Source organism: Amblyomma mixtum, chromosome 10 (genome assembly GCF_055824585.1).
Source record: "Amblyomma mixtum isolate Tamu chromosome 10, ASM5582458v1, whole genome shotgun sequence".
Lineage (NCBI taxonomy): Eukaryota > Metazoa > Arthropoda > Arachnida > Ixodida > Ixodidae > Amblyomma > Amblyomma mixtum.
The window spans coordinates 101,373,023-101,445,111 of record NC_143021.1 but is presented as its reverse complement, the minus strand read 5'-3'; the positions used below and the strand labels follow the sequence as shown (position 1 = coordinate 101,445,111).

At 47.8% G+C, this 72,089-nt stretch overlaps 1 protein-coding gene across 1 annotated transcript; it reads left to right on the top strand.

Annotated features, from left to right (window-relative positions):
• Positions 1–31,572: 31,572 nt before the first annotated feature.
• LOC149326551 (uncharacterized) lies at positions 31,573–39,742 on the top strand. The gene is made up of 2 exons (XM_089563818.1): positions 31,573–33,573; positions 39,616–39,742. The coding sequence occupies exon 1, from the start codon at positions 31,971–31,973 to the stop codon at positions 33,528–33,530; it is 1,560 nt and encodes a 519-aa protein (XP_089419944.1). The 5' UTR covers positions 31,573–31,970; the 3' UTR covers positions 33,531–33,573; positions 39,616–39,742.
• Positions 39,743–72,089: the final 32,347 nt, after the last annotated feature.

Here is a 72,089-nt window from a genome sequence, read left to right as displayed (position 1 = left end):
CCCGCAGTGTTTGCGAGATATGGTTTATTCTTGAAACAGCCAGTGGCATGAATCACAGTGCATACAAATTAAACGAGACATGCAGTGGATGTACACCAACACACAATCACTCAAGTGTTCCAAAATTGAACAAAAAAATGTGGAGCCATCGAACAACACTATCCGATAAAACGGAAGCCTGACCAATGTACTAACAAAGACATTGCTCGAAACAAATTCACATTCAACTGAGCAAGACCAAGCTTGAAATCATTCACACCTCCGGAAAATTAAGGACAAAATATACAGTACTGGCTACCTCAACACTGGCATGCATAACTTGTCAAAATGACCAGAGATTGACAGTAATGCAAGACAACACCAAACCAGGAATCCGTTTTCAGGAAATGAAGATCAGACACCCATACATACCATTCCCAACCCTCACACACAACATGAGGACAATGCCTAGGGGTTTGTGAATGTCCCAACTTTTTGGACAGCGTAATTGAATAAATTTCTGTTCAGTTAGTCGAACGAATCAAACGGTATATGTTCAAAATTTTTTTAAATGAATTCAATTTGCTCTCAAATTTTCAGATACTTTTCGAATCATTGACACAACGCTTGATTAAACTCCACTGTATTATTCTGCAATTAATCTTACAAACACTGCACACATTGACGACGTGTACCAGTAGAAGTATACTAATTGCAAAAAGTACTATTTGCACTCCCTTACAAATTCTACTTCTATACAGACACTATCAACACTACCACCTCACCACCTACACTATAAGTTACTGCCCGATACAATTTGATGCAATGAATTGCATTGATGCAATGATTTGATGGAAATGTTACACTTTCCTCGGTAGACTGATCAACACACACACACCTACATGCACACATATTTCACATTTCCGCCCACACACGCACAAAGGTATCATAGCAAGCTGATGAGTCCTCTCTTTTTCCTCGGTAGCATGTGTATTACACATCAAAATAAATAAATAATTTAAAAAATCCCCTCTGCCCCTTATTTTATGTGGCTGTTGGCTTCTTTGATATTTATAACGAGCCTCTCAATCCCCTTCCCTTGTTTGCTTAGTTGCTTAGCGAGGGCCTCGGTTCTGGCAGGCTTGACGCCATAGGAACCATAAGAGGGTTCTCACGCAGCTTCCACCCTCTCCGTTCGATGGCGTTCTACGTCACACCTGCGGTAACTCAGGACGTTCTACGTCCGCCGCTTATGAACGTGGGTGGCGCTGATGAACCTTCTCAAAGTTAGGCTACTTGTAAACAAATACCCCCGAAAGCAGAAGATTTGACAACCGTCGCCGTAGCTCAGAGGTAGAGCACCGGACGCGTAATGCGGAGGTCGTGGGTTCGGATCACACCGGCGGCAGTGGTTGTTTTTTCTTCTGCTTTTCTAATCAATTAGCTTTAAGCGATACCATATTTAGTAATATTCTAAATTGATCAACACCACAAAATAAATAAAGAATTTAAAAAATCCCCTGTGCCCCTTGGTTTCTGTGGCTGTTGGCTTCTTTCATATTGCCACATTCGATGGCACTCTCGTGGCGCCGTCTCCAGGCCGAACTGCCTTCCCCGCTATTCTGGCTAGCCTTAGCCATGGTGGCGGGCAGTGTTTTCTTCTTCGTCGTCTCTTCTGTGTGGTCCCCTCGGGAGTCCGCTGCTGCCTGACGCTGCACAGTAAAACGTGTCCTGGCCGTCCCGACTGTCCAGCCGCGACATATTTGGTGGAGCCGGCTGGGTAACGTCCCATGTACACTGACTCCGAAGACGCCTTTGAAGCCAGTTCGCAGGGCGTAGACACAACCCCCGTGCACAAATCGAGCCGCCGCCTGCTAAGCCTACAGCCAGAGTTTAGCGGCCTGACAAAACCGTCACGGAAGATGACAACAACCACTGATAGCCAGACCACTCAACGTCTTGGAGCTGACGCTCCGTTCGTGCTCCACGCGCCCCGGTCACCGCCGACGTTCCACGGAGACAGGTTTGAAGACGTTAAAATTGGCTGGCCAGTTTCGACCGTGTGGCAGCCTTCAACCAGTGGGACGGTGAGCGCTAGTTGAGGAATGTCTACTTCGCGCTAGAAGACTGGGCAAAGATCTGGTTCGAGAACCACGAGACCTCTTTTGCCACCTGGGAGGTTTTTCGGCGTGAGTTACTGGCGACATTCGGCAACAGTGAAAGAAAAGAGAAGGCGGAAGTCGCTCTGCACTCCAGGTCGCAGCAGCCAAATGAGAGCGTCACCATGTTCGTTGAGGACATGATGCGTCTCTTCAATCGAGCCGACCCTGCTATGCCCGAGGCCAAGAAAGTGCGCCACCTAATGCGCGGCGTAAAGGAGCAGCTCTTTGCCGGACTCGTCCGTGACCCGCCAAGAACCGTGGCCGACTTCACAAGGGAGGCAACAGGTATCGAGCGCTCTCTGCAGGAACGAGGCGCGCACTACGGACGTCAGGCTACCGTAGCAGCCGCTTCCCAGTACACGCCTACGTCGCTGCCCGCCGAGGAGCTTCGGGAGCTTGTAAGAAGCCTCGTTCGCGAGGAACTGGCGAAACTTCGTCTTGAAGTTCCACAGGCCAGTGTCGCTGCCGTAACGGACGTGGTCCGTGACGAAATCCGACGAGCTGTGCAGCCGCAACCCGCTCCACACCCGGCGCCCTCCGTTATGACGTACAGCGAAGCACTACGAAGTCCTAGGTCAGCGATGCAAGCCTTTTCCCCCGTCGTTCCCGTGCAAGTACCATCACTGCCAGTACCTGCCATGCCAGTACCACCCGTGCCGCAGCAGTTCAGGCCCCCCATGCGCAAAGCGCACGTGTGGCGTACGCCAAACAATCGGCCGCTCTGTTACCACTGCGGGGAGCCCGGCCACATCCTCCGTCACTGCCGCTACCGCAGAATGGGTTTAAGGGGGTTTTCACCTGACGCACCCCGACCACGCTACGGTGAAAGACCACGGGATATCGAGCTGCACCTGGCTGATAACGTGCAGTCCTCGACCCCGCAGCGACGCCAGTCCCGATCGCCATCCCCAAGGCGGTTCTCCTCGCCCGGCCGCCCGTCGTCCTCTGGCCAGTTCAGAGGCGCGTCCCCACATCGGGAAAACTGAAGACGGTGTCCTCCGGGGGTAGGGCCGCCGCTACTGGAACGTGTCAAGAGCCTCCACCCGAAGATTCGCCGCGACGCTCCGATCAACGACGACGTGACCCGACGACATCAACGACGCGCTGCGACCGACTGGTTTCCGCCGAAATTCCGGTATCCGCCGACAACCATGACGTTAGCGCACTTGTGGATACCGGCGCCGACTTTTCTGTAATGAGCAGTCGGTTAGCCACAGCACTGAGGAAGGTTCTAACTCCTTGGTCTGGGCCGCTGATCCGGACAGCTGGTGGCCATGTCGTAACTCCGATTGGTGTCTGCAGTTCGCGAATCCAGATCCGTGGTGTTACTTTCCCTGGTTGCTTTGCTGTGTTACCCGAGTGCTCCAAGGACCTCATACTCGGTTTGGATTTCCTTCAGGAGTACGGTGCCGTCATCAATCTTCAGGAGCTAATCGTGTCGTTTTCCACCCAAGGCCCTGTCGACGACGATACCGTGCCACGGAGGGCTATGTTGTGCGTCTGTGATGACCAGGTGTTGATCCCGTCAAGAGCCAGCATGTTTGTTACTGTAGAGTGCGATAACAGCTCCAGCACTCGTGGCATCGCTGAAAGCAACATCTCGCTGCTCCTGGGTCGGCAAGTGTGTGTAGCTCGCGGAATTATTGAACAGTGGGCGAACCGAACTTTTGGTGACCAATTTTGGTTCTGAACCTCAGTGTTTGCCTGGAAAAACGGCTATTGCGTTTTTCGAAGAACTTTGTGAATTCGCGGACAGCACGCGTTCTCCGAAATCCCGGCATTAGTGGAGGCGCCGACCACTCCCATAAAGACCGACGTGAACCCGAACCTCCCGTCTCATCAGAAACGCTGCCTGGAGGGCATTATCGAATCTTTCCGCGACTGTTTTGCCTCGACCTCCAAGGTCAGGCAGACTCCGATCACAAAGCACCGCATTATTGTTGACGCAAACCAGCGACCGTTATGCCAGCCGCCTTATCGGGTCTCTTCGAAGGAACGTGACGCCATTCGCCGGCAAGTTCAAGAAATGCTCTAGGACGACGTGATACAGCCGTCGACGAGCCCGTGGGCATCGCCTGTTGTTCTTGTGGCGAAGAAGGATGGGACCCTACGGTTCTGTGTTGATAACAGGCGTCTAAACAAAGTCACCAAAAAGGACGTTTATCCTCTGCCACGTATTGATGACTCCCTGGATTGGCTACGCCACGCCACGTACTTCTCGTCGCTAGATTTACGTAGTGGCTATTGGCAAATCGAGGTGGACGAGCGCGACCGGGAAAAGACCGCCTTTATTACACCGGGTGGTCTGTACGAATTCCGGGTGCTCCCTTTCGGACTGTGCTCGGCTCCTGCCACCTTCCAGCGGATGATGGACACCGTGCTTGCCGACCTAAAATGGCAGTCGTGCCTCGTGTACCTGGATGACGTTGTCATCTTCTCCGCCACGTACGAAGAGCACTTGAGGCGCTTGCGTGCCGTGTTCGCCGCAATTCGTTCGGCTGGTCTTTCCCTCAAGCCCGAAAAGTGTCACTTCGCTTTCCAGGAGCTGAAGCTTCTGGGCCACATCGTGAGCGCTAAGGGAGTTAGCCCTGACCCCGATAAGACGGCCGCTGTCGCTGCTTTTCCCGTGCCAACCGATAAGCGAAGTGTGCGCCGCTTTCTGGGTCTCTGCGCCTATTATCGGCGTTTTGTGCGCAACTTCTCCCAGATCGCTGAGCCCCTCATCCGCCTCACGAAAGATGCCGAACCATTCTCCTGGGGCCAGGAGCAACAACAGGCCTTCGAAAACCTCCGCACTCGTCTGCAAAGTACGCCCATCCTTGGCCACTTCGACAAGTCAGCCGACACTGAACTGCACACAGACGCCAGCACCATCGGCCTCGGTGCGGTCCTTGTGCAGTGGCAGGATGGTCTCGAACGCGTAATCGCATATTCAAGCCGCACTTTGTCACGCTCGGAGGCCAACTATTCCACCACTGAAAAAGAATGCCTGGCAATTGTGTGGGCAGTGACCAAATTTCGCCCGTACTTATACGGCAGCCCTTTTAGAGTCGTCAGTGATCACCATTCGCTGTGCTGGCTAGCGAACCTCAAAGATCCCTCGGGGCGGCTTGCACGCTGGAGCCTTCGCCTGCAAGAGTTCGACGTCACCATCGTTTATAAGTCCGGCAGGAAGCACAGTGATGCCGACTGTCTGTCTCGTGCTCCTGTTGAGGACAACCGAGCTGATCCCGACACCGATTTTGTTTTTCTCGGCGCCGTCTCCACGTCCGTCGTCACTCAACACCAAGGAGCCGACAGTGAACTACGGCCTCTCATTGAGTATCTTGAAGGAAGCGCTGAGTCTCCACCGCGAATCTTCTCTCGTGGACTGTCGTCGTTCTGTTTGCGCGATGGCGTCCTGTATAAGAAAAACTACCACCCGACGCAAGCTGTCTATCTGCTCGTCGTACCTGCGGCCTTGCGCGACGAAGTCCTGCAGGCGTGCCATGATGACCCATCTTCTGGTCACCTGGGTTTTTTCCGCATTTTGGCGCGGATACGCCAAAAGTACTACTGGCCCAGGGTTGCTGCAGTTGTACAGAGTTACGTCAGAACTTGCCGCGAGTGCCAACGTCGCAAGACACCACCGACTAAGCCAGCCGGACTACTGCAGCCTATTGATCCACCACACGTTCCTTTCTACCAAGTCGGCAAGGATTTACTCGGCCCCTTTCCGCAGTCTTCGATGGGTAACCGGTGCATTGTGGTCGCCACCGACTACCTCAGTCGATACTGCGAGACGAAAGCTCTTCCCCGTGGAACAGCTGCGGAAATTGCCGCCTTCTTCATGCACAACATCGTGCTTCGTCATGGCGCACCCACGGTCGTTATAACTGACAGAGGGACGGCCTTTACCTCGGCGCTGACAGAGGAAGTTATGCGACTCAGCGGCACCAGCCACCGACGAACAACGGCTTATCACCCGCAAACTAATGGACTCACTTAGCGCCGAAATAAGACGATCGCCGACATGATTTCCATGTATGTCGACGACGACCACCGCAACTGGGATGCAGTGCTCCCTTACGTTACTTTCGCATATAACACCCTCGCTGCAAGAGGCGACTCACTTCACACCATTTCGCTTAGTCCATGGTCGCGAAGCCACAACTATGCTCGAAGCCATGCTTCTTCCTGGTAGTGTAAACTCCGCTGTGGTGGGGGCCGACCGCTTTGTTCACGAAGCTGAGGCCGCCCGCCAGCTTGCTCGGCAACATATCCGGCATCAACAAGCAAGAGACGCTCACCGTTACAACCATCGCCACAGGGATGTCACTTACCAGCCCGGAGAAAACGTTTGGGTGTAGAGCCCAATCCGCCAACGAGGGCGCTCTGAAAAGCTGCTTCGGCGGTACTTTGGCCCCTATAAAGTAATACGCCAACTCGGCGAGGTAAACTATGAAGTTCTCCCTCAAGGAACTGTTCGTTCCTCTCGACGACCAACGTCCGAAGTTGTGCATGTCGCACGAATGAAGCCGTACCACGCCCGATAGCAGCTCACTCGTCTCTACCTGCGGGCGCCGAAGACTAAGGTGTTCAGCGTGGGCGCCCGTCGAGATGGTGGTCGGCCAGAACCGCCTTATGGAATCCCACACTCGCCCTGCTGTCCAACCACAACACGCTGCCGCTTGAATACTCCGTCGGACAGAGTACCCACGCCTCGGTTTCGGGAACGCTCAACGACCCCGTGCTGCTGCACTGGAAGTAGCAAATGTCCAGACTACTGAGAGCTGTCTCTCCCTCCTCGCACAAGAGATCAAGACGGCCGAGACAGTGGATTCCGCGCCCGTCGACGATAACTGCTCCATGCACGAGGACTACTGCCCCTCTGCACGGGCACCCCATGAACAGCAAGTGTTCGTGTGCCAAAATCCCGTGCCCGGGGGAGCCGCCATCGGCCCACACGACCTTCCGCGCCGAGGGCGGCGCTTTCCAGAGAAGGGAGCAATGCCACATTCGTGGGCACTCTCGTGGCGCCGTCTCCCGGCCGAACTGCCTTCCCCGCTATTCTGGCTAGCCATGGTGGTTAGCCATGGTGGCGGGCAGTGTTTTCTTCTTCGTCGTCTCTTATGTGTGGTCCCCTCGGCACTCCGCTGCTGCCTGACGCTGCACAGTAAAACGTGTCCTGGCCGTCCCGACTGTCTAGCCGTGACAATATTTATAACGAGCCTCTCATTCCCCTTCCCTTGTTTGCTTAGTTGCTTAGCGAGGGCCTCGGTTCTGGCAGCCTTGACGCCATAGGAAGCATAAAAGGGTTCTCACGCAGCTTCCACCCTCTCCGTTCGATGACGTTCTACGTCACACCTGCGGTAACTCAGGACGTTCTACGTCCGGCGCTTGTGAACGTGAGTGGCGCTGATGAACCATCTCAAAGTTAGGCTACTTGTAAACAAATACCCCCGAAAGCAGAAGATTTGACAGCCGTCGCCGTAGCTCAGAGGTAGAGCACCGGACGCGTAATTCAGAGATCGTGGGTTCGGATCCCACCGGCGGCAGTGGTTGTTTTTATGCGAAGCATACTACTTTAGCTACCACTTCAGCCCTTCACCGTTGTTATGCGCCTCCAAATCACGTGATACATGACGTCACACCACGTTACACGATGACGTCACGACAGTGGAGAAATGGGGGCCCACCTCGCGCCATCGCTGTGGTTGTGCGCCTCCAAATCACGTGACAGGATGATGCCACACCACGTGACACGCTGACGTCACAGCAGTGGAGAAACGGGGGCACACTTCGCGCCGTCGCTGTGGTTGTGCGCCTCCAAATCACGTGATACATGGCGTCACACCACGTGACACGGTGACGTCACGACAGTGGAGAAACGGGGGCCCACCTCGCGCCGTCGCTGTGGTTGTGCGCCTCCAAATTACGCGACACGATGATGCTTCGCATTCTCCAGGCTTAACCAAGTTAAGCCTCAGCCATTTTTTATTCTGCTTTTCTAATCAATTAGCTTTAAGCGATAACATATTGAGTAATATTCTAAATTGATCAACACCACAAAATAAATAAATTATTTTAAAAATCCCCTGTGCCCCTTGGTTTCTGTGGCTGTTGGCTTCTTTCACATCAATTCGAAGTTAGACAAGTTCTTCGATGCCACTCAAATCTTCATCACTGCAATCAGTGCTCGACTCATCAGAGGAGGATTTGCAGGAGTCAGAAATGCTGAAGACAACCGGTTCAATTTCAGCGTCAACAATCATATCGCGTTGCCATGCTTCAGCCTCAACTTGCTCCACATGAACACAAGAGTTTTGCCAGTTTTCCTGGCTTACAGACGCCAGTGCTTCCGGCAGGAGCTTTTCCACTTCAGCCAAAGTGAAACATTTATTTCGACTATGAATATTGCATAAGAATGCAATCTGCCAAGTGACACAAATTCTACCGTTTAAAAACCCATTAAAATGCATGCATGAAATAGCTCGAAAAATCCATGCACTTAATACATGAGCAAACATGAGGGAAAACAAAAAATTATCTAGACTATGTGTAAAGCTGCTGAGTTACTGATAAACGGAAGCGGTTTTTGAGGTTTAATGCCCCAAAGTAACTCAAGCGATGAGGCACGCGAAGGTGAAGGGCTGCCAGTAACTTCGACCATATGGAGTTCTTTAACATCCACTGACACTGCACCGTGCAGGGACCACTATCACTAATAAATGGAAGAACATTCCATTAACCATGACATGCATGAAAGCAAAAACAGAGCATTCTTATAACCATTGTGTTCAATGCATAATGTGCCTTCCTCGTGAAATAGTTGGCCTTCACCATCTCAGGGCCTGACTTCGAAAGGGCCTTTACGCCAATGTAGGTCCCGTCGACGCATCCCACGACGTCTGTGATGCCGCCGCGCAGAAGGAAACGCTTCTTACCATACGCACGCTCGGCCACAGTCGTGGGGAAAGCGAGCCACATCTTCTGCACAGCCGCGTCGATAAGCGCGTCGGAGACGTCCCTCACACAGCGGCTCACAGTGCTTTGGTGGCGTCCAATAAAGCGGTCTGCGCCGACGCTCCCCAGGAAGCTCCCGGTCGCGAAGAACCGGAGGGCGCAGAGGACTTGCTCTTCGACCGAAAGCGAATGAGGCCCGGTACGCACTCTCCGCAGGCGTGGGTCGTCGCATAACTCTGTACACAACCATCGCACCAATGTTTTGGAGAGGCGAAAATGTCGCTGGAATTCGTCGTCGGCCATGGCAGTAAACGGGTCCAGCCGGCCGTACTGACATTTGCCGTCAGAAGAAGCGATGACCCAGGCTGCTCCTGCTGCCGCCATGACAGTCCCAGGATGAATTCGGGGCACTTCGCCGTTCACGAGTTTAGCTCCGAGTTCACCTGTCAATCAAAACCATTGGTCACTTCCCCGGCGTGCCGTACATAAATTATAGGCGTACGCGCTATGGGTGGGCCACTCCCAACATCCCTGCCGGCTACAGGTATGCTGCGCAGCTGTGCTGATTGCTCACGGACATCGACGATGTTGACCATCGAAATATAACAGGCAAAATGGACGTCATCGCTGATTAATCTAAGCACCTCTTCGAAGGACACGCAACGTGGCGACAGCCACCGATTTCTTCGTTCGCATACCAAGATTGCCCCACACTATAGCGTGTTGCAACCACCTAAGACACAGCACAACGCCGACTGCGCATCACACCTGCTTCCAAGGCTTCAAACACGGAGCACGACGACGAAGCGGTGTTTGAAGCACGCCCTACAGCAACATCGCATCACAGGTGTTTGGCTTGGCCGTCCTTTTATCGGTGATAAAGCTCAGTATCAATGTGTCAAACACATCCGGGATCGACAAACGGTCGCTTCTCCAGACCCAGTGCGATAAAGAGTTTGTAATTTCCAGCACGCAAGCACTGCGTACTTCACAACCGTAACACCTTTCTCTGTTATAAGTCCGATTCCATTATTACAAAAAGAATCCCTCATCTGCCCGAACGATATTATTGCGATGTCGCTGCGGTATACAACGGCGATTGACGTTAGTGACAAAACCAGTCCGCAAAACGTTGAAGTGCGCGACGTAAACAAATACTACGCAGATACGCGCGCCACCACCTTCACAGCTTTTAGTCAGCGTCTGATGACATAGGATGAGTTGTGTCGCTGGGTAGCACGCTCTTCGCATCCGCAGTGCACTAAAGAGGCGTCACACACAACAGGCATACGAAATGAATAATTGAATACAGCCAAACAGCATTTTTTTTTCACACCGCATCACAGACGCTCGCACGGCCAATTTCTACCGCTGAGATTCGCCAAGAGCGTACTAAAAGCAATGATTGTCCATAGCGGGGTGCGGCAGCGGTCATAGCAGCGGAGAACTCCACCTGAGGTCACTGCAGAGAGCAGCAGTGACGCGAGGGTGCAGTGCCGTTCAGTTTTTTCCTTTTGTGTATTATGCAAGCCAGAAGATGCATGACTGTTATATTTTGATATACGACACAATAAAATATATTATCGCAATGGCCGAAAAATAAGACATTCAGCGTGTAGTAGTTGCCCAGTGTTTCCAGTCGAAGGCAGCGCTACCGGCGGCGTGTCAGTGCAGGAGCTCTCTCGTTTTCGGCACGGTGGGCTGCCGCTCTAGTTCGTCTGCAAGCCACGCTGCAAGCAATGGCCGCACTATCACCACTAGCGGCAGAAAGTGTCAAATCTCTGTTAATTTCTATGCTGAAAAAATTGCGCAGAAAAAACGAGGACGAAGCGTTCGTCCTTGTCGTGTCTTTGCTTCGTCCTCGTTTTTTCTGCGCAATTTTTTCAGTATGCATATCAACCAACTTGCCCAACTTTCTGCTCTCCTCTGTTAATTTGCTAAAGCTATGCTTTTCAACAACGCTTCATAGGATTCAGATTTTAAAATACATTTGTAAATGAACAAAATGTTCATAATATTAGCTGTTGCCTTTTAACGTATTCGAGAGAAGAGAAAGGGTTGATACAAGAGTTCCCCTAGTGCGCACTGTTCGCCTTCGGAAATGGAGAGAGGGATAGAGCCCGAAATAGAAGACACGCCTTTGACGCGCCCGAGAAGGCATGTCAAACAGCTAGCGGCGGGTGTGCAGATAGATAGCAGAGAAGTCACGATTTCGCGATTGCTGATATGGCGCTGGTAACTTTAGGTGGCGCTGCAGCCTGGTATTGCGCAGTGTATTGTGTTTGAAGTGTGAAACAGGCGCGCAGGGTGCGCTTGTATCGCCTTTACGTGGCTTGATCTCTACATTTTATTGTCCGCTGCCAGCGCACGTTCCGCGCTATCATCGTTCACTGACTGCCGTCATTGCAAACTCGGATGAAACTCGGGCGAGCGCCAAACGGATAGCGCCCCAGCATTGCAGTTTGAACGTGCCGCCTTGTACATGTGCTTTGTCTTGAGCGTCTAAAATTTTATATTTATTTTATTTTTTCCTGGACACTGCACGAGGCCTATGATGTAGAAATAACACCGACCCAATTCGATAATTAACGCTTTGTTCAAAATTCAAAATTTTAACCAGCGCTGCGACAAGGAACAAGAACAGAACAGAAGAAGAACAAGAAGAAGTTCTTGTTCCTAGTCGCAGCGCTGGTGAAGTTTTGAAGATGTACCAACTAGCTCAAACCACGATTTTGCTCTAGTTAACGCTTTGTTCTTTCATTCTTGTTTTTCCTATATTTTGTATTGGGTATGAAGTGAATCCTTGTGCAATTTTGTTATCTGCTCTCCTCCCTATGTAATGCCTACTCTGGCCCTCAGGGTACAGAAGTGAATAAATAAACAAATGAAATAATAAACAAATTTGTGCCATTTTTGCACTAGTGAGAGATGTGAGCGCGGATATCTCTGTCCTTGTTAGTTCGGCTCAATCTTTCTAGCTACACCTTATGCAATGCTTCCGCCAATTCACTCCAATTATTATGCACCCCCATTTCGAGGATGCGGTCCGTTGAGGTCGAAATGGGAAGCCCCAGCGCCCTCTTTACGCATTGCTTATAAGTGCGTCTATCCTGTGTTTTCATTTGTCCTAATATTCAGATATGGAGTGGCATAGCATATGCGGCGGATAATGTATGCCTGCATCAGTTTCAGGAGGCTACGCTCTTTTAGGCCCCGACCCTTGAGCGCTACTCTTTTGAATATTCCAGTCACCTGTGCAGCGTAATTTTCTAGCTTCCTAACTGTTGTATCATTATATCCGTCGGCTTGTAGGAAAAGCCCTGGGATTCTAATCTGTTCGACCCTTGGCACTGTTTCTGTCTACTCTGATGCTGATATTTATTTTGCGCTTGAACCTCAGCGCTTTTGGATTGTATATAAGTAGTTCCGATTTCTGCGAAGAGCATGAGAGACCCCTCTCGGCCGCATAGGAGACGACAATATCCGCTGCTGCCTGAAGGCGTTCCTCTATGCTCGCGTCGCTGCCTTGGTTGATCCAGAGATTGCCGTAGTGGAGGGCTCAGGAATAATTTCGACCACGTCGACATATTTAGCGTGCACTCACATCGCTCATCACACGGGCGCTATTCCGTTTCACCTCCATAAACGCTGCTGCCGGGGCCGGATTCGAAACCTGCCACTCCGGCTCAGTAGCCGAGCATCCTAGCCACTGAGCCACCGCGGCGGGTATTTTCTGTCACGCATGCTGGCTGTTCCAGGTCTAAGATTAGGATACAAGAGGAGTAATTGGTTCAATACCTTCCCAACTCAAGCATGCCCCACGTTTCCCTCCCTTTTGTATTCTTGGCATATTCTTCTAGCCTTTAATTCACCCAATGTCGAAGGTGTGTTATCAGTGGTTTGGTTTATCAAGTTTAACGTCCCAAAGCGACTTAGGCTATGAGAGACGCCGTAGTGAAGGGCTCCGGAAATTTCGACCACCTGGGGTTCTTTAACGTGCACTGACATCGCACAGTACATGGGCCTCTAGAATTTCGCCTCCATCGAAATTCGAGCGCCGCGGCCGGGATGGAACCCGCGTCTCTCGGATGGGCAGCCGAGCACCATAATCAATTAGGCATCAATGTTGCGAGCACTCTAACGGGAGCACGCTGCCTTCGCCGACTTGACCGTGTTTAGTGACACTTCCTCTTATATGTTGTTATTTAATTCGCTTTATTGTAAATGCTAGGTAATTATTATTATTTTTTTTATTATTTATAAATACTGCTGTCTCTGAGGAGAGACATAGCAGGAGTGGGTGAATACATGAGTAAAAACAAATAACATGGGTAGCATAGAAATAGATAACACAGAAATATTAAAAACAGATCAACGGGTCAAATTGTCAGGCAACTGAACAACAAACTCTTCAATTGGCAATGAACGAAGTGAGCCATCCAATCCATTCCAAATTTCAACGGTTAGAGGGAAAAAAGAAAATTTAAAACAATCTATATGTGGTTTGAAGGGAACAATGTTTAATGGGTGGTTCCGTCGGGTTGCACGTGCGCTTGATGACACAAATGTGAAGGGTGCCTGAATGCCAGATGATGTGTGAACGATCTTGTGCAGCATAATGATGCGTTCACGTGTGCGCCTATGTTCTAATGTTTGTAAAGATAAACTGTGCATATGGGAAGAAGGTGAAAACTTGCGATCATACCGGCTGAAGATGAATCTTATTGCTTTTTTTTTTTTAACTGATTCTAAACGGTCAATGCCGCGGGCGTAATGAGGGGACCAGACAATTGAGGCTTACGCCAGGATGGGTCGAACTAGTGATTTGTAAGCAGTTAATTTACATTCCTTCGTGGCATTTTTTAAGGTTCGTTTGAGATAACCAAGTTTGCGAAGTGCTTTCCCAGATATGTTATTTATGTGAGCATTCCATTTTAAGTTATGCGAAAATATAATGCCCAGGTATCTGAACTCGCTGACGTGGGTCAAGCAGTTACCGTTGTTACTGTAAGAGAAATGCAGCGGATTCTTTTTGTTACCAAAGGTCATTGCAACTGTTTTAGTGAAATTAATTTTCATTTGCCATGCATTACTCCATTCACAGAACAATGAAAACACTTTGTTTAGTTCCTGTTGATCATCGGCGTTAGCAACGTTGCGGTAAAGCACACAGTCATCGGCATATAGGCGTAACTTCACTGCGGTGTCGTTAGTAACATTAGCTACATCATTAATAAAAATTATAAAGAGTAGAGGCCCAAGCACCGACCCTTGGGGCACACCTGAAGTTACAGTGACTGACGATGACTGTGCATGGTTAAAAGTGACGAACTGGGATCTTAAGTGTAAGTAGTCGGTTATCCAGTCCAGTAACTTATTGCCGTTAAACATGGTGCGTAGTTTACGAAGAAGCTTATTATGGCAGACCATGTCAAATGCTTTGGAGTAATCTATAAATATTGCATCGATTTGATCACGGTTATTTAAAGCGGAAGCGATGTCGTGAGTAAATTCAATGAGCTGAGTGACAGTGGAAAAACCAGATCGAAAACTGTGCTGACAGTGTGACAGTAGATTATGACAAGTTAAGAACTGAACAAGGTGCTTGTGAATAATGTGCTCAAGAAGCTTGCAGCAAGTGGAAATTAGGGAGATCGGCCGGTAATTACTAATTCGTTGTTTATCGCCAGATTTAAACACCGGGATGACATTGGCAATTTTCCAACTCCGGGGAACGGAGGATGTGTCCAGTGACTTGTTGAAAATCACTATAAGGTAACGGGCACTCCATTCCGAGTACCTCTTTAAAAACATGTTAGGTATGGCGTCTGGTCCCCCACTTTTAGTTGTGTCAATTTTTACTAACAGATTGTGAACCCCAGGGTAACTTACTTCGAGGTTGGGTAACTGGTGTTCCGAGCTATGAATGAAGGGAGGATTGGTACCATCATCAAGATGAAAGACAGAGTGAAAGTAGCTATTGAAGGCTTCAGAAATGGTTACGGGATCAGTGCAAGGCTGCTCGTTGATAATGAAAGATACAGAGTCATGGGAAGAGGGTAATATTGTTTTCCAAAATTTCGATGGGTTCTCTTTCATGGATGTTGACAGTGTTGTGTTGAAGTAAAAGTGTTTAGCTTGTGTCATTTTTGTCTTTAGCTCCGACTTGAGTGAAAGTAGTAGTGAATCGCGGCTTTCGTTTCCTGGCCGGCTGTGCTTGCGCAAGCGCTTGATGCGTCTTATGAGATGAATTATGTCTCTTGTGTACCACGGATGCTTTGGGTTATGTTTCACACATTTTGTGGGGACGAAATGAAGCACACAGCTATGTACTAAATTATAAAACTGCTCTAATAAAGCATCAACACCACACTAAATAAAGCTATAATGAAGCCACTAAATACTTGGTGTTCACAAGACTCTAAATAAATTCCCTCAACGAATGACGCAGACTGGAGAAATTGACAATACGTGTCTTTCAGGAACTGTAAACGTCAATATTCTCTTTCTTTATCACCAAAGCTAAATTGAGAAATATATTTTATCGTTTCTAATTTTTCGATTTCAATTTTAATTTCAGATGGATGTTTTTATGCACTACCCCGGTACCGGTAAATGCGTGGTCCTCGACGACATAGGCGAAGACGGTGACGACAGATTGACTTATCCATACTCGTACTTGAGAGCAGTATCGGAATTTATGACAGGAAGATTTGGTGGCAAAGCATTCATAGAGGATAAGTACTACCAATAATGAGCTTTTTATCCTAGTTTCAGTGATGCAAACAAAATAAATTGTACAATTCTTCACATCTCACCTGTTTTGACTCTTATTTAGTGACCGGTACCACATACAGCGAAAACTGCGCCTATGGCGTTGAGGTAGAACATCCGCCTCGCGTGCACGAGGACCGGGGTTTGAATCCTGGTGCAGCTTAGTTCTGAAGAGGGTTTTCAAAAAAGAACCAAAAAACCTCGCGTTTTGTCGGAATTCAATCACTAGGCCTGGGGTGTAGCCTGATCTCGGTGACCAGAACCTACAGCGCACTCCATCACCAGAACAGGATTTGGCCACCCTGGCGTAGTATTTGGCCACAGCTTACTATGAACAAACCAATTAACATACGATCCTCAGTCCACGGCGGCTGCGCATGCAGCCACTGAAAACGGCAGCGCTCACAGGGGTGACGAAGCGGAGGGTGCTAAGAATCTCTGGCTCCGGTCAGCTGGCCATTCGAAGTTCGCCCAGGCAACGTTTAACGCTGGAACTTTTTCCAGTTGGGCTAGACTAACAGTGCTGTTCAAGGAACTAGCGGGTATTAAATGGGATGTCATAGGGCTCAGTGAGGATATAAGGGCATATGCGGCATGTACAGTTCTGAAGGGTGGGCATGTACTGTGCTATCGTGGATTAGCGGAGGTACGAGAACTAGGTGTGGGATTCCTGATCAGTCAGGATATTGTTGGCAACATAGAGGAGTTCTGTAGTATTAACGAGGGGGTGGCGGCTCTCGCAATTAGGCTTAATAATAGCCACAAGCTGATGGTGGTGCAGTCCTACGCGCCTTCATCCAGCCGTGATGACCAGATAGCTGAATGCGTCTTTGAATGCGAGGAATCGGCAATGAACGAAGTAAGATCACAGTGCAGTACACTAACAGGCGATTCCCGTGCGTAGCTATGCAAGAAGAAGGCCGGAGACCAGACGCTAAGCGACTATGGCTTATGTTCCAGGAATAGCAGGAGGGGGTTATCAGTAGAGCTCGTAGAAAGAAGTAGTTTATGGATCGTGAATATGTTCTTCCGAAAACGACAGAACAGGAAGCGAATGTGGAAGCGCCCAAATGGTGAGGCTAAAAATGAAATAGCCTGCATGCTATACACTCACCGTAATATTGTTCTGGATGTGGAGGCACTATTAAAGGTTCGTTATAGCGACCGCAGACTGGTAAGGTCTCGAAAAACCTAGATCTCAAGAGAGAACGGAAGCAATAAGTGAAGCGGAAGCTCATTAATTAGTTAGCGGTAAGAGGGAAAATTTAGAAATTCAGAATATTGCTGCAGAACAGATATTCGGCTCTAACTGTGGGCGACGGTTTTAATATTCAAACAATAAACTATAATCTCACAGCTATCATTACAGACTGCGCAGTAGAATGATTTGAGTTGGAACCGCCAAAGCATGAAAGTTTCTAACGTTGCGAAAAGAACAAAACTGGCAGAGTTACCAAATTTAATAATAAGCGCGAGGTAGCGGACATAAGGAAGCTTAATATCTAAAAAATATAGCATGCTCTAAAGAATGTAGGTAGGCTAAAAGCAGTGAAGTGGAAACTAAACATAAGTAAAAACCGGATGTATGCGCTAACAGACAAGAGAGCAATGTCATTAGCAATATTTATTTATTTAGAGAATACTGCAGGCCCTGTGAAGAGCCCTGGTAGGAGGGGCACAATAAGCACAAAACAAAAAGTAGAAGGCAAGTCATAAAACAAAAACAATACAATGAACGGCCTGTTCCAAGACATCAATGCCAACTATTCATGATGGTGGTAGCTGATTCCACTCGGTTATGGTGAGGGGAAAAAAAGAAAGTTTTGAATATGTTAGTACTTTTTTCAGTGTGCCTGTTTCTTGTTGACCTGGGCGTTATCAATTGGAGATACAAATCGGGAGCCATTGAGAGTTAGTTATTTTGAAAGAGAAAGAGAAATCTTAACCTCAGTACTCTACGCTGAGCTTCAAGTGACTATATTATGTTGAAGCAACAGAGCAGATGGTGAATCAGCGCTGCGATATTTACGAAATATACACCAAACAGCTTTACGCTTTATTCTTTCAAGGGCATTAATATTAGTATTTGTGTCAGCATCCCAAACAGTGCATGCATACTCAAGTTTTCGTCTGATCATGGTGTAATATGCCAATTGCTTAAAGGTGCAGTGAAGAGGAATCTGAACCCGTCGTTTTGCCGCGGGAACTCAATCTACACGTTCCGAGCATTCTTAGAAACTTCGATTTATTGCCCTGTGTGGCCGATTTCCCTAATTAAATCGAATTAATGTCCGGCTCCCACCTTTTCTTTTTAATTCTCCCCGTACGGTGGGTGGAGTCTACCAACGGGTGGAGTGCCTTTCACCCAGTCCCATGGCGGCTGGCCGCTCTGCCATCGGCGGAGTAATACGTAGTAATCCGTTGAAGCAAATAGTCCTGGCTTATATTTATTTCTGCGTGCTTAATTTGCGCCTATATTATCCGCGAATTAAACTATTTATTCACTGAAACCTAAAAAAGAAAATAAAGCGAAATCGCAGCCTCTACGGAGCTGGCTGAAAGGCACTCCACGCGTTGGTCGACTCCGCCCACCGTACGGTGAGAATTCAAAAAATAAAGGCGGGAGCCGGACGTTAATTCGATTTAATTAGAGAAATCGGCCACACAGGGCAATAAGTCAAAGTTTCTAGGAATGCTGGGAACGTGTAGATTGAGTTCCCACGGCAAAAAGACGAGTTCAGATTCCTCTTCAGTGCACCTTTAACGTTAGGGGGACCATGTTTTAACTTGTGCCTAAGAAAAGAGAGATTGCGAAGCGAAGAAGAGCATACCGTTTCAATATGTTTATTCGAACTAAGATTATTCGTTAGTGTTACTCCTAGGTACCTGTAATCTTTGAGTTCTGAAAGGTGCCGGGTGGGAAGATTATATGGAAAGGAATGACAGTTTCTTTTTTTAGTGACCCGCGTAAATACTGTCTTGTCATCGTTTAGTTTAGTTCCCCATTTAATGCACCATTAACTAACATTATGTATGTTATAAATAACTAAAATCAGGTCGGTCGCCTTGAATTTTAACTTCATTAAACAAAACAAAATCGTCGGCAAACAATGTCGGCAAAATGGATACAATAGTTAAAAGTGCCGAAGAGTTCTACCGCAATCTATACAGTAGCCAATGTAATCAGAATATTAATGAGAGGCCGCAGCTCACAACAATAGGACATACCTCTAGTAACCAAAGAAGTAAGCAAAGCCTTAGGAGCAATGCAAAGGGGGAAAGCAGCTAGTGAGAATCAGGCAACAAGAGATCTCTTGAAGGACGGAGGTGATATTGTGCTAGATAAACTAGTCACCCTATATACACAGTGCCTTATGTCCTCGACCGTACCAGAAGCTTGAAAGTGACCTAACATTGTATTCATTCAAACTAAAGAATAGGTCAAAAAATTGAAGAATAACAGACTGATCAGATTACAGCCTGGTCCCTGAAAGGAAGTATTCAGGTAATCGCAAATACAATCGGGACAACCTTGGGCTTCAATCAAACACTGCATTATGTAGGTTATAACCTAACATTATGTAGGTTATAAATAACTAAAATCAGCTCGGTCGCCTTGAATATTAACTTCATTAAACAAAACACAATCGTCGGCAAACAATGTCGGCAAAATGGATACAATATTTAAAAGTGCCGAAGAGTTCTACCGCAATCTATACAGTAGCCAATGTAATCAGAATATGAATGAGAGGCAGCAGCTCACAACAATAGGACATACCTCTAGTAACCAAAGAAGTAAGCAAAGCCTTAGGAGCAATGCAAAGGGGGAAAGCAGCTGGTGAGAATCAGGCAACAAGAGATCTCTTGAAGGACGGAGGTGATATTGTGCTAGATAAACTAGCCACCCTATATACACAGTGCCTTATGGCCTCGAGCGTACCAGAAGCTTGAAAGTGACCTAGCATTGTCTTCATTCAAACTAAAGAATAGGTCAAAAAATTGAAGAATAACAGACTGATCAGATTACAGCCCGGTCCCTGAAAGGAAGTAATCAGGTAATCGCAAATACAATCGGGACAACCTTGGGCTTCAATCAAACAAAGGATCAGGAAGGCTTTCATTAAAGATACTCAAGAATAGACCACATTTACAATATCAAATATGTGATAGGCGGCGACTGCCACGGCCCCTCTCCTCAGACAGTGAGCATTAGGGTCGGGGGGCAGCATATCTTCTGCTACGGCCTGGCACATTCGCACGGGCTGCAGGGAGTCCCCGAGAGTGACGCTGTTTCCATCCACCCACTTCAGGACTTCGGGTCGAGAGAAGGCACTCCAGACGGCTACAGGGCTAATGCATGCGCTCACTTTGCACGCGCACGCACGCACGCACGCACGCACGCGCACGCACGCACGCACGCACGCACGCACGCACGCACGCACGCACACACACACACACACACACACACACACACGCGCGCGCGCGCGCACACACACATTCATATTCATAGAAACCCCTGGCTGACGGTGTCCAAGCGACGAGCGACTGCCAGACGCCGTTTGCTAGAAAAGCCTCTCCCTGTCTCTTTTTCGCTGTCCAAGTATTCAGCTCTCGACAGGACACGTCAAAACACATAACAACAAAAGCCACTCAGAAGTCTAAGACGATTCTCTAACGCTGTCTCATTCTCGCAGGTGAAAACCCTCTACTCAGATCATCTGCATTTCGGTTCCCGCTTCCCTTTTCATAGTCACGGATTACCATTTCAGCCGCGCCCTTTGAGGTCCCGTCCGTTTGACGTTCCCTCGTGCTGCGGAAGCGCGACAAATGAAGTTACCCCTCGCGTCAGTCACTCTCTGTGCCCCGTCCAGACGCTGCGAAAACCTCGGCCGGAAGCGCATGTAGTGACAAACCCTACTACTCTACAATGGTCTGCCAGCAAGACGGTTTTCTGTCCCCTCTTCACACAGTGAGCCGGCTGCACTATTGCCCTTCTTACCCGTCTGCTGACACGCCAGACGCAAACAAGTTACCCGTGCCTTTGCCTGTAGCGTGGTACCACAAAGCATTCAATAAGGTTAACTCACTTCTATTACATAAACTAAGTGGGCTGAACATTGACCCTGAAGTTCTTAACTGGGTCAGTGCATTCCCTTGGTCCTATGTTGAAGGAACCTTGCTCTACTATCTACCTGTGCTTCAAAGATTAAAGATTTTCCGTTGCCGCACGGAACAGCTGCCTGCGAATATGCCTTGGCCTCGCGAAGGGTTCCTCTTCATCAGAAACAGTAGCGGAGGCAGGATGTCCCCCACTAGAGGTGATTGCCGCTCAGGAAACTATGCGTACCTATCTCCGCTATGTCCTGCAAGGGAAGAAGCACTTCCTACACCGTGTCCACCTAACTCACAGCAACTCTAGCTTTGGTCAGGCAGTGCAGCTCCTGCCCCTCCCTACAATTAATCAGCCACAGAAACTACTACCTCTGGGCTTTCCTCCACGGACACTCTCTCCTCTAAAGGTGAAGCAGTTTGTTCCAGGTCTGAATGCAAACAGCGCATGCCAAGAGCAGCGCTTCTGCAAGCTACTCTCGCCTACTTAACAGAGGAATATACGCAGCACACCCATATCTTCACCGATAGTCAACTAGTAAAGAAACCTCTTCTTGTGGCCTTTATGCGCCCTCAACAGGCTAAACCTTTCTTACCGGATACAGAGGAGGACATCCTCTACTTCACCTGAGCTTCACGGCATTAAGGAATCTGTTTCTTACATCCTGCGCCGAACCGCCGGCCGTTGGGTTATCTTCACCTATTCAAAAGCATCTCTGCAGATCATGGCCAACCTGCTGAAGAAAACGAATCACCAGTGTCATGCCGGGAAACCCGCCCGGATTCCAATTCTGCCGGCCGCTAACTTTCTCCTACGAGCGTCCCTTTTGACAAGCCCTGGTGCTGCGCCGCAAGGCACGCGCCCTAACGCTCCCTGACAAGCCATGATGCTGCGCCGTACGGCAGCGGAGTCCTAAGGAGAAGCATCTGCAAGCAACACGCCTGGACCTGTCGCAAGAGGCCAGACAGCGAGGCGCCAGATTCCTTCTCTCCCGGACGCCACCGCGCGCGGCAAAATTTGAAGCGGTTGGCCCGCGCGATCGCTGATTGGTCCTTTCGGACTGGCGTCGAGTGCTGCCTTTGGATTGGCCAGTTCTGAGGGGCCACCGTTCCTCAGGCTATATAAGCCCCAACGCTGCAGCTTGGAAGTGTGTGACGGAGTGACCGAGTGACCGACCCACCGTGAGTCGAGTGCTGCTCACGAGTGGAGTCGGATGGTGTGACGTGCTGGTGTCTCGCTGATCGTCGCTGTGCGAGAACAGTCGCGTTGTATAGCTCTCGGCCCCCGTGCCGATGTTGAACTATATTATGTCCTTTACATAGTGTATAAAGCGTTTTCTTAGTCTCACCGACGCCTGACTCGGAGTCTTCGCCACCGCTAAGAGAGCTGGCAACGCTCAGTCACGAAACGGGTGGCGAGCGCAACGGGACCACCTCTATGGCACAACACCAGCCAGTTTCCCTGGACATAGGGTATCTACATCATTTAGCTATTGCCGCAGGCCACTGCGTAACATTTCAGTGGGTACCTGCTTACTGTGACATTCTGGCTAATGAAAAAGCAGATGAAGCGGCCCGTAAGGGCCATCAACATAAGAGATACATTCGAACTTTTTTCACTAAATCTGATGCGTCCAAAATGGCTAAAAGTTTTGCTTCCGAAGAAACGTATCGGCTTTGGAGTTTGCCGACACATCAGTACCAGTTTCTTCACTCAATCGACCCACATCTTAGCTGAAGGCTCTCACCCAGAATTCCTCGACATCTGGAAGCACTTTATCACCGGCTTCGTCTGAATGTTGCATATACAAACGGCTTGCGATACCGTTTTGGACAAATGAACAGTCCGCATTGTGACAACTGTGCCTCGATAGAAACTGTGGAACATATCCTGCTTTCTATTTACATAATAAAGACATTGGACATCTCGATAAGCTTTAAATTCACTTGCACGTTACCTTCATGCATTCTTCATGCACTGAACTTTGTCAGCCCATTTGACGGACTATGCACTCCATCATTCTATAGGTTACATCGATATTCGCCGTTTCATCGTTAGTACCAATTTCATGGCCGCACTTTATCTTCGTTTTTTTTTAACCTTTTCTACACTGCTCTCCTTCTGTCTTTATCTCCCAAATTCCCCTCCCTACGCAAAGTAGCACTCCAGCGATTTTTAAACGCAGGCTAAATTCTCTGCATTTTATTAAAGAGTTTCTCTCTCTCTCTTTTTGTTGTTCTCGTGTTGAGTTGGTCAGCATTGGTGACGCTGATTCCGCTACTGTACCACTTGGTTCTGAGGTTCCTCAAGGATCAGTAATTGGCCCCCTTACCCTCTCACCGTTTTTAATCTTCTATATTGCTGGGAATAGCCGTTCCAGTCTGTAATGTACTCTGTATGGTGAAAGTGAAATAAATAATAGATATTTCTTGTCAAGGAGCATGCTTGGAGGAGGGAGTGGAGGGTGAATGAAAAAGAGATAGGATGCAAACTTGTCCTCAGCCCGCTGCCCGGAAGAATGAAAACTCGGCACCTACGAATCCCTATATGTGGTGCTCCTTGATTATTAAAAAGCAATTGACTCAATTAAAATACCAACAGTCATGCAGACATTACAGAATCAGGGTATAGATGAGTCATATGAAAATCCTGGTATATACCTCTAACGGTGCAAAACTAACACTGTGCTTGGTAAAGTCGTCAATAAATTCCAATAAAGAAGAATGTCAGGCACGGAGACGCACTCTCGCCAATGATATTCACTGCCAGTTTTGTGGAGGTATTCGGAAGACTGGATTAAGAACAGTTAGCGATAAGGGTTAATGGAGGATACCTAAGTAATCTGCGATTCGCTGATAACATTTTCTTGCTAACTCACAAAGGTGATGAGCTGCTAAACATGATCAATTTGTTAGACAGCTAGATCAGAGCTGCAGGTCGTAGAATTACCATGTAGAATACCAAAGTAATGTTCAACAGTCTCGCAAGAAAACAGCAGTTCACAATTTGTAGCGACGTGCTGGAAGTGGTATTGAGAGAAGCCAACATCCACAGAAACCAAAGGACACAGGAGATTTTTTAAAATTATTTTATTATTATTTTTGTGGTGTTGTTCGATTTAGAATATTATGAATATACTGTCGCTTAAAGCTAATTTATTAGTAAAGCCGAAGAAAAAACAACCACATGCCGCCGGTGGGATCCGAACCCACGACCTCCTAATTACGCGTCCGGTGCTCTCCCGCTGAGCTACGGCGACGGCTGTCAAACCTTCTGCTTTCGGGGGTATTTGTGCTTACAAATAACCTAAACTTGAGAGTGTTCATCAGCGGCACGCACGTTCTAAAGCGGCGGACGTAGCACGTCCTGAGTTACCGCTGGTGTGACGTAGAACGTTATCGAACGTAGAGGGTGGAAGCTGTGTGAGAACCCTCTACGCTTCCTATGGCGTCAAGGCTGCCAGAACCGAGGCCCTCGCTAAGCAATTAAGCAAACAAGGGAAGTGGAATGAGGGGCTCGTTATAAATATGAGAGAAGCCAAGAGTCACAGAAACCAAAGGACAGAGGGGATGTTTTTTTAATTAATTTATTATTATTTTTGTGCTGTTGTTCGATTTATAATATTACTGAATATGCTTATTACTGAATATGCCGGTATTGTAATACATCTACTTATAGCAGGCGGCGGTCTTTCATAAGGATTATGTTAGGGCAATGAATTAGGGTGGAGTGTCCATGGCACGTCGTCTGAGATTATGAATAGCAGTTTACCAATACGCCTGAAAATAAAAGTATACAACACCTGTATACCGGTGATCACATATGGGGCAGAAACATGGAGTCTAAAAGAAAGGGTTAAGCTTAAGTTAACGAAAAGGCAGCGAGCTATGCATAGAAAAAGGATAGGTGTATCCTTAAGAGAACGGAAGGTGGTAGAGGGGCTGAGGGAACAAACGATGGTTATTAACGGTGTAGCTGAAATTAATAGGAAGGAATGGGCTTGGGCAGGGCGTATAATGCGAAGGCGAGACAACCGCTGTTCTGAGCGCCGCGGAGTGGATTTGAAAAGAAGGCAAGCATAGAAGAGGGCGGCAGAAATTTAGATGGGCGGATGAAATTAAGACGTTTCCTAGGATAGGCTGGCTGTAACTCGCAAAGTACAGGGCTAATTGGACGGACACTGGAGAGGCCTTTGTTCTCCAAGGACGTAGTCAGGCTGATGTTGACGAAGGCTCATATTGAGTATGCTTTCAGCCGAGCATGAAAGAGCAGGGGTGTCATAAAATAGTCCACACTGAGAGAATAGGTGACACTACGTTATTATGCATGGTTTTGAGAATACGGCGCACCAGCCTTCCGGCGAGCACTTCTACTCCACGAATGCAGCATTTCTGCTCGCTAACCGCGGAGGAGTTCGTGCTGGAGGGAAGAAAAGGAGGGTCAAGAAAGCATGAACACTCATACGCTACTCATGACCGTTCCAAATTATACACATAGTGGGGCAGCTAGCAACAAAACATCAACGAGGCATTCCTTGGAAGTTGAAACCTAGGTAAGGCAGGCTTCCTGTTACCTGCTGAAGCGGGGGAACAACTTCGGAGGTACCCGCGGCGAACGCTCCTGTGGGCCGACAAATGCAGCTGGGTCGTCCCGTGCGCGCCCCATTCTTTGGGACAAAGCCATCTCCGAGCATTAGCTAAGGGAGGCGACGAGAGCGCGCGTTTGCAGCGCTCGCTTAGGTACCTAGAACCCTAAGGCCAGCGGTAAGGCACTGCGGATCTTCCCTGCGCCTGCCACGGAAGGTGACGAGAGCGGCGGCTGCAACCGCTCGTAAGGCTGGCCGCATCCCGCAGAGACTCTCAACGGTCCAGTGGAGTTCGGCGTAGCGTTGAAGGTGGCGCACCCGTTGCTGGTGCCACTTCCCACATGAGGGAGACTTCCCTCCTGGCCCGGCCGGTTGTGCCCTGACGCACAATTGTGATGGTCGGCCTCACCGGGAAGGAAGGAAAGGAGGTTTTTCGCAGGGTAATAGTCTTTTAGGGAGCGCACTTTCCTTCAGGCCAGCCGCCTGAATGACTGAAGCTTCACACCAGCAATGTTCGCCGAGCTCTGGGAAAAAAAAATATCAATTGCAGCCAACCGTACAGCAGGCGTACCTGTCCCTGCAGCTCCAGGCGTAAAATCCTGCACTTCCTCTTGACGTGGCCAAGTGATGGTCTGGTAGAGCCAAACAGGCAGAATTTTTCGTGCGTTACTTGGCCTCTCCTCATACAGAATCCCAGCTTCCTAGCCCGGCATGGGGACAGGTACGTCTGCTGTACGATTGGCTGCAATTGATGTTTTTCCCAGAACCCGGCGAACATTGCTGGCGTCAAGCTCCTGTCCTTCAGCCGGCTCGCCGCCCCAACCAGTGCAATCCTGTGGCAAAGGATGTTGCCGGTGTTATCAAAAAGTGTTGAAAGAAAAAACAAAGAAAATAACATGGCGCTCAAGGTTCTGGAGGTTATTAGTATCCCGGAAGATGTAGTTTGCTGTCCTCAGGAAGGGCCCGAAGTTCAGCATCGAGCCAAGGATTCCGAGCCATGAGCTGTAACGGACACGTGTCGTGTTCGTATCAGTGCCGCGCATCAGTGATTGCATCGCGCCGATGCGCAACAGTAATGCGCAGTAGGTACAGCGCTCTTGCTCGTGCCTATAAAAGCTGTGCCTTCAATAAACAGTGGTTGATTCTTGCACTGACCATGCTGCTGTAAGCGTCGTCCCTCCGGCTGGTTACAGCGTCCCGCTCGGCTCGCCCAGAACGCCGGCGCGCGTCCCGCTCGGCTTGCCCAGAACGCCGGCACGCGTCCCGCTCGGCTTGCCCAGAACGCCGGCACGCGTCCCGCTCGGCTCGCCCAGAACGCCGGCGCGCGTCCCACTCGGCTGGCCCAGAACGCCGGCAAGCGTCGTCCCTCCGGCTGGTTACATGGTGTCAGAAGTGGCCCTTTGAGGCCTATGGAAATCGACCCTGCGTCCGGCGTGCTATGGACCTGCTGAAGACACCAGAGCCATTGCGGCTGACTGGTAACGTAACAGAAAACTGGAAGCGTTTTAAGCAGAAATTCGAGTTATTTCTGCAGGCGACGGAGACTAAGGACCAGCCCAGATCGGATGCATCCAAGGCGGCACTCCTGTTGAGCATCGCTGGCGACGACGCTTTGGACGTCTTCAACAACTTCCAGTTTGGCGACAATGAAGACAAGACGAACTACAGCACCTTGGTGAGCAAGTTTGATGCTTATTGGGCCGAAGTTAGCAATGAAGTACATGAAAGATACGTATTCCGTTCAAGAAAGCAAGCGGAGGGAGAACCTTTTGAAAAATTTGTTCGTGACTTGAAAAAGCAAGCGGCACAGTGCAACTTTGGCACGCTGCAAGAATCGATGATAAGGGACCAGATTGTATTTGGCACGTGTAATCCTCGACTACGTGAGAAGATGCTGCGGGACAACCAGCTGACGTTGAAAAAAGCAGAGGAAATGTGCAGAGCAGCAGAGACGCTAGCACAGCGGAATGAAGTTTGGCACAGAGGGGACGACAGTGTCGACGCGATTTCGAGGCGCGCGGCTCCCTCGAAAGAGGGGAAAGAAGCAAAAAAACAGTTTCGTTGTCGTAAGTGCAACCGCTGGCACAAACCTAAGCAATGCCCAGCTTTTGGAAAGAAGTGTCGTTTGTGTCACAAGCTGAACCATTTCGCAAGTTGCTGCGCGTCAGCCGGGGTCAGTGAAGTGCGAGAACAGCAGACGCGGACTTTGACATCCTAGAAGTCACCACGGCAAAGCGCGAGAGGGATTGGATGGTCAAGGCTCAAGTTCGTAACTGTGCGATCCGTTTTAAAGTGGACACCGGATCGCAAGCAAGCTTGTTTCCTATGTCGATTTACCAAAAACTGCGGGGAGCAGAAGAACTGAAGCCGACTAATTCGATCCTGCGGGCGTATAACGGAGGCATCATAACGTGTTTTGGAACGTGTACGCTTGAAGTCCGTCTTGGGAACACTTCTGCCACAGTGAAGTTCTTTGTGGTGAAAAATGGGCGTCAAGCCATACTTGGGCTAGAAGCGAGTGAAGCTCTGGGGCTAGTCCAGCGTAGGGTATGTGCCGTAGACAAGACCGCAACTGATGACCTTCTGAAAAATTTCGGGCACATCTTCCAGGGCCTTGGTTGTTTGCAGCAGGCGTACAGCATGGTCCTGTCACCTGAAGCGATACCAGTAGTGCAACCAGCGCGACGAGTTCCGGTGGCGCTAGAAGAACCCCTTAAAAAAGAACTCGACAGAATGGTACGTGCTGGCATCATTGTGAGGGTGAACGAACCTACCGACTGGGTCAGCCCCCTAGTTTTGGCATAGAAGAAAGATGGCACGCTAAGGGTGTGTATGGATCCCAGGGCTATAAACAAGTACATAAAGAGGCAGCATTTTCCGCTTCCTAGGCGAGAAGATTTGGAAGCGCGTTTCACAAATGCCCAGTACTTCAGCTGCCTTGATGCAAATTCGGGCTATCATCAGATACCGCTTGATGAGCGGACTTCGAGGATCTGCACTTTTTCTTCGCCGTTCGGGAGATACCGTTTTCTCCGGCTGCCCTTTGGCATTTCTTCCGCACCAGAGGTATTTCAACAGAGTATGAGCCAAGTCTTTGATGGCCTACCCGGCGTACTGGTATATGTTGATGATATTTTAGTATGGGGTTCCAGTAGACAAGAACACGATGAGCGGTTGATAGCAGCGCTAAAAGCCGCCGAGAAAGCCGGCTTGACTTTCAACATCCAGAAGTGCAAGTTTAGGGTGAAAGAAGTCAGATTCCTTGGCGATATCATAGGCCGAACGGGCATATCGCCTGACCCCAAGCTGATCAAAAACTTGGTGAATATACCAACACCAACGTCCAAGAGTGACGTTCAGCGAATGCTGGGTGTACTTAATTACTTTGGTAAATTTGTCCCACGACTGTCCGAGCGAACAACGCTTCTACGTGAGCTTATCAAGACGCGCTCAGAATTCCAATGGACAGATAACCATGCGCAGGAGTGGAAAAAACTAACACAAATCCTGACCACCGCCCCCCTTCTTGCAATCTTTGATCCGCAACGAAAATCCAAGATTACCTGTGACGCATCAAAAGACGGCGTTGGTGCAGCATTACTGCAAGACTACAGTGGTGAGTGGAGGCCCGTAGCATACGCATCTCGTGTTTTAACGCAAGCCGAGAAGAATTATGCCCAAATTGAGAAGGAAGCACTTGGGATATGTTTTGGCTGCGAAAGGTTTCACGAGTTCGTGTACGGTAGAAACGTGCTTATCGAAACGGACCACAAACCGCTGGTAGCGATAGCACGGAAAGAAATTGCTGACATGCCACCACGAGTGCAACGATTCTTTTTGCGTTTGCTAAAGTACGACTTTGTCTTGCAGTACATTCCAGGAAAACATCTCGTTCTCGCTGACATGTTGTCACGGTCAACAAAGGATCAGGTCGAAGAAAAAGGTGGCACAACACACGACGTTGAGGTTCACGCCGTCCAGTCCTTGGGCTACATGGTCACCTCCGAAACGCTGCGGTCGCTACAGCTGGAAACTGCACGGGACTGCTACCTCCAGACTGTGATAGCATGCTTGGTGGACGGGCAGCCAGTGACAGGTGAACTCAAGCCATTTTCGCACGAACTCTCTGTCGTTAATGGAGTAGTGCTGAAAGGCACTAAAGTCGTCATACCGAAAAGTATGCGACGAATCATGTTGGAAAGAATTCATGCGGGCCACCTTGGGATGCAAAAATGTAAGGAGAGGGCTCGGAAACTTATTTTTTGGCCTGGTCTGAATGGCGACATCACTGCCCGTGTGGAAAGCTGTGCAACGTGCAGAAAATACGCGTACAGGCAGCCAGAAGAACCCTTGCTAATGCGACCCGTTCCAAAATGTGCTTGGTACAGGGTTGGAGTAGATATCTTTTCCTATGCGGGCAAGTCGTACGTGGTTGCGTATGATGCATTTTCAAATTTTCCCGAGGTCGCCACGCTCGACAACACGAAGAAAATAACATGGCGCTCAAGGTTCTGGAGGTTATTAGTATCCCGGAAGATGTAGTTTGCTGTCCTCAGGAAGGGCCCGAAGTTCAGCATCGAGCCAAGGATTCCGAGCCATGAGCTACTTTCCTTGAATCGAAGGATTTCCAGTAAAGCTGACCCAGAGGACCAGGAAAAGTGCTTGCTAAACGGTGTGGACAGCCTCAACAGGACCGCGACCGTTGACGGAGCTAGACATGAATCGACGACCAAAAGAGTCGTCAAGCTCTTCATCGACTACAAACTTCGACCCACTCAAGCGCACCAGCAAGACGGGTTGGTCGTCATACCGTCTGGTATGTTTAACGAGAAGGCTCATGAGGCTATGTATGAGAATTTCCGCAAGACCGTGGTTAGTCTACACAAGCTGAAATCTAATTCGGTTTCTCTATGTGAAAGTATTGGCCTGGATAGAATCGCAAAAGGTATTCGTCTTTGAAAAGAAAATAGGTTCAATGTGATTTTTGCCGCCAAAACGCATAAGGAAGGAATTACGTTTAGGTGTATTGTCAGTGAAAGAGGGGCTTGGCAGAGTCATGTCTGTCGTTTCCTTCAAAGGCATCTTAATAGTTTAGCAGTCGAAGACCCTTTTCCTTGCAGGAACTCTCTTGATGTTGTTAAATTTTTGTATGACAATAAGTCTTCAGGCTATATGTTTTGTACTCACGTTGTCGATCTGTTCTCTTCTATCCCACAGACGGAGTTGTTAGCTGGTGTACAGTCATGAATTGGAAAGAATGGTGCGGTTAATTTCCAAATGCAGCCGGTGTTTGTGTTGCGAATTTCGTGGCAATGTTAGAGCTTTACCTGTCCTGCATGTGGTATCATTTGAAGACTTGCTGTTTGCTCAAAAAAGGGGAATCTGTATTGGTTCCTGCGTGGCCCCTGTGCTGTGTAACATCTTTCTTGCGGAGCTGAACAGGTCATTGGTAGATAATTTGACGAAGCCAAAGTGCTGAAAACCTTTAGATATGTTGATGATTTTTTAATTTTTTTTAAGAAAAACAGGTTCCCTCATGTGTGAGCGCCAGCTCATCCCCGCCGACGGAGATCCTTCGTCGGAGGGCGAGCAACCCGAACCTTGAGTCCGAGCAACCCGAGCCGCCCGTGGGAGGAGAGAGTGATGTGAGGAGAGGATGAGGAGGACGAGCGCTCGCGCGGCGCGTGAAGAACAACAGACTCAGGTGTTGGACACGAAAGAAGCAACACGGCCGCTTGTTAACCCAGTATTCCTTTGTAACGGAAAGACGAATAAACGTCTTTTGAATTGTTCTTTTACCCTAAGAATTCAGAAGTGGGATACAGTCAACGTTCGCCCGAACTTACGAAGTTAACCGGCAAGCCCCACCATGCCTGTCACCCGCACCGGACCATCTTCAACGGATATGGCAAACGAAGATGGCGGACGACCAAGCAACGATGGCGGGAACGACGACGCCGACGACTCAAGTGAAGGCGGATCCGACAACGTGGTGACAAGTGGAAACTTATCCCCAATACCTCAGTCAACGATCAACGTGGCGGAAATCCTGCAGGCCAGCGTTCAGGCAGCAGTGACAGAAGCCATCAATGGAATTGCCTTGCTTCAGACGCAGCAAGCAGCGGCCACACCCATCATCGGCGCGGGAGAGACAGCTCGGTTAGTGCCATCGTTTGATCAAGTGTCATCCAGCTCTCCGACAGTAGACGCTTGGATAAGACGCGTGGACGACTTGGCACAAGTCTACCATTGGTCCGACCGGCTGACATCTGGCAACGCACTCTCGAGGTTGGAAGGGCCTGCGAAGACATGGTATGACTCCCTCTCTTCCGTCAACAAAACATGGCCGGAATGGAAAGAAGAAATTAAGCGCGCCTTCCCCACGACAGCGGGATTCCAACGACTCCATCGGGAAATGCAGGAGCGACGGCAAAAGCGCGGTGAGCCCATCGAGTGTTATTACTACGACAAGCTCTCGAAAGCTCGCCGTTGCAACCTCACAGATGAAGCTTGCATTGAATACCTCATCACCGGGCTATACGATGACGACGTGATCAGAGCAGTGAGCGTACGCACGTACGAGTCGCCGGAAGACCTTCTTCACTGCCTGAAACGCCTCGATGAAAGATTGGGAAACACTGCCTCCAAAAGTTCAAAATCAAGTGGTCCCCCGAACTACTCTCGTTTCCCCGCATATGCCAACGCCCATGGCAACAAAAGCGAAGCAATGGCGTCGGCCTTGAACACTACCATCCACAAGAACCTTTCTCCGAAGGCGAGGAGGAAGCCGCCATGGAATGAAAGAGGAGAGCCCCTCTGCTTCAACTGCAGCGAGTACGGTCACGTGTCCCTCAATTGCCCGGCACCACAGCGAAAGGCGAGATGCAACGCTTGCGGACGAGTGGGCCACGGAGAAAAAGACTGCAGGGCAAAAACGGAGAGAGGAGCGCGCGTCGCTCAGAACGCGTTGGGCTTTGACCTCCGAGCCGCTGAAGAGGCGAACGAAAAGTACTTTATGATGGCGAAAGCGAACGGCTGTGACATACGAGCATACGTCGATCTCGGTAGCCAATGCGTAACTCTGCGGAAGGAGGATGCCAACCGAATCGGAGTCGCTTACACGAAGTTGACAAAGCCGTTCACTATCGGGGGCTACGGGTCCGGACATGTGACACCGTGTGGGGAAACGAACATCACCCTCACGGTCGACCAAGCTACAGCGGACGTTCCCGTGCTGGTCATGCCGGACGCGTCACAGTCCATACCCCTACTTGTGGGCCAGCCTTTCACCGAGCAACCACACATCACGATTGTGAGGCGGAAGAACACAGTGCGGATTTTTGAGGAGCACAGGAACGAGGACAATAGAGACGACACGCTTCAGTCCATTGAAATCCCAGAGCTCCCAGAACGACCTGTGTGCCTATGGGCGAAGGAAACAACGGTTGTGCCCCCAAAATACGTGGGTTTCGTTAAGCTCTACGCCACTGGTAGCGCACCACGCTCAGATGTCTTCGTGGACATGCAGCTCAGGTGCCAAGAAGGTCGAGAGAATTGCATACCACGCTATGTCCTCAGCGTTGACGGGACCAACGAAACAATAGTCCCTGTAATGAACATTTCCAATCATGAACTGACCATCAAAGAGAAAGAACGAGTCGCACGAGCGGAAATTTGCTACCCAGACGATGCATCGCCACGAGAGGGTGAGTCGGTCACCAGCACTGACCAGCCCTTATTGATACCGAGCGAAGAGATTCAAGTAGGTCCTAATGTTGCTCCTAAGGAACGTGAAAAGCTCGAAGAGCTTATTTTTGAGTATCGGGACTGCTTCGCAACCACCGTTTCAGAGATTGATGCACTTAGCCGCTCTGCATACGACCCCCCCAGAAGAGACGGATATCGTTCCTGGCCTTCACGTCCTTGCAACATGCATAGCGACAGAAGACGTGCTAACCGTTGCCCAGCTGAATGATCCAAAAGTTCAAGCTTTGAAGGAAAGGCTAGAAAAAAAAGACCTATCCAAAGAAGACAGGCGCGTCAAAAACGAATACCGGTTGCGTAACGGCATAGTATTCAAGAAGAACCAAGAAACCGACTCTAACGAAGGACTGCTGTGGGTAGTTCCGAACCAGACTCGCTGGAGAATCGTCAGGACATGTCATGATGACATTGGCCATTTTGGAGTGAAGAAAACCTTGAAGAAACTTAGGGAAAGGTATTGGTTTCCCAGCATGAAGCGTTACGTTAGAAGATACATAGCTTCTTGCATCGAATGTCTTTTCCACAAGACGCCATCTGGAAAGAGACCGGGCAAACTTCACAGCATTGACAAGGGCAACAAGCCATTTCGATCAATACACATCGATCACCTAGACCCATTTGTAAGAAGCAAGTCCGGAAACGCCTACATAATTGTAGTCGTCGACTCTTTCACAAAGTTCGCATTGTTGCGTGCAGTCCGCAACACATCAGCTGCACCAGCGGCGCAGTTTCTACACGATGTGGTAGGAATCTTTGGCCCACCGGCTATGGTGATCACGGACCGCGGAACTGCTTATACAAGTGCCAAATTCAAAGCAGCGTGCGAAACTTACAACATAGTGCACGTCAAAAACGCTGCTGCCACTGCGCCAGCTAACGGGCAAGTCGAAAGATATAATCGCATGATAACCCCGGTAGTGGCAAGGTTTGAAGGTTTATTTCCGCAACTAGGTGTTGCGAGGACAGCCAGGGAAAAAGCTGTATAGACAGCTTGAGAGGTCCTGGCTTCCTCTTACAGTGCAGCATTGACGGCGGCGGAATAGTACATCAAACAAATAGTAAGAAAAAAACTCGTATGTTCTGTACATAGAATGACACATGTACGTTCAGTAAGCAGTACATTCTGCTTGTAAAAGAAAAAAGAACTATATTAGGTCAAAGAGACTATAAAGGCAAACACAGGGAGGAGAAAATAAAGGACAGCAGAACTGACAGGTGCACTCAAAATGGTAATAGCAAGAAAAAAAAGAACTACACGAATATTTGGGGCAATTCTTTCAGAGAAATATTGGAGACATCAAGATTCTTGTGGCAGTACAACTGGTTCAGAAGTGTCGGTAAGGTATGCTGCAACATTTGTTTGCCATAGTTTGTACGGCATTTCTTAACATTCCAAGGCTCTGCTGCGCGGGTATCATACACAGTTCTGCTTTGCTCTAACCTAGCTAGTGTAAGTAAGAAGTCATCATTTTTCATTATGGCGAGTTTATATTTATAGCACAGCCTATAGTTATACATGGATTTCATTGGAATAACGTTGTGTCGGTGGAAAAGGCTCGCAGTGTGGAAGAAATACGGCACTTTACATGCAATGCGTATAATACGTTTTTGTAAGACAGTGAGTTTGTTAATATTTTCAGCTGTTGTTGTTGCCCACACCATACATCCGTAGCTGGCTATGGAAGAGAACAAAGAGTGATAAAGTAACATGTTGACTGACGTAGGAAAATTAAAGCAATGGCGGCGCATGATACCAACTGTTCTGGAAAGTTTCTGAACGACGTAATTAATATGGTCATTCCACGACATATCTGCTGCAAAGTAAACGCCCAGAGTTTTCACAGACTGCACAAATTCTATTCTGGTGTTGTTTAATTCAATTAGAGGAAGTTCAAAGTGTTTGTGACGTGGGTGGAACATGACGGCTGCAGTTTTACTAACGTTAATTCTTAAGTGATTATCAGCAGTCCAAGTATTTATTTCTTTTAAGGTTTTATTAGCTCGATTTGCGAGATCAGCCGTTGAAGTACCCGAAAAAAACATCTGCATAAATTATGTACTTAGCAGTGCTATCGATGCGAACAATATCATTAATATAAAGAACAAAAAGAAACGGACCCAAAATGCTCCCTTGCGGAACGCCAGAAGCTACCGCTTTCAACTGGGAGCATTCACCGGCAATACTAACAAACTGAGATCTATGTCGCAAGTATGAGGAAATCAGCATATGGGCTATGCCTCTAATACCGTAGTGGTCTAATTTTTTAAGCAGCACAGAGTGATTAACAAGGTCAAACGCCTTTGAAAAATCTAAAAATAAACCAAGTACCATGTTTTTGGATTCAAAATGTTTTAGTATGAATTCTTTCTGAGCAAGGAGAGCTAACTCAGTCGATCTATTTTTACGAAACCCATATTGAGCGGTAGTGATAATGTTACATCTTTCAGTGAAGGAGGATAGCCGTTTAAGAATAACTTTTTCGAGGCCCTTGGAAAACACAGGTAAGATTGATATCGGGCGATAGTTTCCCATTTCATTTTTGTTTCCTTTTTTATACACTACTGTGACTTTTGCCCTTTGCATAAGACGCGGAAAAACACCGGAAACTAAGGATAGATTGAAGATATGGGCGAGGGAAGGTGCAAGAATGTCGATAGTAAATTTTATGGGCTGTATCTGAAAACCTGACGCATCTGTAGCTTTACTATTATTAAGCGCTAAAAATTCTGTAATTACTTCATTTACTGTAACCGGTGTTAAAAATATTGTTTCACTATTTATGGCGCTCATATAGGAAAGATTTACGTCGCCGCTTGATGTGTCAGCAAAGGAAAGAAAGTAGTCATTAAAGGCATCTGCTAGATCAGAACCTTTTAATTCAATGCCTTCATGATTAATTTTTGTGGTCAGTTCGGAAGAATTACTGAAGATAGATTTTAAAACCTTCCAAACTTTTTCAGATTGTCTACCAGTTGAATTAAATCGGTTATAAATATATTGCTTTTTAGCGACGCGAAGTTGCTTTGTAACGAAGTTCCTAAATTTTTTGAATGTTTTCAGTGCTTCAGGACATCTACTTTGTAAAAACACTCTGTAAAGTTTATCGCGTTTTCTTATCAACTGCAACATGTCTTTGTCGACCCATGGTTTCTTACTTTTCTTTGACTGGGAGAATTTCTTAAGTGGAAAGGAAGCATTATAAATGTCAGTAACAATCTCTAAAAATTTTTCGTATGCTTCATCAGGGTCGCTTTCCTCAAAAACATGTTCCCAGTTAACAATAGATAAGCGTTCCTTGAACTCGCATAGCGTGTGATGATTTATAACTCGATAAAATGACATTTGGTCGGGTTGTCGTTGAGAAATCGGAGCAAGATTGACAGATATGAATATTGGTATGTGATCACTCAGAGCATAAGCAATGGTGCCTGACTTCAAGCTTTCTGTTTTGGAGTTTGTTATGAAAAGATCTAAAAGTGTTTCTGATTCTGTCGTAATCCGTGTAGGTGACATGATGACATTTTCACAGGAGTGGACGTTAAGTAAAGTATTGAACTCGATTGTTGTGTTATTGTTGGCCAGCATGTCAATGTTAAAATCGCCACCTAAAATTAACTGATATTGGTTCATGTTAACAAATTCTAAGAATGAATCAAGAAATAAAAAGAGCTCAGCAGAACTGCTACCCGGTGGACGATAGCAGACACAAAATATCCTTGTGCCAGACTTGACTGCCAGGACTTCGTAATGGGGCGTAATACAACAAAATTCAGGCAACATTTCTGATTCCATAATATTCGAAACTAACATTGAAACACCACCTCCCCTTCTTATGGATCGGTTCATATAGAAACATTTGTACGTCGGAATCACATAGACGTCACCTTCACAAGTAAACCACGTTTCAGAAAACATAACAACATTGAAACGAGTTTCCACTTCTCTGAAAAAACAGTCAAGTTCTTCTCGCTTATTTCGACCAGATCTGAGATTAACATGAATACAAGAGCAACATTGAGGATTATCAGGCTTAATGAAACTATTGAGGTCAGAAAGATTAACTAGATCAGTATAAAGAGCCATTGGAAAAAGAGTGCCGCATATTGCCGCACATTACTGGCTTTACAACTGGTCCAAATCTGCTGGACAATGAATGACAATCGCAGGATCGCGTTGTTTCCTTCTAACGAACACTTTCCCATTCCGGTGCCAAGCGTACTGGTAATCATTTTCACCTGCCCATGCCTTTGCTAAGCGCAACAGCTCACGGCTTTGGCGCGTCATGTTTTCGCTGACTGATACATCCGAGTGAGCATCTCTTAAAGCTGTACGCTTCTGAAACCACATGTCACGAGTTGAGAGCTTTGAAAACCGCACAATGATCCCGGGCACCTTTCCTGGCTTTGAAGGAAGTCTGTGCACAACATCGACGTCATTCAATGTAAGCTCTGGCAAATCCACAGATTTTGCTACGTTATTTACCTTTTCCATCGGATTCTCATCATTTGTCACCGGTATGCCGTGCACCTCAAGGTTCAGCTTTCTGTTTCGCCACTCAAGGTCGTTCACAGTCATTTTCAATGACTCAACATCATCAGCGTCGACTCTGGCCTCAAGTGCACTAACACGTTTCTTTAAGGTACAGATCTCTTTCTCATGTTTTACCTGTTGTTCAAGTATATCATCGTATTTTTTTGACATTAGTTCAATGGACTTCTTCACTTCATCGACTTGGTCAGGCAGGCCAGCAAGAGCATCAAGTTTTTGACATATGCCGGCTAAACAGCTAGCAAGGTCAGGTTGCGTACTGGGTGTGTCAGAGCTTCCTGCGTTTGTTTTGCGACATTCTGGACATCGCCACGCTTTGCGACCTTTCTCGCCTTTTCCCTTATATGTTGAGGCAGAGACACCAGAGCAATTGCCGAGATGGTAGGTGTACTCACATTCGGCGCACTTGATGGCGAGTCCGTCATTTGGCAGACATTCTTCGCAGGAAGGGCATGTCCCCGGCATGTTAGCCTTGGTATAGCTTGTGCAACATACAGGTTTAAATTCGGAAAATCTTTCTCCTAACACTACAACTGAGAGCACGGTAGAAAACAAAGGCAGCAACGAGCAACAAGCCAGCAACGAGCAACAAGGCAGCAGCGAGCAACACGGCAGCAGCAGCGGTGGTGAAAGAAAAAATGGCAAGTAGAAAAGTAGGTTTTTTACCAACCTGTAAGGCGAAAACAAAGCAGATAAGGGGGCGTCCGATCACCACCGTCGCTGCTGCTCGTGTGACCCGTTTACAGCTCGGCCGGTTGAAGCGCGGTGGCGCAAAAGTCTGTGACGTCACACTTAGTGCTGTCTTGAGTCGAGTGCAGCAGGGTTCGTCGTTGAAATCTGCAGATGTAAGTAATTCACGGAAGCTGAGCGTCGGAAGGCACACTGGAATGTCCGCCTTCAGGTCAGAACAAGGCAGCGCACTATGGCAGCAGGCAGTCAGGGGTAACCCACCTGTAAGGCGAAAACAAAGCAGATAAGGGGGCGTCCGATCACCACCGTCGCTGCTGCTCGTGTGACCCGTTTACAGCTCGGCCGGTTGAAGCGCGGTGGCGCAAAAGTCTGTGACGTCACACTTAGTGCTGTCTTGAGTCGAGTGCAGCAGGGTTCGTCGTTGAAATCTGTAAGGCGAAAACAAAGCAGATAAGGGGGCGTCCGATCACCACCGTCGCTGCTGCTCGTGTGACCCGTTTACAGCTCGGCCGGTTGAAGCGCGGTGGCGCAAAAGTCTGTGACGTCACACTTAGTGCTGTCTTGAGTCGAGTGCAGCAGGGTTCGTCGTTGAAATCTGTAAGGCGAAAACAAAGCAGATAAGGGGGCGTCCGATCACCACCGTCGCTGCTGCTCGTGTGACCCGTTTACAGCTCGGCCGGTTGAAGCGCGGTGGCGCAAAAGTCTGTGACGTCACACTTAGTGCTGTCTTGAGTCGAGTGCAGCAGGGTTCGTCGTTGAAATCTGTAAGGCGAAAACAAAGCAGATAAGGGGGCGTCCGATCACCACCGTCGCTGCTGCTCGTGTCAGCTTGACGAAAGATGCAAACGGCAAAGACTGGGACTCTGCGTTGCCTCAGGTGATGTGGGGCATAAACAATACGCTCCACAAAGCCACTAAAACTACTCCGTTCGGACTGCTCTTCAACGTCAGGCCGCGAGGCATCAAGGGCGACACCGTGGAAGACGCCCTCGCCGAGGAATTTGACCATGAAGTTGAAACCAGGCGAGCCGCAGCGGCGGAGAATATCCGAGAAGACCAACGCAAGCAACAGGAGCGGTACAACAGGAAGCGGGTGGAAGCGCCGACATACAATCCCGGAGATGTTGTACTAGTTGAGCGAGAACCGGCAGCAAGTGGGGAGTCAAGGAAACTGAAAGAAAAATACAAAGGACCGTATATCATCCGAAAAAGGCTTCCCAACGACCGCTACCGCATCGAAAACGTGCATCCGACGCGGCAAAGGCGAAGAGCATACAGTAGTATTGCACCGGTTGACAAGCTGAAGCTTTGGGACCGGGAATTCCACGAGACAAGTTCTGAAGAATCGGAACGCGAGGACGATTCCGACCGGGACGGTCGGTGGCACAGGATGGCCGAATGTGAGCGCCAGCTCATCCCCGCCGACGGAGATCCTTCGCCGGAGGGCGAGCAACCCGAACTTTGAGTCCGAGCAACCCGAGCCGCCCGTGGGAGGAGAGAGTGATGTGAGGAGAGGATGAGGAGGACGAGCGCTCGCGCGGCGCGTGAAGAACAACAGACTCAGGTGTTGGACACGAAAGAAGCAACACGGCCGCTTGTTAACCCAGTATTCCTTTGTAACGGAAAGACGAATAAACGTCTTTTGAATTGTTCGTTTATCCTACCACATGTTACCCACAAACAGTGGAATATGTTTTATCTGGTTTTAAAGTACTTGAAAAAGGTTTGGACTTTACGAATGACCTTGGCCAAGGCAATAATAGGTTGCAGTTTTTAGACATTAACATCAACCTAGAAGAGTAAAGCTTTTGCTGGATGTATTGCCCTCGCGCACGAAAAGAATTATTGCCCTATGATTCTGCCCATTCGAAGACTGTAAAGCGTGCTATTGACCAGATGTGCCTGGAAGCGTCGCTGATGAAATCATGTTGCCATAAAGCGAGCGAAAGCTTTGAAACCCAGGTTCGGATGTTGGAACAAGCAGGCTTTCTAACTTCCATCTTAAACGCAGTAGCAGAAGCGTTGCTGACAAAACTGAAGAAAGAATCTAGTAAAAGGGCAATGAAGATGTCACCAAAGCCGAAAGTTGACCGGTTGTCATCCAATAGACCCATAAGGTGGCGCACAATTTGAAGCTCATGGCAACAAAATAAAAGGGTCCTGTAGTTTTTCCATCCCCAAGAAACTGGCTGCCGTGTCCGTTAAAACTGACCCCAACAAGGCAAACACAACTGAATGTAAGACGATACATGCAGCTCTGTTTGTTAAATGTGCCGTGGGTGTCGTCTACCAGATTCCTTTCACGTGCGGAAAGAAATAAATCGGCCAGCCGCTTTATTAACGACCGATTAGCAGAACACAGTTGAAATTTACAAAATGGCACACGTTCACACCTGCCCCATCACTGTAAAGCCTGCGGTGAAGAAAGAAAGATTAAGTGTACAGCGAGGCTGAAAGAAACAAAGGTTTTAGGCAGACGTAAGGACCAGACAGCCCGCGAACGGTTAGAGGCTTTCTATATCAAAAGCAACTGTAGCGATTGTGTTAGCACCCCATCATTTACCATATATAAGCATGAAAATTCTTTCTTAGATACTCGGAGTTGAGACACCTGTGTGACTCACCTACCTTTTTTCAATTTTTGTACAACCCTCCCGCTCATGTGTGGTTCTTGCTATCCCTCTTCATTGTTTGCCTTATATTCATTCGCATTCTCGGTGAATAAATCAGTTGGAAGTTGCGCCTGTCCCGTCAAGCTTCCTCTGTGTTGTCTGTTTTGCGCTACAAGCCTTTTCTGGAAGCTTGCACCAACTAGCCCCCAACAAGTATTACTTACATTATCCCAGTTCGGTTTGCCTGACAGACTAGAACAAAAAAGTGGCCGGGAATTCCACGTAGTTAAACCCAGTAGACGTGTAAAATAAAGTCTATTCTTCCCGTTTCTTTCATGGCATCTCCATGTGCACGCAACCACGTTTCTTGATCTTCGCCTTCACACTATAACTCCACTCGGCGGCAGCTGCAGCGTCGGCTTCCATGCACTGGCGACCGCTGGCGCGACGCTTAACCAACTTACCTCAGCTTCCTCCCATTTGCTGCATCTTGCGCGACACTGGTCCGAACTCGAGCTTACGCGAGTTAAGACAGTTTAACATGCGAACGGGAGTGCTAGCGAATCCTGCCGCCACGGCGGCAGAACCTGTTTGGACTCCTCTCCGCGATGAGGGGTCAGCTTCCAATAAACTGGAAATTTTCTCTTCGACGCGCCACTCAATCGCTCAGTTGCTTGCATGTGAACCAGCCTTTACTCCAAGGCTTCACACACGGTTCTTATTTGGGATCGTGGTAAGCAGTGCTTTCGAGCCAAAATAGACGATGATTACGCTTCTGGCTGTTGTGGGTTCCGTGCGGAGCTCCTTGGGTTCTTGAAAAGTTTGTTCAGGTGACCGCATGCGGAACACGTAGCGCCGAATGGAGGTTGCTTCGAGTTTTGGCTCGGGTAGCGCGCACACCGATCTGCCGCTGCTGAACCTAGCTGTCTCGGGCGAACGGACGGCGGCGTGCATTACTCTGCCGAAATTCCTTTCCGGGCCGTAGCCGCGGAGCCAATCTTCAGGCTTCCACTATCTCCTGTGCTTCCGCTTCCTCCGCATGCTATCTTCGCTATCGCACTTCCATTGCGAAAGCACTACTAACACTACTTAATCAAGAACCGTGTGTGAAGCTCGGAGTAACTCGGATACTGTCGGATTAGTTGGGAAAAGCGTCGTGCCAGCTGCAGCCAATCAGAGGATGACCTTTGCAAAACCTATAGTAGAGGAACACCCCATACAGAAATAAATATTTCCGCGACTGGGCTTCGAATCCTTGGCGGTGCGGACAAATCGGCTTCGCTAGCCACTGCACGACAGCACTATGCCATCGCCGCAGCCGATCACGCCCTCTTGTTGAACTGTAACACAATATCGCGCTGTGCATTACAAGTCGTCGTTTTCATCAACGTCCAACCAATCGTTTACCTAAGCAAGCTAAACACATGCTTTCGCACGTCTACTCGGTTTCAGTACGTTAAAACCGTACCACTTTTTGATCTTTCGCTGCGCTCTGCGTTCGCTCTCTTCTATCTTGAGCTGTGCTCCTCGTTCGCTCCGTTACCCAGAGGAACGCTGCTTAATGCAGGAATGGGCGCTTCAGAGGTGCGTATCAAAAAGTGGAAATTGCTGATCAGTAAGTGCAGAGAGGCTAACCTAAAGTGCAGACAGCCTAGGCTTAAGGTGTGAAAGTTGAAGGATTTACACAGATTTGCGCTAGATACAGTCATGATAAAGAGTTGAATGACAGGTTCTATGAATGCGTGAGATAATAAAAATAGGCGAAATAAGGAGGAGAAGGGTTCTTTTTATCACTTTGGCGTGGTGTAATCTGCCGATTCACTGCGAAGGTCCGTAAGAACGGGGCAGGCGACATTGCTTGGTTTGGTTTGGTTTATGGGGGTGGGGGGGGGGGGGGTGAACGTGCCAAAGCGACACAGACTATGAGGGATTCCCTTGTGAAGAGGTCCGGAAATTTCGACCACCTGGTTTCTTTTAACGTGCACTGAAATCGCACAATACAAGGGCCTCTAGAATTTCGCATTCATCGAAATTCGACCGCCGCGGCCGGGATCAGACCCACGTCTTTAGGGTGAGCGTCTTGAGGGCCATAGCCACTGAGCCACCGCGGCGGCTTTGAACACCAAAGATACGAATAGTAATGTCAGCACTGGGAACAGGTAAATCGAAATCTCGAAGTAAAGCAACGAAATACTCACGCGCGTATTTCATGGTGTGCGGCTAGAGTAGCTCAGCAATGCTGGAAGTTTTTCGTTTCCTGGGTGACAACTATACCATTGAATGGCTTATAGATATAAATATATCGACCATTCTTAGCACCTTGAGGGAACAAACACGGGTTAATGACATCTTAGTTGAAATCAAGAGGAAGAAATGGGCTTGGGCAGGGCATGTAATTTCGAAGGCAAGATAACCGCTGGTCCTTAAGGGGAACGGAGTGGATTCCAAGAGAAGGCAAACGTAGGAGGGGACGGCAGAAAGTTAGGTGGGCGGATGAGATTAAGAAGTTTGCGGGGATACAGTGGCGGCAATTGACAGAGGACAGGGTTAATTGGAGAAACATGGGAGAGGCCTTTGCCCTGCAGTGGGTGTAGTCAGGCTGATGATGATGATGATGATATCGACCATGTTGGGTTTCAGCAGAAGCCTTGACAATGAAGTTAGCTTTCATACCCAGAGCCGAATATTTTGTGCCGCCTAACATGGGTTGCTGGTGTTCAAATCAAACAATGAAAAAGTGGATGTGTCCAACGCGAAAAGAGTACCTTCTATCCGATTATAGGCTTGTGCTTTTTGTCTTGTTCTTGCCTCTCTATTGGTTGCATGTATCACAACAATACTTTTATAAGCGAAGAAATGAAAGAATTGACAGGTGCTGTCTCCTTCATGTGCTCTAGTGTGCTACAGATTTCACGGCAGTCTTCGGCCTTCCCAATCATAGACTGTGGTGCGTCGTCTGGCCTCGGAACAATAGCACCAGGCCAGGTTCTCTGGACAGGGTCGTACGTCGTTATATCTCCTGACATCACCGGGGCCAGCCACCCGGGGCCGCGCTCGCTGTAAATCTTCTGTACACGAGAGATTGTCTGAAGACGGTTTCGAGCATACTTGCTAGATATCGCCCCCGGTTCCTTGTGAGTACCGCCAGCATGGTTCACGTTTGCCATCCCATCAGCATCCAAACAGCAGGTGTGAGAACAGGGTTGGGGAGCGGGGCTGATTACGCCACTCAAGCAATGCCAATTAGAAGTGCTGTTTTTGGAGGGAGAATTTAGTTTCTTTGCATGCTGAACGGTCTTTCCTATATGCCATCAGAGCGCGGCTGGTGCGGGCTGGGCAGAACGTACACAATGACTAGCTTGGTCAAAAAATCCTTGAATTCTGTGCTACCGAAAGGTTGGTCATTGTCATTCTACAACTTCTGCAGCCCACGAACGGATAAAACTGGTGCACACACCTAGCGCTGTCGAGCGGGCGCAAAATGTGTTTAAACCTTATCCCCAACCCCTGCCCTCTTTGTCTTACGACAAATAAAAAATTGTCCCTCCTCCAAGTGTTCAGCGCGTTAGCTGTGGTGCGATCTAGTTATCGGTGTTTGTATATATACGGTCGATTTACGTAATTAGGCACAAATGCAAAGTAGATATGCAAGCACTTCGGTCCTCGACTTGCTGTCGCTGTTCACAGTCATCGTTAACTGATGGATGTTGTTGAGTGGGCTAAGCAGCACTGCGTCGGCCGGTTTGCCTAAAATACCGCACCTTTGCTTTTTGCACCTTCCCATCATCACTTATTCCTGGCCACCCGGTTTGTGGACCCTTTGCTCCTGCAACTGCGTCGTCCCGGCAGCCGGCCGTCGCCATGGAGGAAATCCACCGGCACCGCACGTCAGCAGCCCCAGAATCACTGGCATCCGACCCTCAATCCAGCCCCGAAACCTGAAGAATGCGCACCACTTCCGCACATCACAGCACTGGGACCACCACCGGCAACGACATCACAATATATAAAACAGCCTACAATCAATACCCACTTCAGTAGGCACGGCAGCATTGTGACGGCCGGCTTGCTTAATATGCCTTACCTTTGGTTTGTGCACGTAAAATCATGTTACCCGATTTTTGCTAAGTGTATTAGGTATGATGGTCTGGTTGTGCTGCCCAGCCCACGTTACTGCACTTCTCTTTCAACTGAGTACACACGTGTATTGCTTGATCTATAATTCCTTTGTGGCGGTATCGACCTAAATCATGGGCCTACGACTCGCGGTGGCACCGATAGCAACAGTTATAGCAATAATGACGTTAGGGCCGCTCGAGGATTATCAAGGCTCGCCAAGCATCAATTCTAGGAGAAATGAAAGCAATTCGTACCAAACTGGCTGAACACGAGAAAGCGTTTCAAGAAATTAAAGCTTTGAATTTAAAATTGAAAACGACTGTGCTGCTTTAAGTTCTTTCTAACGGCAGTTTGATAGCGTCCAGTGCCTCGCTGACGATAACGCAAGTGAATTAGAAGACCTTCTGCGTAGAACAGATCACTCTAAGGGTCAGTCTCGTCGCCCTAAGCTTTTCTATTTTTTTCATGTAAAGGATACCGATAGTGAATCTTGTGCAGAATCTGAGAAGTTAATTATCGAATTTTGTGATACCAAGCTTAATGCTTCAGTTGAACCAATACTCATCGAACGAGCACACTGACTCGGGCGTTTGGCAGTCAGAAAATTAGACCAATAATGGTAGGGTTTGCCCACTTCAAAATAAAAAAACAGGTGCTTACTAAGGCAAAGAAACTGAAAGGTGCCAATTTTAGCATTTCCGAAGATTATTGCCAGAACCCTCGCCTAGCTCGTAAAAACCTCGTCCATTTTGAAAAATAGCGATCTGAGGAATTCACCTTGCGGCACACCATGATGACCACAGGCAATAACACTGACACGTTTGATCAGGATTCTCAGCAGATTGTACCTTGAATCCCATAGCTATCTCCTAGTTCCTCGCACTGCGCGGCTCTTAACTCTATCTTTCCTTTACACTAACATAAGAAACCTTCCAAACGCGATGCCCTCACCAGTCTCATTGATACCACTCAATACAATATCGTTTTCCTAACCGAAACTTGGCTGAATGAAGTATTATATTACATAGAAGTGCAGATCATATTCTCGAAATTCAATATTTTTCGGCGCGATCACGAAGGCAAGCGAGGCGGCGGCATGCTGATAGCCACCCGCCGCAACCTTCAACGCTTCAATTTAAAAATTGACTCCCCTTCAGATATCGTTCATATGCTCCACCGCCTGCTTTCCGCCCGTTTTAATTTGCAGTGTTTACCCTGCTCCAGGCAGCGACCTTTCGATCTTTCCACTATTTAATGACAATATTTACAGTTGAACTTCGAACATTCTGCATGCTACTGTCTTTCTATTAGGCGATTTTAACTTCCCTGCGATAAACTGGTCTTGCCTTTCACATCGAATTCCGCAGAATATCATTTTATGAACGTAAGACAAACTGCACAATCATCTAGCATACTTGATCTGAAACTTACGTCTCATCCAGACAACCTGTTATTTCTTTCATATCTTCCAGGACTTAGTGATCAGTCAATAATCCTCGCCAAATTTCTCAGCCACGTACAAAAACCAAATAAAAGAACCAAAACACTCACCATCTATGAAAAGGCAATTACAGTTAGCATTAACCGTGAACATGACAATTTCTGTCCTTGGTTCCTTATTGACTTCGAACAAAGATCTACCAAGACTAACTGGCTTCTCTTTAAGAATAAAATGAATTACCTCATCCCACGGTTCGTTTCTACAATTGCTGTGAGTGAGCGCGTTTGACCCCTTGCTTGAATAATATATAAAATCGCCTCAATAACAAGAAGAAACGGCTCTTTCGGGCTGCCAGAAGAAATAATAACCTTAATACGAGGAAGAAATATTACATAGCCGGAAAGATTTATAACGCCCAAGTATTTAAATCTAAACATTTTTTAACAGCACACTCCCAGAATGTTGCGCAAAACCCTCGTCAATTTGGCAGTGCATTATTCTTAAGCCTAGCAACAAAATAGCACTCCGCGACGACGATAATACTGCGGTTGCCGAACACGATGTTGCAGAAGTGCTGAACCAAACTTTTAGTTCTTTATTTACTCGCGAACCAGACAAGGATCTCCCTAAATTTCCGTCTTTTGGTTTCCCTGTTATGCCCGATATATCAATCGAACCCTATGGAATTGTCAAAATAATTGATTCTTTGAAACTGACCTCATCAGCAGCTATTGGTGATATTAAAGTTAACGTACTAAAAAACACGAAATGTGCCGCAAGTGCCCTGCTCTCTCATATCTTTCAGCAATTCCTTTCATCAGGCCCTATACCGCACGACTGGAAAGTGGGTAAAAACATTCTAGTACCAAAAAAAAGCGCGTTCATCTTCTCTTCACATTTACCGTGCGATATTCATTACTAGAATTCCATCAAAGCTAATGAAACACGTTATCTTCTCGCACATCATGAAATTTCTAGTTTATCTTATTTTATTATGTTATGAAATCTTAACTTAATATACCTTATATCATCTTTTTTATCTTATGAAATTCCTGTCACCTGTGTTGAATGTGACCAGTTGTACCATCTCGGAACCTGTGCCGGGCTGAGCGCAAAGCAGTACAAAAGTAAATCTGAGTCAGCCAAGCAGAAATGGGTATGTCCCAGATGCAAAAATGGGAAGAGCAAAGGAGACAATCAAGGTGACAAGCTGGCTGGTGACGAGATAGCTGACATTAAAGCCCTGCTCGTTACTATGAATGGAGAATTAGATGAGCTGATGCCGCTTAAAGAAACTGTAGCTAGCATTGAAACTGCTGTGGAGCTAATGTCCGAAAAGTATGATGAAGTACTAGAAAGACTAACTACTCTAGAAAAAGACACAAAGGACATTCAAAAGAGATTGGAAGTTTTGGAGCAAAAGGTTCAAACTGAAGAAGAAGAAAATGAAACGTTGCGAAATGCAGTAAATGATCTAGAATGGAGGAGCAGAAAGCTGAACCTCGAATTCCATGGAATTCAGGCCAGTGAACCTGAAAATCTGCTAGATAAAGTAAACGCTGTGGCGGACACGATAGGAGTCCTAAGGCTTTCGAGCGCAGTCGTCGATGCAATTCACCGCCTACCTGCAAGGGCCGATAAGATCCAAGGAATATTAGTCAGATACACCAGGCAAGCTGTCAGAGATGAGTAGCTCGAGAAAAGGTCTAAACTGAGGGATGAAAAAAGCAAAATTGCCATTATGGAAAAGATGACTGGTCATAACCGACATCTGCTGCGACTGACAAAGGACTGGGCAAAACAAAATGCATATCAGTATGTCTGGCATAGGAATGGAAAAGTATTCCTGCGCAAAAGAAGTGGCCAGCCGGCAATCGTCGTGCGCAATATGCGTGACTTTCCGTCATACCATGTTCCAATCTGTCCAACAAATGGGTGTAAAATGTGCTGTCGGAGTTTGAAATGGCTAATGATAGTTACTTTCTTCCAAAGGGTTTGGTTTGTGGGGTTTCACGTCCCAAAGCGACTCAGGCTATGAGAGACGCCGTAGTGAAGGGCTCCGGAAATTTCGACTACATGGAGTTCTTTAACGTGCACTGACATCTCACAGTACACGGACCTCTAGAATTTCTCCTCCAAAGAAGTTCAGGCGCCGCGGCCGGGATCGAACCCGCGTCTCACCATAACCACTGAGCCACCACGGCGGCCTTTTCTTCCAAAGGATGTAATCGTAGTTGCAACGAACCACCACCAAAGTTCACTAAAATGCCTTCATTTAACCGTTCGCTCACTTTGCAACAAAGAAGCAGAAATGGATTGTTTTATCTCTAGTTTTTCCTTTTTGTTCGAAGTTGTCATGTTAACTGAAACTTGGTGTAAAGACGATCAGGACAACTTTCGGTATTCATGTTAACAGTCCTTCGGCTTAAATCGAAAAATCGTCGTGGTGGTGGAGTCATGCTTTTGATGAAACCGAATGTAAACTGTGCACTGCTTCCTTCTTCTTGTGTGCTATGTGATGATTTTGAAATATTAGTTCGTGTAAATAAGCACATGTTTTCGGTTTGTTATCGGCCCCCAGATAGAAATGTGTCAAGCTTTTTCTCGTTTTACGGGCAGTTTCTCGATTTTATTTCTGTAAATAGTTACTCTGTCACGTCGGCCGACGACTTTAATATAGATATCTTGGCTAACACTAACGAGCAAAAAACATGCAAATGCTTATTACATCAAACGGTTGCGATAACGCAATCACATTACCAACTGGAATTACAACAGACAAAAAACACTACTACACCTTTTTGTGACAAATTTTGACAACACAAACATCACAGCGGGAGCATCATGCAGTCTTAGCGACCATCTTCCGATATTTGTTATGGTAAAGAAGCAGAATTTAGTAAGGTGCAAATGCCGACCATCCATTTTTTTTCAGCCTGTCACTATGCCAAATTTAGACAGCTTCAGGACTGAAGTACTGAAGTTAGATTTTACATGGGTAATGAAGATAAAGAATGCCGATCAAGGGTACGAAAGGTTTATAAACCCATTCCTGCAAATTTACAAGCGACAATCGACTTTTTCCAATAAACACCTTTAAGCTAGGTAAAAAAATCCGAAAGCCTTGGATAACTCCAACCCTGCGCCGAAAGATCAACGAAAAAAATATGCTTTACCATCAGTTTATCAAAACAAAAGATCCTGATACCTTAAAGCAATTTAAGATGTACCAAAATAAATTAAACAAGGAGGTTAAAATAAGCAGATCTAGTTGCATTTACTCTGAATTCCAGAGTTGCCTAAAGAAATGTGACCTCGTATGGAAAAAGCTGAACACTATTTTTAAACGCACGGAACTCTCACCAAGGATCGAGAAGTTGGCAATAAATGACTGTGAAGTGTCTGGTTGCGCCCTTGCAGATTCTTTCAATGAGCATTTACTTCATTATTCCGATCATGGTATACTTGAAGATATTTACAATTAATGCAAGTTAGAAATAATTCCTCTGCTTTCCTAAGCCCTGTAAGAGATGATCAAGTTACATCAGTTTTTTCTTCTTTAAATAATAGTTCAAGATGCGATACTGAAGGAGTTCAGACACGTCTGGGGAAATATGTGTTGGATGTCTTATGTCCATATTTAACCCATATTTTTAACCTTTGCCTGACAATTGCATGTTTTCCAAACCGAATGCAAATCGCTAAAGTAACTCTGCTCTTTATAAAGGGTGATCCTAATGATAAGAATATTTACCGACCCATATCTGTCTTACCCATATTTTCGAAAGGCTTGGAGAAGCTTATCGATAATCAGCTCTGCTCGTTCTTTGATGTGCACAAACTAATTTCCGACGCTCAATGTGGATTTAGGAAGAATAAATCAACCGAATTAGCTTTGCTGGAACAGAAAGAGTTTATTTTGTCCGCATTTGAAGAAAAGAACTTTATACTTGGTATTTATGTCGATTTTTCTAAAGCATTCGATTCTATTCATCACTTAACTTTGCTGAAGAAATTGCAAATATATGGAATCCGAGGACATTTCCTCGAACTTACCAAATCATATATCAGTTTTTCACAGCAGTTCGTCCAAATTGAACAGTATCGTTCTGATTTAAAATCCATAATCAAAGTTGTTCCTCAGGGCAGCATTCTTGGTCCGCTTCTTTTTAACATTTACATCAATGATCTCACTAACCTCTCTACTCAGCCTAAATATGTTTTATATGCCGACGACGCTAGCATATTTCTTTCTGCTCTGGATTGCCACTTCGAAAAAGTCATTCACAAAGTTCCACACAAGCGGCTTTTTTTTTAAACTCTCACGAATTAATCTCAATTTTCTTGTTCATGCCTGTATTCGTAACTTTCTAAAAAACCGGCAAGTTTGTTTTTGCCAATAAATGTTCATCTTCCAGATTCTCTGTTATTTGCTGGGTACCCCAAGGCACAGACCTCGGGTCTTTTCTTTTTCTTATTTACAGAAACGGCGCGCCAACTGACATACGCTCTAACATACGCATGTTCGCTGATGATTGTGTTGCTTACCGCCGTATACTTGCTAACAATGATCACCAGCTCCTTCAATCAGACATAGATTGCATATTATCTTGGTGTGATAAATGGCTAATGTCGCTTAACGAGAAAAAAACTTCTCTCCTTTCCTTCCACAGGCGTCAGTCTAACCCATCTTCAAAGAACTTTATTGCTAACTCAGAAATCACCGGTGTCACAACGTACAAATACTTACACCTTCATTTAACGCATGATCTTAGGTGGTCCTATCATGTCACACAAATCTCAAAGAAAGCTTATGGTGTCCTCCGGTATTTTCGGGGAACATTACGTCCAGCCCCACCATCGCTGAAATCACTAGCCTATCTAACATTTGTGCAGACTATACTTGAGTATGCATGTGGGACCCCACTCAAATTATTCTTTCTAATAAGCTGGAAGCAATTCAAAACCGCACTGCTAGGTTCAACGTCTTTGCTTATTCCTATCATGAAAGTGTCACCAAATTAAACCGAATGCTCATCTCAAAGTAACTAGCCGACGTCATATGGGAGGGCTATGTCTATATCGCAAGTTATATTACCGTGTTCCGAACAAGTGTGTTATCAAATCAGTCTACCGCACCTCAAACCGCACAAACCATGAAAAGACCCCCTATCGTCCACCTTCCCGCACATCTGCTCATCTATCCTCATTTTTTGCACGCACTGTGAAAAACTGGAATGACTTGCCCGGCCCCGTCGTACTTCATGCTGATCCATCTATATTAAAGTCATCAATTGAAGCACTGTTATGCCCTGTTACCCATTCACTCATGTATTACGCCTTCAATGGGGTCTTTTGGGAAGTAGTCAATGCAATAAATACAAATACATGGATGTTCATCCGATAGCTAAAGTGCGTTAATGGCAATATACGCTGAGTTGGTCATTATTTACATTCATAGACTCCTGGAAGTCCTCACACCATTCCTGAGGCAGTTATGCACCGGCCAAGCGATGCCGCATTGCTATGCAATAGCAGGTGCTGTCACCGGTGGGGCTTACCATTAATTGAACTGCCATCTGCCATGGTGGGCAGTTTGTTCACAACCCTACGCCAAGTGTGTATATAGCGGCTCCTCAATGCCAGATCGGGGATCACACAAACCGACAGACATACGGTTTTCGGTTCGGTTGAAGCCTTATTGATAGCGCACAAAAACCAGATAAGAAGTACACTATAAAGGAAAACATTACCGGCCTCTGCAGTGGAACTGATCCACGCCTATTGATTATCAATACAGCTTCGTAATGCCTTCGCTCAAAAGGGGCATTCCTGGGTTTCCTGTTGCATTTGGCACGCCTTGCAGGTCATATAAAATTGCTTGATATACGTGGACACATTCGACGAAAAGATTACACTGCTGACACTTTCATCTCGTCCACTGCGGTATGGGCGGCGTGAAGGAGCTGCATTTCCTCTGCCCATTTCGACTTTTGTACAGTTACCTCGAATGTGCGGAAGACTAGTTCGCCTTGTGCGTGAAAGTCTTTCTTGTTTGTCCAGTATGGTCTTTCCGGCTCTAGAATGCCCCGCTTGCTATTTAAGGGCACCCTTTCTGCATCATTTCGAATAGCGACAAGTGCGGGATCCTCATTTCCAGCAGCAAGAAAATCTTTCAGGCCTTGTCTTGACAATGAAACATAGTCAAGAACACTGACTTGAAATAGTTGAGGTTCTTCTATTGTAGTCTTACAAGGAAACCTCGATAAAGTGTGTGCTAGAAGCAGTTATTTACTCACTTGTTCCGCAATGCTACTGACAAGCGTTGCAAACCGCGCTGCACTCGCTCTACATGAAATGGTCAGTGAGGTAGCGGCTCGCTGGATTTCGTTATGAAAGGTCGATGGTCTGATTCTACGATCACTTCTGTCTGGTCGAAGATGTAATCATTGAAGTTTTTTGCAGTATTGCAAGTGCATCTTTTTCTATCTGCGCGACGAATTGCTATGCGTTTACGAGAAATCTGGATGGTCTTGAATGAAATCAGTTCCTACTCCTACTTGCATGGAAACAACAGGACAAGTTACTGCTTTCTGTAGGCCGAAGTATAAACCAAATGGCACTGCTATGAACGCCTCTCGAAGTGCTTCAAAACTGGCTTGTTGCTTTTCTGTCCAATCGCATCCGTTGTTTTTTCAACGTAGTGCTTTAAGTGGCTTGGCTAAGAGACTCATGTTTGGAAGGAAACGCCGTACAGGGTTGACTGTTCCGAGAGACATCGGCGATAGATTACTGTTCTTGGGTTCCAGTATGTCCAGGATGTCTTGCACACGCTGTGTCGGGCATATATCGTCAGACGTTGTACCAAGTTGAAAAACTATTGCTGAAGAAAGGCACACTTTTTGAAGTTAAGTCACACATTGTGCTCAAGGCAGTGCGTTAGCAAGTTAGTCAAGAGATAGTCATGCTCCTGCTTTGTCGTGCCCCAGACCAGAAATCATCTGTTACGACAGCGACACCCTGGAAGCCGTTCAGCAAGGTATGCATCTCTGACTGAAACATGGTCACGGAAGTAGCGAGCGCCACACAAAGTAAAAGGCAAGCGCACACAGAGTCAACGACTGTTCTCAATGGAAAAGCACACTCGAATAGCGCACGTGTCTCTAACTTCTTTGTCTTTTTTACACCACGTGAAACCACCAGGTGGCATTACTCCCCCTCTTAAAAAAAAATGCACATGATCACAGGGTATGTTTCAGATGCAGAGCACTGCGTTCAGCGGGTGTAGTAAGGCTTCATGCGAAGTACAGTCGCGGGTAAAAAAGATTAGCACACATGACGGAACACCAGAGCGCCGGAATGACAACGCGTGGCGCTGCGGGTGGCGAAGAGGCTGATAACGAGAGTGCCGGGCTGTTCCTATTCTACAGTATTAGGGGGTTCAGCGGACTGCCACGGACAGCAAAGTTACTGGCTAAAAGCAGCGCTATCGTCTATTGTTCCCGCGATTTCTTTTTGATAGACTATCGCGGACATAAAATAAACAGTAATAGGAAAGAATCCATCTTAGGTCATGATAACCGAACCAAGTAAGTGCCGCAAGCACAGTCATGTAGGGTCGGCACTACAACGCTCGGGCGGTGCACGCGTGATAAAGCTTACTTCATGCCGTCCCCCCCTACGCTGCAAATATGGAAACGGCCCGTTTTGGCAGGTCTGCGTACCGCAGCGCCGCGCGGTGAGATATACGAATTCTAATCGCCAATGATCTGTGCTAATATTTTTTGCCCGCGACTGTACATGCACTACGTCACATTGGTGTTGTCGCCTTGAACATGGCACAGCTCCGTCTGGCACAACTTCATAATTCACATCTGATATTCGGTGCAGCACCCTGTAGGGCCCAAAGTAACGATTGAGAAGTTTTTCCGACAGGTCTGGGCGGCGGACATGTGTCCACACCCAGGCTTGGTCACCGGGCTGGTACGATACGTAGCGTTGGCGGTCATTATTCGGCGTGCATCTGTTACTTGTTGTTTCGTAATGGGGTACGGGCGAGTTGGCGTGCTTCTTCGGCATAGGTCGTGAAGTCTTCTGCGTCAGGTGCAAGCACCTGGTCGTCAACCACGCGTGGCAGCATGACGTCAAGCATGGTCCGCTCATCTCGTCCGTAGACTAGACGAAACGGAGTGAATCGAGTGCTCTCTTGGAAGGCCGTATTGTATGCAAATGTGACATAAAGTAGGATGGCATCCCAAATTTTATGCCGCGCGTCGACGTACACGGCCAGCATGTCTACAAGTGTTTCGTTTAGGCGGTCAGTAAGACCATTAGACTGGGGGTGGTAGGCAGTAGTCTTTCGGTGAGATGTCTGGCTTAGTTGGAAAACTTCGTCAAGAAGCCGAGCTGCAAGTGCCTTGCCGCGATCAGTTATTACGAATGAGGCGGCTGCATGGCGTAGAACAATCTGGTTCATGAAGAACTGCGCCACCTCAGAGGAGGTTGCACGTGGTACCGCAATGGTTTCTGTGTAGCGTGTCGGAAAGTCCGTGGCCACGATAATCCACTTATTACCAACTGACGATAGAGGAAAAGGGCCGAGGAAGTCCATACCTATTTAGTCGAATGGGGTCAGTGGTGGTGGGATGGTCTGCAGGAAACCCGCTGGCTTGAATGGTGGGTCTTGCGTCGCTGGCATTCGCGGCAACCTCTAACATACCGATGAACAATGGCAGCAAGTTTTGCCAGTAGTACTCCTGACGTACTTTGGCGAGAGTGTGTGCAAATCCCAGGTGACCAGAGGAGGGTTCGTCATGGCAAGCAAGAAGACTTTCGTCGCGGAGATCTGCAGGGATGACCAGAACACAGGGGCGGTCTCTGTTGCTTGCGCTTTTTTTGTAGAGGATTCCGTCGCGTACACAGAAGGAGGACAGGTTTTTGCAGAATTGTCGGAGAACGGTAGAATCCTGGCCCTCCAAACGATAGGTCACGTGTTTTAGGTCTTTATTGCCGGGCCTTTAAACCAGAAGGATTCACGGTGTCAACAAAATAGCTGTCATCGTCCCCACTGTCACGCACCAACTCCACGGGTGCGTGTGACAGAGTGTCAGCATCTTCATGTTTCCTTCCTGACTAATATACAATGTAGTAATCAAATTCCTGCATACGGAGGCTCCATCGTGCAAGGCGTCCTGATGGGTCTCGGAGACTAGCCAGGCAACACAACGAATGATGGTCTGTGACAATTTTAAATGCACGGCCGTAGAGGTATGGCAGAAATTGCATTGTTGCCCAAACGGCCGCGAGACATTCCTTTTCGGAAGTCGAATAGTTTGCATCCGGCCTAGAAAGCGTACGGCTGACATAAGCGATCACCCTTTCCACGCCTTGCTGGTACTGGACGGGGGCCAACACCTAGACTGACGTTGCTTGCGTCAGTGTTAAATTCGGTGGCGGCATCCTCATCAAAGTGTGCAAGCACAGGTGGGTTGTGAAGACGTCGGTGCAGCTCGGTAAATGCATCTTGCTGCTCGGCAGACCAGACGAATGGGATGTTTTCACCCGTCAGACGCGTCAGGGGTTCGGCAATCCTGGAGAAACCGGCAATGAAACGGCGATAGTAGGCGCAAAGGCCCAAAAAACGTCTTACTGGTTTCTTCGTAGTAGGAATGGGAAAGTCGGCTACAGCTGCAGTTTTGTCTGGATCAGGGCGCACACCATCGGCACTGACTACATGACCGAGAAATTTAAGCTGCTGATAACCAAAGTGGCATTTTTCTGGCTTGAGTGTTAAGTCAGCCTAGCGGAGAGCATTCAGTACTGTACACAGCCGTTTAAGATGTTCGTCGAATGTTTCTGAAAACACGATGACGTTGTCTAATTACACCAAACAGGTTTGCCATTTCAGGCCAGCAAGAACGGTGTCCATCATTCGCTGGAAAGTCGCGGGCGCTGAACACAGACCGAATGGCAGCACTTTAAATTCATATAATCCATCTGGAGTGAAAAAGGCAGTTTATTGAAGGCCGCGCTCGTCGACTTGAGTCTGCCAGTAGCCGCTTTTTAAACCAATGGACGAAAAGAACTTGGCGTTGCGAAGCCGGTCGAGTAGGTCATCAATGCGGGGAAGAGGGTATATATCCTTTTTTGTGATGTCATTCAGCTTTCTGTAATCAACGCAAAAGCGTAGCGTGCCATCTTTTTTCTTAACGGGTACTACAGGAGACGACCACGGGCTTTTACACGGCTGAATAAAATCATCATTAAGTATTTCCTGGACTTGTCCTCGGATTGCCTTACGTTCTTTGGTTGAAATGCGGTACGGCTGCTGTCGAATGGGTCGAGCGTCATCAGACGTTAGGATTTGATGCTTGGTGATAGGAGCTTGTCGAACTTTCGATGAGGAGGCAAAGCACGGAGCGTATTCGAGCAGTAAGGCACGCAGTTCCCGTTGTTGAGAATGCGAAAGGTCAGGGCACACATCGATACGATCCAAGGGCGGAGATGGAGCAGCAATAACTTCAAACGCAAAGCACTCAGAAACTTCGTGCAACTGTTCAGCGAACGCGATGGCAGTACAGCAATAAAAATGGCTAGGTTCGCTCGTGAAGTTCGTGACGAGGAGCTCAGAGCAACCGTTGCAAAGAATAATTAAGCTTCGAGCTGCACAGATGCCGTGCGAAAATAAAAACGAAACGTTGCCTCCAGCAATAATCGACCCATCACGTAGCCCGTCACATACCACAGTCACAAAAACGCTGGAGCGAGGAGGTATCAAAATACGCTCAGTTGCCACTCGCAGGGGATATGTACGTTGACCGTAAGTGGGGCTGACAGCTGCTTTGTCCGTTCATAACGAGACCGTCCGCTGCCGGAGGTCGATGATTGCACCATATACCCGCAAGCAGTCCACACCGAGGATCAAATCACGTGAACACTCCCGGAGAACGACGCAGCTGACGACAAAAGTAGACGTATGAATTTTGACTCTTGCTGTGCACTGTCCAATAGGAGTAATTAGATGCCCACCAGCCGTGCGGATCTGCGTACCAGACCACGGTGTCATAACGTTTTTAAGATGTGCTGCCAGTTTCCCACCAAAAAGTAGAAACATGTGCTCTGGTATCAACTAAGGCTCTGACGTTTTGACCATCAGTACACACAGCAATGTCAACTGATAGCCGTTCCCGCGAATCAGGTGCTGTCAATGCTGCTCTAAACTCTTTGGTCTCTCTCGGTGGGGGGGGCTTCATGGCATTCATTCTTAGCGGCCCCGGCCCCGGAGGTCGCTCTACTCAGTTGTGTGGCCACGGGTAGTGATGGCCACACGACTTGCTGAATCTCTTCGTAGATGACATGTGCGAGAGAACTGTCCACTGGTTGGGATGCGCCACAAAGCTTCTGAAGTTCCTCGCGTACGATGCGGCGAATAATACCAGAGAGGTGGTCAGTGTTGTTCGCGACGACTGGAAAAGGCTCGGCAGTAGTCGCGGCGAGTACTGGTTGGTCAGAGACAGCCGACCGCTGGTGAAGGACGTTTTCCATAGTGACTGCTTCTGTTAAAAACGTGCCAACAGTAGTTGGTGGGCTGCGCACAAGACCAGCAGAAAGTTGTTCCTTAACACCGCGCATCAAGTGGCGCAGCTTTTTGTCTTCAGACATAGCTGGATCCGTACGTCGAAACAGCTTCGTCATGTCTTCTACATACATCATGACCGATTCATCTGGCAGCTGTATTCGGGAGTGCAGAGCCCGTTGTGCTCGTTCGCGCCAATCCGGGCTGATTACGCCTCGAGGATACGGCGGCGAAACTCAGGCCAAGATGTCAAAACACCTTCTCGGTTTTCAAACCATGTGAATTCATCATCTTCGATGCAGAAAATGGCGTTCCGTAGCAATAATTGGTCGTCCTACTGATTATAGGACGCGACTCGTTCGAATTCAGTTAGCCACTCCTCCACGTCTTTGTGTGGAGTGCCATGGAACCACTTCGGCATGGGGGGTTTTGGAGGGTGTAAACTGGAGTGCATTGCATTGCTGAAGCGGTGTTTTCCGAGGCTGGCCGGTGATTCGATCTCGACGTGGACTCCAACGGACCGTGCTCGGAAGGAAGGCCCAGGTTCCTCCGGCTGACGCGATGCACCGGCGTGTCCACAGGCAGAAGCTCGGTGTTGACGGCGCGTGGAGGGGTCTGGGACATCGAGAGATCAAGTACCCCGCACCTCCTCCAAAAATGTCACGGAAGTAGCGAACACCACACAAAATAAAAGGCAAGCGGACACGGAGTCAATGGCTGTTCTCAATAGAAAAGCACATTCGAAGAGCGCATGCGTCCCTAACTTCTTTGTCTTTTTTACGCCACGTGAAACCACCAGGTGGCAATATATCTGGTGCCGCAGAAATTTCAAAGGGCATTTGGAGGAAGCGATGTCGCCCGTATTGCGTACTCGTGGTGAGAAGCTTGAAGCTTTCTTTGGTTACGTTATTATGCAAAAATTTTAATGCTGCTTCGTGCTTGGAAAAACATCCTGCCCCGGAGATCCGCGGTAAGATATCCTGTAAATTTGGCATACGGTAATGATCTGGAAGCAGCCCATTGTATAGCGCCATTAGGTCATAAGAAACGCTGAATTCAAATATTTTCAACATGGTTATGATGTTGCTATAACATTGTGCGGGTTGTTTTACATCGGTAACAAAGTCCTGCTCCTCCACGTACTGCATTTCTGTCAGTAATTTCAAGGGTATAGCTTGAGGATCCCTCTTGAATTGCACGACGGTTCCCGCGCTTCCGTCTTTCAACTTCTTTGAATATTCCAGGAATTTCAGTTGTCCGAGTCTACAGAACGCATTTCCGAAATGTTGGTGCTGGGTAATACAACTGTTCACTGGAGGGAGATGTCCACAATGCGGTACATCAATTCCTGCCGTTCTGGGACGGTTCCACTGAGTGACCGGAACATCATGTTCTAGGGCGGAAAATTGTTCTTCGTACTTCCTGTTCTTAGACTAGTGTAAAAGTAAGAACTTTGCTTCGTAAGACTAAGGAACGTCGTTAATGTCACGGCGCAAGCTGGCTGTGGTTTATCAGAAACTTTTCAAGCTTGCTTCCTGATATAGCGCAAGTTTCACATGTGTACAGTTTGCATGTTCTCGGTTCACCTTCGATGTAAACATTTGCTGTGCATCCATCAGTATCACACTTGTCATCATCATCATCAGCAGCCCGACTACGCCCACTGCAGGGCAAAGGCCTCTCCCATGTCTCTCCTATAAACCAAGTCCTTCGCCAGTTGCGGCCACCGTATTCCTGCAAATTTCTTAAACTCACCCTCCTAAATTTCTGAACCTCCCCCCCTTCCTTGCCCTGCAACGCAAACGAAAAAAAAAATCAGTCTCAGCAAGCATTCCCGCAACTGTTTCCTTCTCGCTGGCGTTCTGTGCGGCTCCCAGCTATTTGAAAACCCGGCCCAAGTTGGTGGGTACTCGGCACTTGTTGCAGTTTTTTTCCCCGTTGCTGGGCAGTTGACTACGTCGCAATGCATCTGGTAAGCATATGTACCGCCGCGCTTCCTTTCAGCTTAACCTGAGTGCATTGTAGTAATGTGCATTCCCCGAGTGCCTGCGCTTTTTATAGTGTAGAGCGCCGTCGGGAGGTAGGACCCGTACAAAATGGTTGCACACTCAAGAACAGGCTTCCTTTCAATCCCTCGCCATCACCAGAGTGCCGTCTCGGCGCCCGAACGTTCTAGCACACGGCTGGTGCCGGTCGTGCCACACGGCCAGGGTGCATAGCGGATACAAACGCACTCATGTGTAAGGAATGGAGTATTTTGATAATTGTGGGACGAAGGGCGAGAGTTTGTACAACACAAAGAATACGGAAAAGGAAAAGTAGGGAATTCACATTCTAGCAGAGGAAGATACCAGATGAAATTATAAATAGTAAATTTATTCGCACACTGCTTTCAGGGCATATTCCTTGGCTCTTGCCCCAAAGGATAGGAGAATCGGAATAGTTAGAGGAAGCCCGAGTCGAGTGAGGGGGCTCTCCAAGTAAATTCTACGGAGAACAGCGAACCACCGGCAGGCGGCGAAAAAGTATTCCATGGACTCAATTTCGCCCCAAGACTCACAAAGGTTGGTTATAGAAACCCCAGTTGGACAAACGGGGTTCTAAATTGCGGGCGCTTTTGGGCCAGGCACGGGCAGCCCATGGGAGCCCGATGGGTGATATGTGCGGGATTTGCAACTCGGAATCGCGCGGGACCCACAAGGGCAGCCCAGTGGGCTTGCTACATAGGACCAGCAGGAGTCCCCTGTGGTCTGCATGCATAAAAAATAAAAACGATAAAAGAGGCTTTCTTCGGTCCCTTGTGGGACCCATACAGGCAGTAATGGGCTTCTCAGAGGGGACCTGCAGGGGGGCTTAGGCGGCAGTGCAGCGGGGACCCACATGGGCTAGCCCACATGTGAGGCCCACGGGGCTAGCTTTCGCCAGGCCGACATGGGCTAACGCATGCTAGGCCCACAGGAAAACACACATAGTCCAAGAAAGACAGGACACACACCAGCGCTGAATTCATGGGCTAGCCCACATGTGAGGCCCACGGGGCTAGCTTTCGCCAGGCCGACATGGGCTAACGCATGCTAGGCCCACAGGAAAACACACATAGACCAAGAAAGACAGGACACACACCAGCGCTGAATTCAGCGCTGGTGTGTGTGTACTGTTTTTTTCTTGGTCTTTCTGCGTTTGGGCTTTTGAACCACCATTATGAGTGTACACTAATTAGTCCTATCCGCAGTTATTCCGCAGGAAAAACACTCAACTTTCACTTTTCGACCGGTTTTCAATGGAACGATCGCTCCCCCGCACCATTTCTGCTTCAGATTAGAGACACCTTCGTGCGCGCTATTTTTTGCCCTAAAACCACAAACACGAGCTCTGATGCATTCCCGGAAAGAGCTATTGGACAGTCGCAGGTATTAAGCGACAGCGTAAAGTGCAGTTCAGGCGAAATCCCAGCCCCGCCCGTCGTCGGTCAGAAAAAATCCCACGTTTCCTGTAAACAGAAAAAGAAAATAGCGGGCGTTTCGGTTCGAACCCAGCCCCACTGCGCCAGGTTGCCACACAACGCGTATGCCACGAAGGTATTTTTTTTTTCTGCTTTATTGCCCGTAGGCCACGAAGGGTCGTTGTTTCAGGCGTGTTTGACAGACAGCCATTGAACGCGGGGTCGGGTGTATGACTTAGTAACCTGTGTTTGAGATGTGTTCTGGTCGTACAGTAATAAAAAATACAAACAAATATTCTTAGGGTGTTATGGGGCTTCACTGTACTGAAACAAATGGCGTGTATGTGTAGATGTTGCGTGGTATGCCGTGCACTGTAAGCTAGATAGAGATTGATGATAGGTGATCGACGATCGTGATCGGTTATGTGATTGTGGATTGGTAATCGCTAAGAAACAAGAAAAGGAAAAAGAGGAGAAGGAGCTACCGAGAATCTCACGCAGCTAAAGTTGTACGACACATTGCGTAAAAAGAGATAATGCGCGCCAAAGAAGACAGGACGAAAGAGAAGGCACGGACAAGCAATGAGACGCCTGGACCTTAGCATTGGCAATGCTCAGCATGGTGAATGCACCTCACGCCTTTGTTATTTCAATCAATAATGTTTTGCAAATCTGCGTTGTAACAATGTTGGTGCGTAAACAGCTTGCTCGGATTATTCCAAAGTTGCGTGCTCATCCTCCTTTATTTACGGCACATTCCGCAGCATCGATGCGATGCGTGAAGTTTGTTCACGGCCGTGAGCCGCTCCCCCTCAGGACGCTTGTCGCTGATTGCTATCGCACGTACACACCGTATGCCGCTGTAAAGAAAGAATACAAACCATAAAACTGATTTTAATCATATTACTATGAAAGACATGCTATTTCGGTATGCAACTGAAATAAAATTTTGCGGTATTTCGTTGCTCTACGCTGTGCAATCTACGAATTGCTAGTTAAAAGACACTGAACAGTTAGAAAGTTTCTGTTGACGCCGAGTATATAACCGAGACGGAGGCAGTACTTAGAGAACAGAGTGCTTTGAAATGCGTACTTACGTATAGCAGCAGAACGCCGTCGTCATAAAATCAGCATTCACCGGCGTGGCCTCCACCACTCAAATGTCAGTAATTGTTACCGTTCACCATTCACGTCATTCGGAGCGAAGTCATTCATCACTGAGACAATGAAAGAAGCCAACAGCCACAGAAACCAAGGGGCACAGGGGATTTTTACTTTATTTTTTATTTTGTGCTGTTGATCAATTTTAGATATTACTGAACATGTTGTCGCTTAAAGCTAATTGATTAGAAAAGCAGAAGAAAAAACAACCACTGCGGCCGGTGGTCGGGAGTGTGGTCGGGAGGGCGGCTTAAAATATTCGGTAGTGGGTTGTAAAGTGAGCGCCTCCGCGCCATTTCGGGGAAGGGGGCTGGGAGGGACAGGACAAACACAGAGGAGTCCTTGGGGAAGGAACAAAGGCCGAGAGAAAAGCCAGAGTTCAGCCAGTTTCTTCTTCCAACCGGACCCAGGAAAAGCAGGGAAGGCAGTGGTGAGAGGAAAAAAAGCTTGAAAAATAATATGCGCAAAGACGGGCTAATCGTGGGACATTTCTGCAGGTTTTTGTTTAATTTTTTCTCTCGAGCGCTGTACCTTTTCGGTAGCGCGAAGTGTCGCCCTTTAGGAAACACCCCTATGTTCCAGCTCCGCTGAGTTAACCGTTTCTTGTTAGTCTATTTGTGATTAGTATCGCTTCCTGATATAATGAGGGGTGGGGCCGCACGCAATGGCGCTTGGAGAAGTTGCGTTATCAATGGGCGATCACCTGGCGAAGAAGAAGCGGAAAGATGATGATGATGATGATGATGATGTCCTCAGGCTTAAGCGGAAAGAATGCCTGCACGAAAACCAAGAATTTTCTTTGTCTTCATCGATGCGTCGCTACAGACTGATGCTAGCGTACATTAAGAAAGCTGCTAGCGGACAATGAACGCGACAGTAAAAGACCTTTTGCAGCCTCTGGCGCAGTCGCCGGAGGCTCGCCATGTTCATCAACCAGTCGTGAAATTCATGCGCCACATGCTTCATGGAGAGGGCGAAAGCGCTTGTAGTGCTGGCGTAAATGAAGTGCATTGAAACAAGCAAGAAACCTTATGCTGGCAGCTTTCTCCGCGGTGACCGTACTACACCGGAAAAAAATTGCAATGCGATAAACCCAAAAGAAGCACGAAAAAATCTCAGAACCGGGTTATTTTGTTATTATGACGTTCAAAGAGCAGCTCTACAAAAGAGTGAAGCATGGAAGGTCTTGCTATTTGGGCAGCTTATCCATTTTACCTCTGATGTAGAATATGCAGGCAGGCTAAATGTGAGAATCTCAACTCTTCCCATGTACTCATAATGTACGTAGGACTGTGGATAGGTGTTGCCCGGCAACTCGCTAATGCCGCATGGCGTTTCTGCACTGTAAAGACAATAGTAATCTGCGCAGGACTTAGGAAGGCTGCTGGCGGATATATACTAGCCGTTTTCCCGCACACACTGCATGTTTTGCTACTGCGCAGCTCACGCTTCGTCCTTTTCTACGAGATATGTACGATACAGGCGGGGAAGATGTTAGAATCGCAAATGTGCCCATGCCTAGCCCGTGTATTTTTCATGAAAAGACCCATGTAGGCACAAGCGGGAAACTGGTGTTAGCCCACACACAGCCTGACTGGATCCGTCAGGATGCTGCACGAGCAGCGTCTGTTGAGTGTGGCCGCACTTCACCATCACGTAGCCGTATCTTTTATGCACAAGAACTGTACACCGCCCATGCTTACCCTTTTCATACCTGATTTAGAATACAGACGGTGAAGACGTCGGATTGGCAAATGCGCCCATGCCCAGCCCACGCGGGACCGTCGCCCGTGTCGCTCAGACAGCCAAAATTGCATGCCTGAAACGCTTCGCCGCTGTGAAGCCCAAAGTTTAGCTCCTGTATTTCCTACGCGGGACCCATGTAGGCTGAAGATGGGAATACTAGCTCTTTGCCCACACAAATCTACTGCGGCTCCTTCACGGTGATGTACGGGCAGCCCCTTTTGGATTTGCCCGCACTTCACGATAATAGAGCCGCATCTTAGCCCGCATGTATCAGCGATGGGACCTAGGTGGGCTGCCCAGTCTGCTTAAGCCCGTGCTTAACCGACGAGGGCCCCATTCAGGCACGAAGTTGGCACCCCAGCGTTTTATGCCAACACTGCACCCACGGGGGACCCATGTGGGTTTATTGCGGGCAGCCACCAGCCCTCATTGTCCATGCGAACCCGCATGGGCCCACCACCTTGTGCTAGTGGGGAAACCTCGATCGGCATAAATAAAGATTTAGCCGCGGTATTCTTCAGCGCAAAAGGGTCATGGAAACCTCACATTCCCTCGAACTGCACATCTGCACACTCCAAGGAAGTACCAGGTGTTGAAAACCCGCTGCAGCAAGGAGAGGCTCATGGCTCAATGTGTGGAGAAGCTGGAATCGCTGAAATCTTGCTAGAGTCAAGTAGACAGTATTTGGGACGAAAGGGACAATAGGTCCACCAAGGGCAGACTTTGCTAAAATATCAGCCCACTCATTAGAAACAATGCCACAGTGCCCTGGGACCCAGTGAGAACGTACTTCTGTATTGTATGGAGGGATACAAAATTGATGGGAACGGCTCATAGAAGCATCCCTCGAGTTTTCGAGCGCTGTAAAAACGGAAAGGCTGTCTGAGAATATAATAACCTGAGTGATACTGCAGGGAATTCTTATTAAGGCCAACTCAATGGCCATAAACTCAGCGACAAAAATAGGGGTGTAGTCAGGGGCCCGATATGAGTAGCTCCAATCAAGAGCCCTTGAGTAAATGCCAATCACAGCCTTTTCATTTTGCTGGGAGACATCTGTATAAACGGCAATATGGTTAGGAAAATTATCTAGGCACTCCACTATAAGCCCATTTAACACATTGGCGGACAGCGTCTTAGCATTCTTGGGAGGTTGTTGTCAAATGAGACTGCCGTATCAGCCCGCCTGTGGTTAACTAGTACTGAACATCTTATTGATGCCTAAATATTTGACAGCAGGGAATTAGTGAACACCGTCGGAGGGAGCTTATACCGAGGCCATGTAGTACCAAAGAAGAGAGTTGGGTTCGTTGTAAATACAGGGTTAGCCAACCCAGGCACAGGCTCCAAAGACCTTAAAAATGTACGCACAGTGATAAGCTCATACCGCGAATTGAGATCAGGTATCCGCGCCTCCAAGTACAACACAGCTTTAGCTACTGTTTTAGGCAGACCTAAGCAAAGGCGCAGAGAACGGCGCTCCATGACAAACAGGGCTTCACGCTTGAACCTTGGGCACGCAGAAAATAGAACGGAGCCGAATTCAAGTATTGGCCGTACATATGTCTTATAAAGAAAGAGTAGAGTGTTCGTCGCATACCGAATTTTTTTTGCTGACCCTCACCAACCGGCCACGGGCACGCTCACCCTTAAGCACAATGCTTCTAACGTGAGGCCGCCAGTCTAAATGTGGGTCCTATATTATACCCAAGTATTTTGTTGAATCAACTTCCGGGATCAGGGTGGAGTGATACGACAGAGTTGTAAAGAGGGGATGCCTGTGGGAAAACAAGGACGGCACATTGTTGACATTTATATTTAAATTTAGGCTGTTTAGGCAAACTTCTAGAGCATTTAAATATTCTTGCAGCAATTGATACATGATATGAATGTTTTTAGCAGAAACGAGAAAAGCAGAATTAGTCGCATACACATTAGCTTGGACGGTTGGGTGGATAGGGATATCACGCATTAGTATGTGGAACAATAACGGTCAAAGAAAGCAGCCTTGTGGGACATTTCTAGACTGGGTGTATGTGTTGGAGGTTAACATACCCTTAGAACAAAAGAACGCTCTATTCCTTAAGAACTTTCTTATCCACGCGAAGAGGTACAAAGGAGGTTGTACATTAGCCAGCTTATGAAGCAAAATGCTGTGTTCAACGCTGTCGTAAGCCTTTGCAATATCTAAAGTAACCAGAGCTGATACCTCATTTTGCCTCATAGCAACTTTAATACGGCTTCACGGCATGGTATACGGCATGCCAAATGGCTCAAATTTCAAATTTCCTGAGAAAAACATGGCATCAGTTTTGTCTTCTTTCACCTCAGTGTTGAAAATTCTCTGTGCTTTCCTTCTTTCTGCGTATATGCTTACCAGAAGCATTGCTGCATGCACTCGTTCTAGTTACCTGGCCAGATAAGTAGGACAAGGCAAATAGTTCGGACCCCCTGTTCCACGTTTTTCAGTGGAGCCACGTGTCTACTGCCATGTCCGAGGACTTCGGCGGCTTCTGTAGAACAGAGACAACTGGTATCGTCGATGAGGGGGGCCGGTACCGAGGCCATCTCAGCTGGGCCCCACTTCCACTATGTAGGCAGGCCGGTAGTCGGGTGTCGAAAGGCTTTGATAGATCGAAAGGAGCGATATAAGCAACTTGAGAATGCGGTTTTATTGGTTTGTGCTTTATATAGGTTGAACGCGTCAAAGCAACTCTGGTTATGAGGAACGCCGCAATGAAGGGCTCCAGATATATCGACCACCCTGGAGTTCTTTAACGTGCACTGACATCGCACAGTACACGGGCCTCTAGAATTGCGCCTCCATTGAAGTTCGACCGCTGTGACCGGGGTCGAACCCCCTTCTTTCGGATCAGCAGCCGAGCGCCATAGCCAATGAGCAAACGCGCCGGCTACACTTGGCAATAACTGAAGTAAATGTTACTAATTACAGGTCGGATAGCTACCGAAATGACAATACTACTGGCCACACCTTCGTCCACTCCATACTGCACCTGCAGGATGCACCTGCTGTGCTAGTAGGCAGAATTTAGGATAGATTATCTTGTTTTCGCAAGGGACACCTTCCTCAGGTTAAAATTGATGGCGACACCGATGATTATCTAAACTACCAAAACACCACTGGTGGTTGTGATCATTTTTTTTTAATCTGCTCTCAATCAGCATTCTGTTCGTTTTCATACAGCGGGTTTTTACTTGGTCGACCCATGAACCGTCATCGAATCAGAGTGCATTTCCCTGTTAATATCTGTTGCATTGATCCAAGCGGGCGAGAGAAAAAGACGAGCGATAAAAGACAATATGAAGGAGATGAACTGAAACAACGCCATCATGGAGATAAAAGCCAAAGGCAAAGAAAGCAAAAAAAAAACGAATCTGAAGCTAGTAGGTAAGGAGAAAAAGACAGGAGGCCAGAAAGAATGATGTCTCGCTGAGAGCGATGCGCGCAAAAGCCGATATATGGTATGAAGGCCGAGCAGCTACGAAAGCGGCACCGGCCACAACCCGGAGAACAGACATTCACCTGCAAAATCGAACAAGCTTTGTGCTAGGAGGGCTGTCCAGCAACTAAACGGCAGGAATAGTTCGCGCGAAGCCAAGCGCCACCGTCGCTGTGCTAGAAGCTGTACCAGCGACTTTCACCGAATCTCTTAACTATGGAGCAGTCTAGTCCAATCAACCGTTTGCCCAATCCCAAGACAGCATTCGTATGGTATTTGCTGCCACAACAAGTTGTGGACAAACTGCTGGCTATATATGTGTGGCGTGGTCTTCTGTGACGACCACAAAAAACTGTGGTTTTTAAAGCGTTAGCTGGTTCCTCAGCTTCGCGCCGTTGTCCCCGTACCCGCTGCCGGTGCCCATAACGCCGCCTGCCGCATGCCAACTACCTCGGTTGGCAGGCGGCAGAATGGACAGAGGGAAATCCTCCACTCTTCATTCAGGCGAGAGGGTGGAGAATGAAAGCGGCAAAGAGGGTAGGAGGAGACAGTAGCGAGAAAAATCTCCCTCTCCAATGTTACGACATGCCGGAGTGGAAGAATGCAGTGGAAAGAGCGAGTTAGGGCGAAAGGTAAAGGGTCCACCCTTACTGTGTTAGGTGGTTGTTTGGAAACACGCCGAAACTGAACACCTTAATCAACTGCAGAGTAAGTTGCAGTGCCTGGCAATTCAAATTCCTCATTTGCCTCCGGCTGTCTCGCTTTAAGAGATAAAAATAGAACATGTAGGTGAAAAATTATTTTCTTTCACTCCACAGCTAAAACTAAGATATTCGCGTTACACACTCGTAACAGTCCTGCGACTCCCCTCGTGCCCCTCACCTCATCAACGAACATTTCTCCTGAATCTTGTCATGTATCTTCCGGACACTAAGATCGCAAAAACAATGCCAACCCCCTCTGGCCAGCGCTAACGCATTTCCCCCTTTAGCCGGTCTCTAGATACAAGAGTGGGCGCTGACACTTTTACACCAATGGCGGCCTCAGCTTCTTAACTTTTGCAGTTGGCATTCGGAAAATATCGACGCGCTTCAGAAAAGCTCCTGCTGCTGTAGAACTGGCTACGCTACGAGCAGATCTCGCAGGAGCTGCTCATCGTGGATAAGAACAGACTACAATCCAAAACCTGCTGACCCCTACCTAGCGTTCTGCTGCAGGGCAACATTTTCACGGCGGTATCGCAGCCAGTGATGACACTGACGACACTGTAGCAGAGCGGCGCAGTAATCTCTCCCGGCAAATCTCCATTTATATATCTTAGAGGTAGAGGTGGAAACTTGTGACAGGAAGAAATTCTTCAGGGGAAGAACTAGTAGTTACTCTAGAATAGGGGGAATAACAGGTATCCGAATGTCCACTCTACCCACAGCACTAGAAATGCAGCAGAAAGAACGATTGACCTCGAAAACAAACAAAACAGACGCGCTGTGTAAACTGAATATTTAATGCAGACAGGCAGAGACATTGTCAAGAGGGTCTTAGTAAATTTATCTTTTACTTTTATAAACTAGCCGAGGCTTGTTGCACGTGGAGGTAGTTGCACCTTCGAATTTTTTATTTCTGACAGTTGAGAGCATCTGAATTAATTTGTGCTTGGTGCAGACTGGGTATTGCTTTCCTGCTGTTTACATTCTGCTAGATTGCAAAAAATGAGTGGGTAGTTAGCGCGAAAATAAAAACAGTGCCATCCATGAGCCTCAGTGCGCGCCAGATACTCTGAAGACGAAGAAGAACACTGTAGTATTCTGTATCTCTGAATGAGACAACAAGGGCAGTTCACCCCCTCTGTCTTGGCCACTCCACCGTAATGGGTATGTGACATTTTATTTGAGGCCAAACAACCAACAAGGGCCGTCATTGTCCGATGAACGGAGTCCTCATCAAAGGCCGTGGCGAGCCGGCAGATCGTTCTCTGCATGCTTATTCCTACCTGGGGGGACCAATCTGTGAGTGCAGGATAAGCGAAGATCTGTGATTCTAGTTTTAGCTATTAATGTTGCAACCTTTTTCCTGGTTTACGTAGTGGCTTCGAATTTCCTTCTCTCAGCCTCTTGCAGCGTGGCTCGTCGTGTTGTGCAGCCAGTGCTTGTTCTATAATCTTTCGGCAGTAACTAGAGTAGCGTATTTTCAGTCGTGTTAGCGATGCCAGGCAATAACGACAAACTGACATAAGTGATTCAGATGCATTTGACGGCCGCATTTAGCTGACAGAAAAACTGCGTACAGCGGGCATTTCGTGGAAAAAGCAGCGCGTTGTTGCTAGGCGGTAGTGTGTAATTAATTTGGTGTATTTGCACATTTAAATGTACAAGCTGTGGCTTATATCATAAGACTCGCTTGCGATGTAATTCTTGAGCAAGTAGCATCGCTGCGACCCTTTTTGAAGGTGTCCACTGATAGCCTTCGCTAAAAGAAGTATTTCATGATGTTCCGTATTCTAGCACTGGTGTAGTTGGACTGTCCCGCAGCAGAACGGAGGCTGTCGGAATCCTTCGAAGACAGTTTTCGAATGATTTTAAGGTTTCTAACGCCTGTTAGAAAGTTCATTATGGCCGGGACATTGCAATCAAAATTTTAATGCTGAAGTGTATCTGTACCGGCCGTTTCCCATATCATTTTGCCATGCCATTGTATTCATCACGTACGGAATCATCCTCTTTCTGTTTGCGAACGTTTTTATGCACACAGCGATGTGCGACACTTCATGTTAAACGTGTAGCGCTAGTTTGAATTGGTGTGTTAAATAAACAACTACGTGGCGGACTGATGATCAATCTGACGAAATTTGTGGAATCTGGAGGAGAACAGGAGTAACATCGAATAAGGCACCGAATTCGGCTAATGGGGCCTATGAATTCCAAGCACCTGCGTTAGCTTCCTGTCCGACGGGGATTTCATTGCCATTTCTGACAAGTGACATTAGACATAGTAGACATTCTACCTTGGATCGCGGTGAACTGACTAAAGCTGCAATGTTGTTTTTAAATCCTTCCCCTGAGAATTCCCACAAGAGAGGTTCTCCTATAATTTCAGTGGTGGCGGTTCGCTGTGAGCGCTGCCGAAGCCTAAACTCATCCCTGCCTTCGTTTGGCACTGCGTATTCTGTCAGCAGTCGCCTATGGTTGATATACCGCCGCGCCTGCGCTAGAAAAAAGCATTTTCGAGAAACTTAGTCGTCAGTCAATTTTATCAGGCACGAGCGCCCTTTCGCTCTACGTCGTTTTGCCGTCTAAGTTTAAACTTTCGGCTGTCGTTCTAAGAGCGCAGCACTTTTGCGCCCGCTTCTACGTTCGCGGCGTCGCCATCACCGTTGTCCGTTGTTACCAGCAGTGGACACCCTTCAAGCTGCGAAACCAATGGAGCGAGAGCTTGGAAAGCAGAGGCTAAAATTGGTGAATTGGTTTTTGAGGAAAGTAAATGCGCAGTATCTGTCTCCAGCAGCCACGAAACCAATGGAGCGGGAGCTTAGAAAGCACAGGGTAAAATTGGTTAATTGTTTTTTGAGGAAAAGAAATGGACAGTATCTGTCTCACACATCTCTGAGGACACCTGAACAACATGGAAGGTGCTTAACAGGCGCATAACTGACCTCTTGAAGCAGTAGACACCTCAATCCTGCTTTAAGTTACGTGGCGGTAGTGACAGATCAGCGCTGCATGCGTTGGCATTGATAAAGTTGTGCGAGAAGCGAAGGAAGGGAAAACTTTATTCTCACTGAGGCGTTTTCCTGCGGTTTGGGGGCATCTTCAGAGAAGTCTTGGTTCAAACCCCAGGAGCCTCCTCTGTCGAAGTCGTCCGCCTCTAATCAATGGTCGGTTGCCCTCAGTCCAGGGCTCCGCTGGCCACTGCCGCCCGTTGAGCTCGCTGTACAAGACCTTGTTGGTCTTCACAGCAGTCGCTGGACAGCAGTCTCC

Excerpts from the sequence above, each read along its gene's own strand:
- LOC149326551 (XM_089563818.1), top strand. The coding sequence starts at position 31,971 with ATGCAGGAGCGACGGCAAAAGCGCGGTGAGCCCATCGAGTGTTATTAC.